Source organism: Pezoporus occidentalis, unplaced genomic scaffold (genome assembly GCF_034315485.1).
Source record: "Pezoporus occidentalis ecotype Australia unplaced genomic scaffold, CSIRO_AGI_Poc_V1 ctg98, whole genome shotgun sequence".
Taxonomy (NCBI): Eukaryota; Metazoa; Chordata; class Aves; order Psittaciformes; family Psittacidae; genus Pezoporus; species Pezoporus occidentalis.
In genome coordinates this window covers 3,440,510-3,512,598 of record NW_026916347.1, presented here as the reverse complement: position 1 = coordinate 3,512,598, position 72,089 = coordinate 3,440,510, and the positions used below count along the sequence as shown (strand labels likewise).

The 72,089-nt window shown below is 39.6% G+C and overlaps 3 protein-coding genes and 1 long non-coding RNA gene across 4 annotated transcripts in view; 2 read left to right on the top strand and 2 right to left on the bottom strand.

The window, feature by feature from the left end:
* The window catches only part of ANKRD1 (ankyrin repeat domain 1), an 8,555-nt gene extending 5,686 nt beyond the window's left edge, over positions 1 to 2,869 (top strand). The window contains exons 6-9 of the mRNA XM_062606647.1: positions 88 to 186; positions 331 to 429; positions 597 to 695; positions 1,937 to 2,869. Of these exons, the coding sequence (XP_062462631.1) occupies positions 88 to 186; positions 331 to 429; positions 597 to 695; positions 1,937 to 2,047 (408 nt within the window). The 3' untranslated portion in view covers positions 2,048 to 2,869. The remainder of the gene's footprint in view (positions 1 to 87; positions 187 to 330; positions 430 to 596; positions 696 to 1,936) is intronic.
* Positions 2,870 to 4,469: 1,600 nt separating this feature from the next.
* On the bottom strand, positions 4,470 to 22,146 carry RPP30 (ribonuclease P/MRP subunit p30). The gene is made up of 11 exons (XM_062606707.1): positions 21,989 to 22,146; positions 20,985 to 21,040; positions 20,622 to 20,678; positions 19,869 to 19,943; positions 19,231 to 19,302; positions 15,031 to 15,120; positions 12,812 to 12,928; positions 9,300 to 9,329; positions 8,773 to 8,810; positions 7,570 to 7,649; positions 4,470 to 5,601 (listed from the first exon to the last, which is right to left on the bottom strand). The coding sequence occupies exons 1-11, from the start codon at positions 22,068 to 22,070 to the stop codon at positions 5,495 to 5,497; spliced, it is 804 nt and encodes a 267-aa protein (XP_062462691.1). The 5' UTR covers positions 22,071 to 22,146; the 3' UTR covers positions 4,470 to 5,494.
* A 7,049-nt stretch (positions 22,147 to 29,195) lies between these two features.
* On the top strand, positions 29,196 to 55,062 carry HTR7 (5-hydroxytryptamine receptor 7). Its single transcript, XM_062606642.1, has 2 exons — positions 29,196 to 29,880; positions 53,760 to 55,062. Exons 1-2 carry the CDS (start codon positions 29,351 to 29,353, stop codon positions 54,508 to 54,510), a joined length of 1,281 nt encoding a protein of 426 aa, XP_062462626.1. The 5' UTR covers positions 29,196 to 29,350; the 3' UTR covers positions 54,511 to 55,062.
* LOC134157568 (uncharacterized) lies at positions 29,720 to 39,218 on the bottom strand. The gene is made up of 3 exons (XR_009962371.1): positions 38,977 to 39,218; positions 35,415 to 35,510; positions 29,720 to 29,855 (listed from the first exon to the last, which is right to left on the bottom strand). It is a non-coding gene; the product is annotated as an uncharacterized LOC134157568 (long non-coding RNA).
* Positions 55,063 to 72,089: the final 17,027 nt, after the last annotated feature.

Below are 72,089 nucleotides of genomic sequence, written 5' to 3'. Positions count from 1 at the left end.
GTGTTACTAGAAACAACTCGGTGATCACAGTGAAATGCTTTCTTTAAATATGAGTTAAATTACTTTCCATTTGTTTTCCTTCTGCAGCTTGAATCTACAGCCCTGCACTGGGCATGCCGTGGGGGAAACATGGATGTTCTCAAATTTTTACTGGACAAAGGGATAAACAGAAATGCAAGAGACAAGGTATGTGCTTCTGGGGCTCTGCAGCTTTTTACATTGGAGATGAAAAGCTGACCCCTACTCCAAGTAGATCATGTTTGGCAGCTGTTCTTGGAGCGGTCATTACCTGTTTCATGTTACTGACTGCTTCCTCCTCTCACCTCTCAGCTGCTCAGCACCCCTTTGCATGTGGCTGTGCGAACAGGTCGGTACGACTGTGGGGAGCACCTCATTGCTTGTGAGGCGGATCTCAATGCCAGAGACAGAGTAAGTACCAATAACTTCTTACCTGTCAGCTATCAGGTAGCATCAAGCTGCTGTCTGCCTTGATAGTTCCCATTTGCCTTTGTAAAAATCCCTGACTTCATGGCTGGGGCTGGTCCCCAGTGCCGGATCAGTGGGATTGATGCTTGGTCCATGTCTTTTGCCTCTAGGAAGGAGACACACCGATGCATGATGCTGTGAGGCTGAACCGCTACAAAATGATCAGGCTTCTGATTCTGTATGGAGCAGATCTAACCATAAAGAACTGCGTAAGTAATACCCAAAAAAACGCCAGTGATTCAAATGCTTTGGAAGAAACTTCCCTTCAGAGCAGTTTCATAGGTTTCAAGGCTGGGAGAGACTATTTTGAACAGTCTTAATTAGATCACTTCAAGCTAATTAAAGCAGAGATGACAAAGGGAAAGTATAACTTGGGAAGATTGGAGAGAAGAAGAAAAACCTCTTCTAAAGCCAGATCCCATCAGCTACAGTTTAAAAGAACATCACAGATTTCTAGGATTTTTTCTAATTACACACACAATACATTGAAAAGCTTTAACATACAGACACTTGCTCTCTGCACAATTCCTGGGTTTCAACCACCAATGAGACAATGAAGATCTTAGCTTCTCATAGAAATCTGCTCTGTTTTCCCACAGCTGATGGCAAGCCCAAGCACTACACCTGTATGACTGGCCATTAACCTGACTGTTGGGCAACAAATCCCCAAGCCTTAGCAGAGCTTCAATTTAAGAAGCCTCACACCTGACTGCTCATAGCTTCCACAGCAGCAGCAGCAGACACATTGCTGGAGCTGAGACCACTTGTTAAAAATACAGCACGTCACAAACCCTTTCTCCCAAAGCAAGCAGCAGTGGGATGGATGGTGTGTTTTACCAATGCCAGTTAATGTTTGATTGGCAATCAATCAAAATTTAAGAGAGCAAGATAAAAAAGTCACTGCAGCACTTTGCAGTCCCTGCTCTCTGCCCATGCTCTCTGAAGCAGTGCCACTCCCAGCATTATCCCTCATCAAGGTATGAAAACAATGACAGGTACAGCCCTGAAGGCCAAAGACTAGCTCTTAGGCTTCATCTGCACACAAAAAAAGTTGCTCCTGTTTAATGTAGATGTGGTCCATAACTTAATTAAACCAGAACAAACTCTTATCTGAATTCTCAATTAAACCTGAGAGTGTCTCACTGAGGTTTCATCTCCACGTATTTCTAATTAGTTTAATAGATCAAAAGAAACACCTGCATGCTCTGCTAGTCATGGTATTTGCTAATACAGCTTAGACCCTCTGAAACCCAGGGAAATTTCATCATGAGTCACAACAAGGACTGGGAGTAGGTCTGTGGAGCAAAAGGACTCTGGGCTTAGGATAGTAAGTCTGAACCTGTGAATGCAGACATCAGGCAGATGCACTGTAAAAATATTTAGTAAAGAAAGATGGATTCAGTAGTCACTGACTGAAACTAAATCTTGCTTCTGCTGCTCTTCTAACCAGCAAGGGAAAACCCCTATGGATCTTGTTCTTCAATGGCAGAACGGCACCAAAGAGATATTCAACAGCCTTAAAGACAAATCCTATAAGAGCGGCCACCCAGGCAAGTTCTGAAGATAGAAACCAGACTGCTCTTTTTGCTGCTTTTACATGCTTCATGTGAACCTGGAAGAAAATAGCCCTGAACATAGTATTTTTACTGAAAATATTTATGATACTGCATTATTTGAGGTACCGTCACTGAAAACTGCAACACAAACACGCGAATTCTGCTAACAGGCAGGTTGAGTGTTAAAATTCCACTGGTTCTAAAATGGCTTTATTTATTACTATTTATTTTTTATTTATTTAAAAGGTCATTTTTAATGATTCTCAATATTGTAGCTTTCTTTTTAATAGAGCTTTACATCATAATGCAATCTTTGCCAGAAACATAAATCTTTTTGTCTTAGATAGGCAGGATTTCCAACTATATTAGCAACTTCCCTCAAACCTTCCAATAGCTCTAAATAGCAGATACTTGCAACTGTTGCCTTGACTTTGTCAAATTCTCACTATTAAAATAGTATGCTAAATGAGTGGTGATATGTGGAAGAACAATGGAAGGTGTACTAAGGTGTCAAGTGGATTTAAAGAAGCAGTTGAGTAATGGAGTTTAGACAGGGTTTGGCAATTGTAGATGATAAAGGGCTCTAGGACAGAGCTCTACCCATCACGTAACCATTTGGGCTGTGGGATTCAGATGCAATGTTATGAAGGTGAGAGGAGACAGTATCAGGAATGTGAATATTTTTTAAGTTAGACTACTAAGAAGTCTGATGATTTAAGAATGCAAAAGCAGATTATGTATATTTGTAAATTTGTACTGCTTTTTCTGTACATTTTGTACTAATCTATTTCAGATTAAATAAAGAGTAGTTCTTTTTATTTGCTGGAGTGGTACGCATGCACAGGGTGATTCTGTCTCTCCGTAAAGAAATCTCATGTCTTGGCCAGAAAGCTCAGAAAAAGTCTCAGCTCCCTAGAGCAGCCCACCCTTGAGCTACCTCCCTGTTACTGCAAGACAAATGCCATCTCTTATTTTGTTAAATGGAAACACATACACAAAAGCAGAAAGACAGTACTTGAGTAGCTAGTAAAACAAAGCTACAGTTTTATTACCGAGTTTGATTTAAAATCTGTTTCTCAGCAAATCAGTACTTACTATGTGGAGCACGAGACAGCTTCAGTTATCCAAGTCAAGGGCAATGCGAGTTCTGCTAGGAAAGGCAGACACCTCTCCCTTTGCTTTTGCAGATGCAAAACAATCTTAACAGTGCTGCTGGCAGGGGCATCAACATCCCATTTCACTGGGACATTACATGATGCATTCACTGAAAATCCTGATGCCCCATGGCATGGCCTCCCCGAGAAATTCATGACAGGCTCCTGCACACCTTCAGCAAGCTCTGTCACTTGGCTTCCAGCCATGAGGCTTTACTGTCTCGCCAAAGCAATGTCCTGGGCAATGAGGTGGGGTCAGGAGCAGACGGTGATAAACAGTTGTTATAGGAGTGCCAATTTTGGAGACTAAGTGAATTTACAGAAACCCTGCACAAGAGCAAGCAGAGGAAATGCCAGTTCTGTCTGCAGCCAGCTACCCTAGACTGAGGCCAACAGTTTTAGACAGATGAGACTTTTCTTACACAAGCACCATAACTCACGAGTGTCACCTTGCCAGCCACAGGCCTTATTTGTGAACACACTCTTCTCCCTGAAAATTATGGCACACCTCTGCTCGCTGCCCTTCTCTGCAAGCCACTACTTCACTACTTGTTTGTGCACAATTACCCAGACACTGGGAGCATTCCTTGCAGGAAATAGAAATGACATCAGTGCTGGCTAACTCTGTTTATCATCCTAACTGAGGAGTTCAATTGTTCAGGCAGCAAAGTGGCCAGAACAACATGCTTCAGGAAACTGGTGGAGAAGAAACTTTTCAATCAGTTCCTGAAGCACTGTATCTTAAAGGATAAAGATACAAGACTGTAAATTTTTTGTACCAAGTCAAATGCGTAGCAAGGACTTTTAGCATTCAAAGCCTCCTCCCATATGCTAGTTTCCAAACAACTCCTGCCATGCTCAGGGTATGTCACTCAGAAAATTGCACTAGACAAAAACATTTTGCTTTTTCTCTGATTAGAGCATGATCATTTTGGAGGTAAGTCCATAAATAGCAAACTATGTGTGTCTATGTGTGTGTGATACATACATATAACATCCCAACAACTAGACTAAAACAGACTGAAATCATCAAATCAACAATAACTCAAAATTTGTTGAAGCAAAAGGTGTTGTGACTTATATACCAGCATTATATAGAACTGTTACTCTACTGAGATCTTCACCTATTCTCCTCAGTCCAGTTACCAAGAACTCTGAGATGATCCACTGCAAGATTTCTGGAATATTTTACATGCTGTAACTTCCACTTCTCAACTTGTCAGATGCAAATACAGAACTGGAATATTCACTGTAAAGCTGGCTCAAGAGTATCTTGAGTACAGTAGCTTACGTAACTTTTTATATTGGTTTCATCAAAAGAAAAACTTCAGTCAACATTTGGAAGAGCTCTGACAATGCTCTGCTGATTATAAATCTGTTATGATTGCTTTTTTGGCAGCCAGATTAAGTTTACTGAGGCATTAACAGGAAGGAAAACAGAAAGGCAGGAGGCAGCAAAATGAACACTCTCCTAGACAACACTGCCAGACCAGGACATAAAGAAGGAAATGATGCAGTAAAAATGATGTGACATGGAGACTGCTCAGGCCTAGGTGAGACAGCTGTTATGCTGCGACTGCAACACAGCATGCTGAACACAAATTCAGTGTAACCTTGGGCTCTTCCTTCCCATCTGCAGTAACCATCTCATGTGACTGTGGTTTTAAGAGCTGCAGGACAGGGATGGCCCTTGGGATGTGTCTCTCGCAGTCAGGTTAGTCAGTCCTACTGTAACACAAATCCAAAGTATCTCCTAGCAAGTGACAGAATCTAGGATCTTCTTTATAGCCACTGGTCACAAAACAGAACGGGAAGCAGCGTTTTGTTTTGTTTTTTCTTTACTGCACAATTATTCTCCACAGGCCCCTGAAGGTAAACTTCACCTGCTGTTTGCAGCTGTAAGGTTTAGTACAGAGATGTTTAAAACTTGAGGAACCATGAGCTATACTTTCAAAGCATACATTCTTAGAATGTTTTTTAATTAAAAAGGAATGCACTTGTACAACTGAAAATTTGTTAGAAACATCATGTTGAGTTTGCACTATCTTCAGAAGACCTAAGACAGGGTGGAGAGAGAGTCTCCTGACCTTGGCCAGAAGCCCAGCATGACCTTTTAGGTGTGGTGAACTACCATACAGCGGTCTCATTCCCACAGCTTTCCTCACTTGAGCAGCAGAAGAATTCTTCTCCAGGCTAAATAAAGTAGTAAGGGAGGAATGGGAGTAGCTGGAGGGAGAAAAATGTCTCAACACCGGGTAAAGATGGGATGGAGGTTCTTGTTGATAACTGGTTCAGTCCTCAAGCTTGAGTCTTAGCTTTTTTGCAGGCTGGCAGTGTTTCATCCTCCTCAACCTTGCGAGGCTTCTTCACTGTGTACACTATCCCACAGGCACTCTTCCGAGTTTCTGGAATAATATAAGCAGAAGCTGTAGTACCTCAAATAAAATGACACATGCATTTAATGTTATTTCAGGTGCCCATGCCCCAAAGCACAGTTCAACATGTTTAACAGCCAGCCGGTCAGCACTTACAGCAGGTAAGCAACCTGCATAGGCAGGAGCTGGGGATACGCTGCACTATGGAGGGGGGAAACCCGACACTGGGTGTAGAATTACAGCAAACATAAGTGAAAACTGAGGTCTGTGGTGGCTGAGGGGCTGCAGACACACAAGAACATAGGAAACCAGGCTTAATCAGTTCAATAGGCTCAGGACACATTCTTGAAGCACTGTCAAAAGCATTTCTGAGCAAAACATACTGTTCTTCAAAAAAAAAATAAATTCACATAGGCCAGGATTCTTAAACAGACTGTGCTGGCACAGCTCTGTTGGCAGAGGCTCCCCTATACATACCAAGTAAGTAGCTTTATGGTATTCAAGAATATTTTATTTACAGAACCCTCAGCATTACCATAAAATACTACCGTGTGATGTTACCAAACTCCTCACAAGTTTGCCAAACAACCTCGTGAGCCCAATCCAATTTCATAACTACTGGTGGGAGGCTTCTCCACAAAATTTGAGGTAGAATAGATTCTCTACAAATACTCTGTTAGCAAAGAGGCTCTCGAAGAACCCTGCCAAAATGTACTGACTTATTCTGGGCTAGTATTCTCTGGGGACAGGGAACCAGTACTTGCTATTTAATCAACAGATGATGGTCTTGAGAAATTCCACATAGACTTGACAAAAATTCTTCCCATACGCTGTCTCTGTGCTGGGGAATAGCAGCTAGAGAAGAACCCCATTCTCAGAAACACCAAGACGTCAAAGCTACCTGCTGTGAATTACAGCAGGCTCAAGCCCCACCTCTACTGAAACAAGTAATGTAAACCAAATCCTACTGTGCCTTTGAAACTTAGAGCAACTTGTTAGGAAGGTGACCAGAAATCACACATACCCAACAAACCTTGACAGAGGCAGGCATAAAGAGCTACATGTAACTACTCAGCCACAAAGTTGAACTGCCCTCAGAATAAACAGCAAAATCAAGAAAGACTGAGAACCAATAACTAAGCATGTGAAAGGGAGGGTATGGATGAAGAAGTTGGTGCTATGGTGGAAAGTAAAGGTCTAAACTGATTGCTGGAACATCAACTTTCACATCTCTGCTGCACTGATACCAGGGCACAAAATACAACTGGGAACCTTTTGATTTCCAGTGAAGGGGGCCACAAGCTAAATTTCCACTTTCTTAATATTAACAATGGGCAAACAGAAGACAGCTACTACGAGCTGCCTCTGCTGAAAGCGTAAAGAAGCAAGGTTTGTTTCAGCACAACACTTCAGGCCACTGTATACTATATAAAATTTTTTTTTCCTAAGCAGCAAGCACTCAGGGTATTTGATTTTGCATCGTTTGAAACGGTCCAGACTGAAAAGCAAGTGAAAAACAGACCACATATTGAAGCATCAGAAAGAGAGATGGCAAAGGTTGTTTCCACACTCATGCTGCAAGAGGGTTAAAACAAAATGCATCCTGATTTCCTCGAAGTCTGTGACACATTTTCTGCTGGTGCTACCAAGATCAGCATTCAACCCTTTCTGAAACAAGGGATGGGATAGTTTCACTAGGAAACACAACAGGCAGATCTGTGTTTTGGCTAAACAGTTTATGAATCGCTAATGTGGTTAAGCAAGTACTCCAGTACAGACAGCCCACTCAGTTCAGCCACTGGTTTGCTAACACAGCAACTAGGGAAAATAAAACACCCTTGCCACACAAGCTCCTCTTCATGCATTGGACAAGGGAGCTAAAACCCCAAACTGACTTACTCTATAAGGTCTCAGGCCTTTTGGAAAATATGCATTAACATGAACTTAGTTTAACAAATGCACGTTACTTAAACAAGCTCGCATGTGCTTTTCACTTACCTCCATGAAGCATGGTGGCTCTGCAGTTGGTAGATACGGCTGCCTTGGCTTCACCTTCTGACAGGCCAAACAGCAAACCTCTGTCACCTTTGCTCAGGATCAAAATGCACAGAAAGGAACAAACAAAACAGGGAAGTCCGTCTGCATGGTAGGTTTGTTTGCTTACTCCACAAATAACTGGGAATTAGCGAAGCTGTAACTCAAAGTGACATTTTGCATAAGGCTACCCAGAGGCAGGGAACTGAGGCACCCAATTCTCCCAGCTGCAGTTCCCCAGCAGCCCTCCTGGAATGCTCCTGGCAATGTTGCTTTTTTCCAGACAAGGAGCCATACTTTTGAAAATAAAGGTCTGCCATCACGGGAACATTTTTATGTGAATAATAAGCAAAAATGTTACCCCATTAAAAAGCTCCGGTCTGGGGGAAGGGCACTGTCTGATACAAAAGCATTATGCTGAAAAGTTCCCATCCACCTTCAGCAAGGATGACACCAGATTAAGTATGCTAATTTGGGTTGAGCCTGACTGCTCTTTTTAAGAGGGAAGGAAATGTTGGGCATAAAATCTTTCCAGGCCACACAACCTCCCACACAGTTCTCATGACTCAGAGCACGCTCCTTCCCTTTGAGGGGCAGTCTAGATACATGCTTGTCAGCCAAGGAGGGGGGAATAGTAAAAATAAATCTGAATTCCTAAAAGAGGGGAGAAAAGACACTCTCCTTGGTTTCTAGAACATAACCACTTAGTTACATATGTGCGGGTAAACAAGGACCGGAAAATTCAGAAGTAACCAGCATTCTGATAGGAACTTTATCTTTCTTAATATAAATTCAATTTTATAGCTTCTACTAAAGATGTGGCATCTTGGAGATCACAGTGATAATTTCTGGTTTGGTTCACAGTGTCCATAGATTTTGGTGTTTTTTATTCATTTCCCCACTTAAACCCACACAGTATCAATACATATCACAATCAAACATACCTGTAGCTGAACAGAGACATTACTATTTAGTGACTGCTCATGCCACCTCAAGACCAAGATGTTGCTGTTCCCACACCCACTCAGTCTCAATTCATTGAACTGGTCATCAGCAATCATTACTGTGTGAAGTTCAAGGAGTGCAAAGGATAGAAGTATTTCAACACTGCTTTGAACTTTCATCATGTTAATAGTAATTGCTGTCTTTTACTTGAAAAAAGGATACAGATTAGCCACGTCATAAGGACCTCGTAGTTCTAGAGGCTAAAACGAAACAAAGAAGGTTGGACATGGCAGGGGACTGGAATTAGATGATCTCAAGGTCCTTTCCAACCCTACCTATTCTATGATTCTAGATGTGCATCCACTCTCTCTCAGGCTGACACAGTGTGACCAGCAGGACAGGGACATAAGGAAGGCAAGATTAAATACTACATAATAGCAAACTGCTGAAGATGCACTAGGAAGCCAAGCAAGTACTACTATTTTGGAAAACACAGTCCTCATCTGGGAGAAAACTGTCATGGAAAATACCACAGCAGCAAAGAAAACCCCACCCAATCAAAAGAAAAAAACCCAAACCCACAATACAATTCTTTGGCAAAACATTGATTAAAAAAACATCCACAAGATGAAAATAATATTTAAAATTACAATTTATTTTCATGTTTAATATGCAATTAGAGCTCTATTTTCAGGCACTGATAAATCCTCAACTTGTTCTGACTTACAAAAAAATAATCTGGGACTTACCCTTTCAGCTGCACTAGATATGACAATATTCTAGAAAACAAAAGAGAACAAACATTCATCTGTCAGACAGCATCAAGAAATGAAAAAAAAAACAACAACAAAAAAATCAGCAAGCTGCAAAGACTTTATGAGCATTACCTAAGTTCAGGCTCAGAGCCCAATTAAACATCAGAGCATCTGATGCCTTCAGAGTTAGTGAATTCGAGCAAGGTGTGGATCTTAATCTGGGGACATGAATAAACCCCGGTCATCCCCTTGGCCCCTACAGAGAGAGAGAGGCACAGGGACAAGACCCCCTTTCAGTTACACTTTCACAGACAAATGTGAGATGAACAAGTACCGCACCTTTCAGAGGTAATAGATTAAGCAATATAAATGTCAGAGTGATGGCATTAAGCCAGTATCTCTCATAGTATACTTTAAAGGGTAAAGAAGAAACACAGAGCTGTACACACTGTGTTAAGTGCTCCCTTTATCTACACTAGCTGAAAAAGGCCTCACACAAATGACAACTCAGCCTGAGCTGTAACAGAAGAAGACTTAGAAGTGGAGTTCAGGATCTCCCAGCACCAGCTTACAGATAACTGCCTTTTGACAGCTTGGTGCTCCCAAATTTTCAGCCTACTCCGTGCTGCAGTACAACTCAATCCTAACCTCAGCATTCACGCTGGCTTTAACTGAACTCACACTGGTGTCTGAAGCTAGTGGCTGCCAGTTCATGCCATACACTCACTTCCATCAACACTGGCACCCCCAGGAAAATCAGCAGGTAGAGACACATCCTTCTCCCCCATAGGGTTTCTGCAGAAACTAACTGCTTGGGGGCTGGCAGATACCACAGCTTAGCTGCCAGTGCTCTCCTGTTATTAAACCTCCAAGGATGCTCACTCAGTGGGTGGCTGTTTTGCACAGGCGGAAACCTTGAAGCAGCAAAAAAAAAAAACCCTTGCACCTTTTATTATACTGAACGAAAGGCTTTGGGAATTCCTGCTTGAGTGGGTGGGAATGAGCAATTGTACTGAGGCAGCGAAAGACTTTCCCTCTCTGACGTCAGTACCACCAACACATCACACCGCCCCCAGTTACAAGGTGGGGATTTTGATCCCTTCCTTGAACTGCTTTGCTTGTCCTGCCACCTCCCCAGCACAGACAGCAGGGCACACACTGGAAGAAAACACTGTACGCAGCTGGAACTCAACACATAAAACAGCTATTTGCATGGAAATGACTGCATGCTCATACTGTGCCCAGGGTTTCATGTGCTAAGGAGGAAAGTATGGGACAGACCACTCTACCTTAGCATGAGGAAAGCCAGAAGCAGAAGCAACACCCACAGAGTGACTTAAAAGCACACATCATGATGGAGCCTAAGACATTTCTTTCTGCATAGTTCACCTTTAAAATGACTGCACTACGGATCCCCAGGGTGCTTTTGTGCTTCAGCGGTGCTGACTGCTAGATTTTGCTGTGAAAATTCAAGTCTCCTGCTCTGAGGTGTAGCAACCGATGCCTGCCTCCCAGGCTCAGAGAAGCTCCCAGAACAGCTGTGCAAGCCATCTTCAACCAACACAGGATTGTAGTTCACTGCTGCACATTGGAGATATACTCCGCCTGGTTCAAAGGCCTCCATTATGGGATGGGTAAGATGGGAGGAGGCAAGAGCAGACAAGAAAAGCACTGCTAGCAAGTGAAGGAGAGGCAAGCAAAGGCAAATCCAAGTGAACGGCTGAAGGGAAGAACTCAAAGGCAAAACATTATCTCCCCAGGTAAAGGAGACAGCAACTTTCAGTACACTGCTTCAGGCATAGTACCTACACTCAGTTACCAAAACATGTGAGGTGATGGACTGTGGCTATGCACACCTTCTGTCTGTCAATGAAGGCGAGTTCTTCCCTCATTGCCTGCACATTTCAGCATGTTTGAAGGATTCTGCTCAGTGCCAGCTCCAAGGATACAAGTAAATTTCTGGAAATTTCTCTGCCCTGCTACAACAGAGGAGGAACAAAAGGATCCAAAAACTGCTAAAAGTTCAGCAGCTACAGGTTACAGAAGGCAAGGGCTGCATGCCAGATGCCAGTGCAGACTATGGGTCAGCCATCTCTTGTCTCATTAAAAAAAGGCCTTTCTATAACTGATGAAGACAACCTGCCAGTGAGAGCTAATAACCACCTCTGCAGGCCCACCAGGTACTGAGCTTGAAGGCAAGAATAATGGTGAAAAGTAAAGACAAGCTAACAGTTCCAGTCCAGTTCCAGCAGTTCCAAGCCAGCACTACCAGTGCCTAACAGCAACTTGTCATGTCCAGTTAATTTACCTTGCAGGCAGAGATGACGCACTAGATTGTCAGATACAGAAAGAAAGAGCACTGTGCAGACTGAGCACCCAAATGTCTCTCTTGCTGTGTTCACGATGGCAACTCAACTGATGCTTTTCAATAATCACGAGACGCATATTTTCAGCTGTGCACAGGAGAAAGGAAACTGGCAAAAAATGAATCCCAGAGAAAAGGGGGCTTGTGTGTGGGTACTTCATCTCCAAGTCAGTATTTGTGCAATTAGCTCCGGAAAGGCCATGAAAATACCTTCTGTAGCACCAAGGGAGTTTGTCTGACCCACTCTGCTGTCTATAAAAGAGGCCGCTACGCCTGAAGGGAACCTGAAGGTAACAACAGATCTGCTTTTCATTTGCCTTCCTAGCTGTATACCCCACTTAAGACTAGATTTGCACAGGAATGCCAATTTTGGCTTTTCTGGACTACCTAGCTACAGCAAAGGCCATTACTTCCAATAAAGGTGGTGGGAGCTATAATCTCTTTTAACTTGGATATGTATTACGATATGCTTCCCTGTTAAAAAAATCCAAAACATGGCCTGAAAGGACCCAGCATGACAGGCAGATCAGGCCGGTAGCTGGGAGGAGGTAAGGCATGAAAGCAATTCATCATAGGCATCTCAGCTGCAAGCATTAGTTCTTCCTTGGATTTCAGTAGCAGGGAAGAATGCAGTTATTTTTACTATTAAAAATACTATTTAATAGTAAAATACCTTTACTATTAAATTTACTAACTATTTAACAAAACAAGATTTCTACTTTTTTATTATTATTTTCTACTCCCCCATATTGAAGGTACACTATTAAATAAGCAATTTTGGTCAATTAGAAATAAGAAATGTATTTTAAAGAGATGCATGGGTTTCAGTTCCAGGGCAAAACCTTAGGTCTCTTGACATTTTTTTCCCCTTTTGTTTTGAATAATGCATACATTGTACAACAACAGATAGACTGTTCTGAAAAAAGAATCTAACAGTTTGACAACTTAAGAAGAAATCATGCAGTGGTGCATGGCTGGAAGTATCTGGAGCTAGAATAATTGTGTCCTTGTATTAGCAGGCAAAGATTCAGTCACAGCTTCAGAAACCCCAGCATCAAACTCATTTAAAATGGCTCCGTCTATCCAACTCCAGAAGAATTTGAAGTGAATTAATTAGCTTGCTTTCACATTGAGAGCTTACCTTTCCTTTGCAGATCTGCATCAGGCTGATCGCATTTGAAATTGTGTATCTTCTCATTGTGGAGTCTTTGATGGCAGGCGTATAGAGAAGTTCAAAGTAAATGCCTCGATCTATTGCCTTCACATGAAAGCGAGTGATCAAAAATCAAAAGCAGAGAAGCATAACAATCTTAACAACTGCTGTCTATTATTGATATTGCTTATTCTCACTTCAACTGTACTCCATACGAAAAAAGTTAAGATGGAATTGTTCCAGCAAGAGCACAGCATAGCATAGCATGCAAGGAGCAGGCAGCAAGGTTTCACTGTACACCAGATATGTGTACTTGAATCTTGGGATGACAGATAAATGAGGTTTAACAAACAAAGAAATACTAGCCATTTATCAGTTGTAACTGGCTTTCCACTTTCATAGAGTTGAGGAGAAAGTTAGCTACTTCTGGTCAGAAACAAGTCTTGAAATTTTGACAACTCTCCTCTAGCCACACAGCCTGCTGTTAGGAAAACCACTGGTTCCAACAGTACCCATGACTTGCAGGTGAGGAACTTGTCCTTGCATAAAAGCAGCAATACTGATTATTTGTGACAATGTTAAGTAACAGTGAGTCACAGGAGAAGTTTGAAATAGTAATACTGATTATATTTTCAACTGCTTTAAAATGTTTTGCTATCTGTTAAAGTACCCCACCAAAAACCCAGTATTCCTGTTTTTGCAAACACACAGGGAAAGGTTTATCAACTTGTTACAGGACATAGTGAATTAGCAATAAAGACACAATTTAAAGCTAGTTCTTTGTTCCATGGCCTAAACTACATTTGCCTGAAATTTTACTCTATGCATTATACTCATGTTATCAAGAAATGCTGCAATGCTAGTATAAAAGAATCCAGTAACTGAATACAGACGGAATTAATCCAGCTCCTACCCAGGCATGACGTCTGCATGCAAGCACAACAGAAGCTATGTACACGTGAAATGTTTTAAACAGAACTAGTCCAACATCTGCAAACAAGAAGAGAAGCCTGAATTTATCAAAACCAAAACAGGTGATGGCAATACACCAATTTCCAGTCAAGCAGATTTTTAACCTCATCCCCACCGCTTCAGCTGCCTGCCAATCTGTCTGTCTGGCACCACAACAACCAAAACTGACTGCCCCAGGATGCACAAAACCAGCCTGACAGACAGACTGCCTTGAAGCTGGGAATGTGGAAGATGAGAACTAGCTTGTAAGAAAAATGTCTCCTAACACAGGGCTCCAAGAGCTACCCTTGGTCTTGCTGGAGCCAGGTCAGCTGCTGGAGTTTTAGCCAGCTAGGTTACTTTCAAACAACATTTCATATAAAATTGTTATTTCAAGTGGAATGTTAAAATTCCCAGCTTATAGTAAATTCCAAAGTATACTTTTGCTGTTTCAGAATAATTTCTAGTTAATTTTTGATTTTAATTCTTGAACAAACTTTCTGTAGAAAAGGAAGTAGGGTTTCTAGCCAACTCCAAATTTGTACTTTTTTTCAGCACAAAGGACTACACCAGCCAAGAATGCCCACATGGAATGAACCCTGACATATACTCAGAGGCAGAAACTAGTTCACTGAAGGGCATGTTTGGATTAAGCTTTCTGGCAAACCACCAACAGTAGGCAAAACTGTATTACCAAAACATTTGATCCATGCTGATAGTCTTCTAGTGTCCCACAGCAGATATTTACCAATTCCACATGTGGCTCATCTGCCAAGACATTTTTTTTGTCTAAATATGGATGCAATATAGTTTTCTTCCAAATAACTGCACAAGATCCCTGTCCCAAATTAATACTGTCATTCACATTCTCCTATCTTTTAAATCACAGGGCTATTTATCTATTCTGACACAACTGTACCACTCCTGGTATGGGAAGCAGCTCAGTCAGCAATCACACCACATCTCACTGCTTCGCATACTAGTGGCCTTAAGGCTCTGTTTCCACTCCTTGGGAAGACCACTTCTGCCTTCTCAAGTGGGGAACAGGGAGGAGAAAAAGAAATAACATATATCAGTGTGTATTAAATGCTGCAGCGGAGGCCTTGAAGTGAAGGACATCTGAAACAACACTATACATTATGGAAGAAAATAAAAGAACCATGTGGATGGGAATGGTGGGAGGAAAATGGTAGGGAATTAGACTGACATTAAATACAGAATTTAACAGCAAGAAAATAATTTAGATATAAATTTACCATATTCACAGGGGGCCTTCGGAAGTAGAATGGCAGTTTTTCTGTTACATTTATGCATACCAGATCCACGTCTAGAGTTGTGCAAGCGATCTACAGCAAAGAAATAGGAACATATTTTTAGATATGCCAAAAAACCACATAACCAACTTTAGATGCACTAGTATTCTCCTTCATCTCTTAATGCAATAAATGTCTCTCCAGGATGAGTTCAGTTTTAAAGTGAAGAGGTACTCTGTCTAGCACGTTTGCCAATAAAACAGCAAGGCTACAGGTGCAAAGCTTGAGCATTTTGGGCTTAAAACCCAAGCCTTCTTTCACAGAACTACTTTTCCAGTAATATAATGACCAACCCAAAGGCAAGACTTAAAGCTTTTTCTTTGACTAGGACATGCAATGTTGGTTTTTGGCAAAAGAACTCATAGCTAATGAAGGAAAACCCCTATTTGCAAAGGGAACAGCCCACGCACTGCCTCTTACCCCATCACTCTCTAAATCCAGTGCAGTAACTGTTTGTTTTCGGGACTGTTTTTACCACAAGCAGCCAAGAAAAGACTGAAAGAAAAGCAGAATTGGTGTGCTCCATGCCCAGTTCTGGGCCCCACTTTCCTGGCTGGGTGGGTAACATACAGCTCTTCCTGACGCTGGAGGAGTCTGAAGATGGCATCAAGTGTTATAGTTTCAAAGCTTAGCTTTGAACTCACCACTGTATTAAAAGATAGAAGGAGCAAAGAGAAACGTGGAGAAGAGAATCTCCACACTGACATACAGAGAAAATTAAATACACATAAAAGTGAGCGCGTGATTTACATATAACCTCATGCACAGAAGATATGTAGGATATGTAGACATATGCCTACACCATCAAGACAATTACACAAGGCCAGATTAATGTCTGCAAGCAGCATTGTAACAAAGAAGATAAAAAAGGCTGAAGAAGTTGAAAAGGAATTTTAATGCACAGGGGAGCTGTGCATCCAGAAACCTGCCAGCAACTGTTCCAAATACACCTGAGCCAGGTGCCAGCCATTCATCCCTCCTTGCACCAGCACAAAAGCAAGAGGGGTTGTGGGGAGTTCCAGGGATGGGCTGCTCTAACGCAAGGCAAGCTGTTGCTTTGCAGACTAGTCTTCTACCGGTTTGTTCACATGAACTTTGGATGGGGATGAGAGCAAATGCCCAGCTTTAGGAATGCTTCTTAGCTGATACCACTCCTCTTAGACAGAAGGGCCGCAGCATATGTGCAGGCAATTCAAAGATCCAGAAAACCACAAGGTTTTTTATGTTAAAGTGTCTCTACCCTTCAGACTAAAATTTATCTTCATGCCCTACCTTTACCAACTCTGTTAGACAGAACACAGTTGGAATCTATTCCATTGAATTAGACTTGCATGCGTAAGTTTAGCACTACTACAGCCAGTTTTACTCCTTTTCTTATGTGGAATACAAACTACTATCTAGACAGGGGTAATTCATGGGAAAATGCACAGAGGAAACAGCTCTGAATCACGTCTTACAAAACATGTCAGTAAGGCCATAGGAAATTTACAAAGAGAGAAAGCTGAAAATGAAGGAAAGCAAGAATACACATCAAAATATACAAGTTGCCCTATGTGATGAGAAAACAAGTGCTCCTAATCAGCTCCAGAAACACTGGAAAACTCATTTCCATTTTGCAAATTAAGCACAGTGGGAAAGGGAGGAACCCAAATGCCAGGATATCTACACGACTCCAGTGACAGGAACATTTCAGAAACCACCACCAAGAAAAAACAAAATTAAGAGTCATATTTCCCATAAGGAGGAATTCCTTCATTGCATGGAAAATTTGAGAGGAGATTTCTCCAAACACTCCAATGTTCAGCCTAGCTTTGGATCCTGGACAAGTCACACACACAGGCACGTTAAGGCTACCCTGCCTGCTGAAAGGATCTGAAGTGCAAAACCTCATAGAAAACTTCACAGAAAATGATTCGAAGCAGTCGCACAGCCCAGCGCCTGCCGGGCCACACCGTAAGCAAGAGCCCCATCTGCTGGGAGACTCCAGACAGCCAGGAATAAACAAATTCGCCACTGCTTGGATGGCCTGAAGAAAGTTTGGGCAAATGTTTTAGGAATAAACACTGAAATTTGGCTTTGCACTACATCCTCAGAGTTGTATGTGCAGGCTTTTTAGATACGGGTGACTTGCTAATTGCTTACAAACAGCAGGCAGAACTAATATTAAAACAGTCAGAAATCTTAAAAAGCAGAATTTTTGAAAAGCAACAGGCACAGACCTCATTACTAGCAAGGAGTGGGCATTCCTGTTGCAGCCCAAAACAATCCTCATGGGAGACTTAAAGGAACATGTTCTACAATTATCTTGGCAAACATAGCTTACTCATACCCCTGAGGATACAAATTATTTGGAGAATTCGAGCACATCTTTCAGTACAAATCAATCACACTGTTGCCAGAGATGGCAAGAAAGAGGTGAAGAGTGGCCTTCAAAAGTATTTTACAACTATTCACCTCCCTCACATCCCCAAGAGTCCTAAAATCTTACAAGGGAAATAAAAGCAGTCAGAAATTAGTTTCATTAAGCTGTTAACTATTATAATTAATGCTCAAATTCTCCTACTGAAAGATGATTTAAAGTTCACTTTATTCTACAGCCTCTTGCTTTGAACTTTATTTTTCAAAAAGTAGGGGAAACAGAAGAATGGAATTTTAATGTGTCAAAGCAGGTACTCAGCAGTACTAGAAAGTAACTTTAACCGACTTTGAAAACACTACCAACAGACTCAGTTTTATACTGACAAGATCTCCTTGAAGGTAAATTTTGCAAAGAGATTCATGTTTCTTTCGGTGTTCCTGTGTCTTCATCATGCTGCTTTAAACTGTATGCCTGCTTGCTGTGTGCCAAGGCTAGCAGAGACAGGATGTTTCCACTTACTCTTCCAGTTCAAAGTTAACGTTATTGTTGCTGAGCTTGCAATAGGTCAGATGTCAGAGTTTGGGGTCTTGTAAGAAAAGCATTCTGACAAAAAGATAACTTGCTTCCAGATGCTCGAGTTGATCAGACCACTCACATCAGCTGTTAGCAAGTATCTGAGAGAAATTTAGTTTAAAATATAAGACACATGGAGATAATGCACACCTATCATCCAACAAGCCAAACTGAGGTCATTCTGCCCTAGATAGTGGAATTTTATATTGGAATTTATATATTGGAGTTTTGTATACTGTTGATACAGCAACACCTTCAACAGCTCAGAAATTTTGTGGAAGCAGTTTTCAGTTGCAAGTCTGTGCTGAACAGCCAGGATAAATCTGAGTGAGAAAATGACCATCTGCCCTTCAAGTATTTCCCCTGAGGCCGCTCTACTTTCATACAGCCTCAATGGTTTTCCCAGTAGGCAAAGTAACAAACACATCATGAAGTGACAGTGGTGAAGCTTCAACCTGATAATCCAAAACACTCAAAATAAAACCAGAAATCTCAGTCTAGCAATGGAGTAAGGGCCATTATGTTCAACTGGGCATGTTTACATTTGGAAATTTTATCTGTTCTTAAGATGCTGTGACAGCTGGAACTAACTCCGTCTCATAAGCTCTTGCTCCTCTTTTGATTTAAAATAACAACAAAAAAAGGAAAATCTAAAGAAAAAAAGATCAGCTATTCATTTGGACAAACTTCCAAGCGAAGTCCTAAGGCTAAAAGGAAGAAGCCAACTCTCACAACCACACTAATTCCACTTTAAAATCCTTCCACTTTCCCTGGCATTTCAGAGACCAGAAGACAGCAAACGCATAGAGTTTGAAAAGTTAAAGTTCAAAACTGAAGTTTTCTACATGCTGATAGTATGTGTGTGTGCGGATATATATAAGAAAAAAGACATTTTTCCTCCTCACTAGAGAAAAGTACTCAATAGAGTACAAGGCACACAGACGAAACCACAGTGCAGGGGCATACAAGTCCATTCATTAGGTAAATATTTCAGACTGTAACCAGTCACCTCAAAGCTTTGCAGCCTCCTGCAATCCCTCCTAACTTTCTCAGTTTATCAACTGACCAGGCAGCCCGTGTTGCTTAATTAGCTCTATGACACGCAGACCTGTATAAAATGGCAAATAAAATCAAAACAAAGCATGTACTCAAACGAGCCCAGGCACTAAGAGTTACCCAGTGAGCATTGCCAATCAGATGACTTTACTTACATGGAACAGTTTCTCAGTCTTCGGAAATACTGCTATGATGTCATATAACCTTATATTTGGAGATGTTGATCTCTACAAAAGGTCAGAACAATTACTATCTTGAATTCTGGCAGATGCCAAAGCTATGCACAATGATTATTACCAAAATAATGAGAAAAAAAAAAATCCCCTTTTCACTTTCACTACTAAAACAAAGCAAATAATCATCCAGTTACATAGTAAATCTCTGATGTGAGACATGACATACTGTGAAGTCATTCATTCTCATTTTGAGGCTTATCCCACACACCTGGTAAGGCACTTACACTTTTTGCTTTGATCATGTAGCACTAAAACAAAAAAAGACACAGGGCTTCCTCACAGCCTTCTAGTTTACATACAGAAGTCCAGAAATGAAAGAAAAAAAGAGTAACAGAACTGTTGTCCCACACTGACAAATGATCAATAGAAGCCATATCCAGTCTTGTAAGCCTGCATCTCTTCATGATCATGTTATTTGCTGAAAATGTCATATAAGAAACCAATGCTGAGTGTCCTACAAAATCCACAAAGTTTTCCCCATACAATTTCAAAAGTTTCATTCATTCATTGATAAAAGGAAATAAAAATTGGAAAATTGATGTACTAAACATACTTACCAAGAGATTACAGTGGGAAGGATCAGAAATAACAAGCGTTAGCCGGGTTAAAACTTTAATTCTTTTAGATGTCCCCTATAAAATAGGAATAATACAAAAGACTTTAAAAAGTTTCAAAGCAAAAATATGTGATGACTTTGACCACTATAAAAGAAAATGGTGCCTTGTTCATATTCTTTTCTATGTTAATTTTCTGAAAGTCTGAAGTTACACTTTCCAATTTTAAATTGATCTGTTTGATACTATACATGCCCTTCATAAAGAAGGGCTTACTCTGTTTTTCTGAAGAAGGGTGGAAGGACAGAAGGCATAAAATCATGCAGAAAACCTGAGTATGTTTTAATACTGCTATGGTTCCACAGGCAGGCCACAGCTGTGTGCAAATTCCTGAATTAACATACATAAGCAATCTGAAATAGAGACTCGGTTTATTATATCCAAATGATGCTCCACCAAAGCCAGGAAGTGATTGTCAAAACTCAGTTTTCAAGAATTACAGTGTAATTATTCAGCTACAAGAAGGTTCAAAATTCACACAAAGCAATTGTTAAAATAATGTTAAATATAATGAATAGCACCTACTCTAACACTAGTGTATTGTTCTTCTAATGCTGGGAGTTTTAACAATCAACCAATGGACAAATTTATCTTTTCTGCTTAACATGCAATACAGAAAATCACATATACAAACACACCAAAGTAAAAAACGTAACCCAGAATGACAATACATAGATAGAATGTAACTAGACATACTTGCACAACAGGCAAAGATGGAAACAACTCTGAAGGAGATACTGGCTTGACAATTTCCTTAAAAGAGAACAAAAAGTTACTCAAAATGTCAGGAGTTAAGTTTACAGTATAAACAAAAGCTGTGTTCCAATCCTAAAAAGAAATTTGCAGTGCTAACAAAACTGTATCCCAGGGACAATACATGGACCATATTAAAAGTTAACTCCAGGGCAACTATACTAAAATAGGAGTTCTGTCATAAATTCAGACATTTGTACTTGCACCTAGATGTGCATTCTGCAGATAAGGCTACCTGGGAACATGCAGCGAGGCATGTAGGTTTACAAGAGAAAACACACTTAAAACAATCCCAACAAAAATTACCTGTTTCTTTTCTTTAAAATCAATGACATGATTGAGAGCAACCGCAGAATATCCCACTGAAAAAGTAAACACAGTAAACTAATGGAAACAAACCAACCTGTGTTAAACACTCATTACTTCAATGTCTCAGAATTAATAATCACATGCATATTTGCCTTTCACATTATTTCTCTCTGAAGATTAATTCTCCCCAAAAGTGCCTTAAAAAATTATTTGCCTTTTAATACGTTCCAGTCCTGACAACACTTACTGAATGGCAGAGCTTTATGAACATGAATACTTAGGAATAAGGTTCCCAAAGACTCTGCGCTAGTTTGGTCCTGTTGATATCTTTCTTTAGGGAAAATGGTTAAGGACATTCAAGGCAGTTGTTAAAGCTACAGACAGTGCAGAGCTGGGAGAAATACAGCTACAGCAGAAGGAAGGCAAGGTGAGCATTCGAAGTGATGCTGAACAAAACTGACTGAATAGATCTCATTCGGCAGGGATCAGGGGAGAAAGTCAAACTGCCCCACAGACGCTTGGCAGGCGGAATGTGGCTGTACAGCAGTTTGCAGAGAAAGAAGACTTGGGCCATAATAAACTGCAGGGGGAAGGATGTGTCCACGCGGGTAAGAAAACCAAGTTACACTGGGATAAAGGCAGAGACAGACCCTGCAAGGCTCTCCTCGCTACACGGAAACTACACGGCTTTTCTCGCTACTCGGCATTGGGAAGACCTCAGTCCTGGTCACTTCACTTGCAGAAAACCACAAGTTGAGGGGGAGAGCGGAGAGGAGCGAGGGGAAACGCCGCCCGCCGGGGAAGCAGGAGACCAGATGTAGCCCACGGGGAGGGAGAACTGCCCCCGGAGACTCACACTAGCGTGCCGGAGCTGGCGCTCTCGTCCCGCCGCCCTCCTGGCTGGGCCCAGCTCAGGCCCACCCGGCTCTGAACCGCAGCGCGAGCCAGAGTCCCGCCGCCGCCGCCCTCCCCGCTCCCGCCGTGCCCGGGCAGGGACTTACAGTGTGCTGCGGTCTCCAGCAGACCCTGCAGGGACTTCTTGTCCGACCCCTGCGGGAGGTTCAAGTCGGCGAAGCCAACCATGCTGAGCGCTGTGCTCAGATGGGCCGCGACTCTCGGCACCGCCCCCAGCGGCCCGCGGCAGTCTGGGGCTTGTAGGCCCGGCCCTGCCCTGAGCGGGCAGGAAGCTCCGAGCTACCGGCGGCAGAGCCGCAGTTTGTCCGGCGGTGTTCGCTGGCTGTGGTCGCAAAACCGGAGCAGCAAAGGGAGAGGATGTTTCACGTCTTCGCTGTACTCTTCGATCGGAGGTGCTCTACCAAAGGGCCGCCATAACGCAGGGGAAAGCCCGTGTGGGGAATGTGTCAGATCCCAGGCGGAGTGCTGAAAATCAAACCTGGCTCTGAGGAACACCACGCTTGGCTCCGAAGGGGATGGGATCTGGCTCTTGTCCCTCCACACAGCCAAGCAGAGCAGGCCGAGGCACACCGCTCTCCTCGTCCCCACCAGGTGGAGCAGTTACCTCGCTCGACTGACGTGTTACTAGTTAAACTCGTTGAGCTCCATCTCAACACTGCCAGTAATAAAATCCGAATCATCTCTAGCTATTGAATGGTCTTCTCTTTCCTGTGTTAGCTAAAAAAAAAATTTGAATTAAAGCCCCAAGCTCCCATGTCAAGAGATACCCCCTAAACGGCAAAAGGATTGAGGAATTGTGGTATGCTAGTAACCAAATTCACTGTGTAGCACTGTTAAAAAAGTACAAATATCTCTTTCTACCATTGATTAATAGCACAGAATATGTAAAATACAGGTGGTAATTACCACTAGGGGTTTTTTGTTCAGCAGCAGTTGCAGACAGCAGGTCTGCCAATTCCTATCCAACTCCAGGGCCTCAGCTGGGCTGGGGATCCTCAAATTTCTCTTTCTTCAAAATGGTCTAAATGTTCACGAAGGGAAATCTGTGCCCTCTGGAGCTCCAAACTCTTACTGAGGCAAAACTGCTTCTAACCAAGGCCAAGGCATCAATGCTGCCAACTCCCTGTTGTTGGTACGTCCCTGCTTACAGGATCTGTCCGTGCAGCTTCTGCCAGCTGTGCCTGGGGACTTATGGTTCATTTCTACCAGAGATCCTGTGGTTTGTAATGGATGACCAAGGAACAATAGTGCCTTCTGGGCGTGTTTCTAGCCTTGCTGTCTGATGAGTTACAAAGACCTGGGATGGTGGTAACAGAGAAGCTACTTCTGGGCTGCAGAGACTGGACTAGGAGCTCAGGGTCCTTTGTTCTTGCCACATCTATGGCAACATTTTGTTCTTGACAATATTGGGTCAAGATATTTCAGGAAAGGAGCTCTGGTTTGGCCTATCTGCATCTGGAAGGGGCAGATCAGTCAGCACTTGTAAGCGGCGAGGAGAAGCAGACATGCCAACCCAATATGGGTGATAAGCAACTTCTAGTTTATTTGTGACGCAGTTCACACATATATAGGAGTGGTATTCAGCCACTCCTTCTTGGCATAACAGTATTGGTTAGCCCCCACAGCTTCCTCCACATTCTCCTCCCAGGTCCGGTCTCCGGCCACCTGTGGGGGCCACCCCCTGCCTTGCTTGCACAGTCCTCCAGAACTCTATGGTTCTGCTCTTAGAGTCATTCTGCAACAAGCACTGCTTCTCTGCTTCAAACAATCAGCATATCCTGACTGGTATTGTCAAGCTTTTCTTTGATGTGGGTGAAAATGGAAGAGCTCAAGATACAATTCCAGGTTTTCTTTGGCTGAGCATATGATGGAACATAATTTGTCTTAATGAATGTAAGAAGCAGACCATAAACATGCATCAGTTATTTTTGAATGGCCATGGTGCAGCAGCGGTCAGAGTCATCGAACAGGATTAAGCAGCTTTTATGTCTGGCAATATACAAGCAAAACAAACCTTTCCTCAAGGCACTTAAAATGGAGAACATGTAAACAGATCTTCATGCAGAACATCTGCACAACCCTGTTTGCTGTAATGGTGTAAGAATCTGAGTATGAAGCACTTTCGCCATCAGGTATCATGAATCATGTATTCAGACCAGTGTACAATCTTATATCCTGCATGAATAATTCAAATCTTACTACTTTTGTTCAGGCCAGCCCCACTGACCTACTTAAAATATCTGTGGTCCTCACTGTTAAGCCACAAGCTTCTACTGTGATTTGTTTCATCAGTATGCTGAAGATCTCATGATGGAGCCAGATCTCCTCTGTCCAGGTGTTTTCTTTCTCAATATACATAGACCTCAAGTCAATTCTTTCAGAAATTTGCATGCAGGAATCCTACCAATAGGGCAGCCCCTGGTAGCAACTCTTAGATTTTGTTTTGCTTTAGTATTGCATTTAACACTTTTAGGGAGCTAATGTCTTATTTGATACTGTCTGTCTCAGTAACGTAAATGTCACGGTCACTTTTATCATAACCTCCCTTGTAAAGGTGCAGACTGAATTTTCAGGGCTCTGTTTTTCTGAGCAATACATATTTTTTAGCATAAATTTCACTTTGTTTGTTTTCTTTTCATATGACAGCTTGCTGTTGTTTGTATTTGCTAGTTCCAAAAAGAGAAGACATGATTTCACATTTAAGTTGCACAGATGCAAGTATTTATTTTGACGATGATAAGAAATGCCAAAGATGAGAACGGTTACCTCTCAGCTTTACTGCTACACACTGGTGATGATTTATTTTCACAAAGATTAGAAAAGACAGAAAAGAAAACTGCAGCTGCAACATCTTTGCTAGAAGTTGGACAAGAGTGTTATTTGCTGAACAGTACATGCTGGGAATAAAAATCGAGGTTTCACTAATATTTGTCCACGGAATTCTAACCAGCCTCTGATAAATATTCTAAACATTTTGACAACGTATTTCCCCAAGGCAAAAGAAGCATATACCTATACTTTATTTATTGTCCCCAACAGCAGGTCCTCACCAGTCTTATATTTGTTTCCAGGAAAAGAAAACAGAAGGAAAAAAAAAAATTACCTCAGGCAAATGAAAACAACAGTTTATGAAGACAGATTGGTGCACGCAAGAAAGGACAAAAATGGGTATGACAAAAAAGGAAAAAGAGCAAGAAAAAATATCTATTTATTTATTACCTTGTATACTCCTGTTGTGTCACTTTCCTGCCATGCATCCAAAGCAGAATTGTTTAAGAAGTGGAGTGTAGCAGTGCCTTTAAGCTCTTATGCTAAGGTGTTTTCTAGAGGTGGCTGTGTGGGGGAAAGAGTTACCATGCCGGACTGTCAATGCTTTCTCCTTCACTGGTGAAGTTCCTGTGCTGCACTCCTTGACCCATTTCAGTCAGTGTTCCAAGTTAGTGAAGACCTGCTGTGTCAACAGACTCTGCAAGCATTAAGTCCTCTGGAGAGGGAGGAAGGATTTAGGGTTGAGTGCAAGTTCTTTCAACACAGACACTTTAATAGATACACTCTGGCCTCAGTAAGTCAACATGTGCTGGGGCCTTATTTCTTAGCTAGCTCTGATGATGTCTATCTTACCTTACATCACTAACACAGGAACAAAGAATTGATACCAATACCCTCTGTTATAATCTACTCTAAGTATGAATCACAAATGCATAAGATACGTGACTAACATTATTTCTGGAGGAGGGGAAAAAATTTTTAAAAGTTAATTGTTTTTTGAGAGGAAAATTAGAAGAAAATGTTTCCCTTCCCTTGCTTTTTTTTTTTTTTTAATCTCGAACACTTTTTATAACAAAAATGAAATATCAAAGAAGAGATTTGCAAATAAAGTACATTATCAGGTGTGAAAAAAAATAGCTTAACTTCAACAAGTGCATGAAGAAGGATGAACAAGGGCTTTAGCACGGAGTCAGAGGTATACAGAAATATGAAGAGAGCCTAAATTACTCAAAGGACAGGATGTTACTAAACCCAGAGAGAAAACTGATTTGATATTTATTGAAGCCTAATGGAAGGTCAAAAAGTAATATCTTGGGGAATTAAGGCAGAACAAGTGTCAGCTTGTTATTCTTGCCACCCAGTCATTCTGTGTGTTTCATTTTTGTATGCTGTCTGGAACAGCATATTAGAATTTGTAAATAGGGTCACTGAGGACAAAAGCAGGATCTAAACTTGGAAGAATCAACTCCTACCTTCATGTAGCATTATTTTAAATCCATAGAATAGATGTAGCACCATGGAGTGATGGACGCTCTCTGCTTTCCCAGACACTGGGGATGTGGAAGCCTCTAAAACCCTCAAGGAAAGCCCCTCACCAGATGCAGCCCAGTCCTGGAAACTGGCATATTATTCTAGATGTGTCCTACTGAAAAGCTTTCAAGGAAAAAAAATTAAAGAGGTATCAGCTACTTCATCTTGCCAAGGCTCCATGTTTTCTCTGCAATAGTAAGCAAACCCCTTCCTATAACAGCAAGCAAATTGACTTAAATTGGCTTGTCTCTTCAAAGATAAAATTATGAGAGTAAATACAAAAAATAGGAACATATGACCTTTGAGAAGGAAAGAAATCAGCTACATTCAACGAACTGCATGGGAATTTAAAGCACAGAACAAAATATGAGGCTAAAATAGTCCTTTCAAGTTGGAATGGGTAAGAGTAACATGCAAATGATCCTGTACATCATCCACTGAGTACACTTAGAGAGTCACGTTCCAGGAGTATATTGAAAAGCTGTCAAGAAGAATGACTGACTTAATGAATTGTGTCAACACATTTGCAGGAAGCACCGGCTTATAATTTGCTCTGCCTTAGTGACATTTTAAGTAACTGAAAAATTGCTTTTACAGTGAGTATTAAACTGTACAATGTTATCAGCTTTTATGATACAAAGCTATTTTGAACAAAATTTACCCGCTCCCTATCTCCTTAGCTGTACTTCAGACACTATTTTTAAAAAACTTATTCACACAAGGAAATATTCTCCTTTCTCCACATTTTGCCTGAATCCTTTAACTTGTTTTGATGTACGCTTTCACTTCTAAAGATCATTTTCTTTCTAATATTTGCTTGTCTGAGGAGGAGGGACAAAGGACTTGCTTTATCACTTTGGAGGGGTAAGTCACTTGAAGCTCAAGGCTCATGAACATATTCTGGGTGGTTAAATAAAATCATAGAATAGTTAGGGTTGGAAAGGACCTTAAGATCATCTAGTTCCAACCTCCCTGCCATGGGCAGGGACACCTCACACTAGACCATCTCACCCACGGCTCTGTCCAACCTCACCTTGAATGCTGCCAGGGATGGAGCATTCACCACTTCTTTAGGCAACCTGTTCCAGTGCCTCACCACCCTCACAGTAAAGAACTTCTTCCTTATATCTAACCTGAACTTCCTCTGCTTAAGTTTGATCTCATTCCCCCTTGTCCTATTGCTATAGGGAATAGACATAGGGAGGCAGCTAACGAAGTGTAGGAAAATATGTGACTGAATAGGAAAACACTTTCAGCTTGATAATGGTCAAAGAACTGCCCAACTAGATTTCATCCTTACCATGTGAGACTTGCCTATTTTATTTTCTCAGCTGAATCAAAAAAGGAAAAGGGAAAGCAAGCAACTGAACTCCCAAACTCTGCTCACTGCCTGCTGTGTTTCTGACCACCAAAGACGCTGCCTGTGCTCAGATTTTATGTCACACCTGCCCCAACCCCTCAAGTCCCGTGTGTGCTGATGGGTGAGCTGAGCCAATGCAGAGTCACATACGATGGAAAGCCTGCTTTCAAGAACAAGTGATGCCAACAGAATGGAAGATTTCATTAAAACCAAGACATTCCATGAGCCAAGGTATGGAAGCCCCAGTTGCTATGGATTTATGTTTCAGTAGTGCCTATGAGTGTTAGATGATTTTTTTCCCAGATATCTGGGTACTTGTTAGGTCTTTTTTCAAAGCAGATTTTAAAGTCTGTGTGATGTGAGCTCATACTGCAGCCTCTCTTACTGCTGGGCCATGAACACAGTGCTTCCCTCTGTCTGGCGCACACTTGAACAAAACTTGCCATCATGATGTTGCCTGCAAGACCTCCTCTCATTCAGACATCAGTGACATTGGTCAATGGATACTGATCTATCTGGGCTCAACTGTCATTTCCTCTTTCTTTAGCTCATCTGGCTTCTGTCTCTTGCTGGAAATACAAGAGCACTCTCAGAGGCAGGTGTTTCCTGTTTTAAATCCTTACTGTCTAGCATGTTACTACACCAAGAGGTGTGATCTGATGGCACCCTGTGAGTAACTGCCAATTCAAACAGTTTTCACCCCACCTGGAAGCAAAAATATGACTGAAAGAACAGAGAAAGTCAATGAGTGCCAGAAAAGGGCTAGTATCCAGGAGTTCTAGGAACCCGCAGGAAAACCAGGTAATTCAAAGCAATGGGATTTTGTTGTTGTTTTTAACTTTACTGAAAGGATTAGACATGCAACAGTGAATAAATTTAAGATAATGCTATAAAAATATTAATAAAAGAGAAAATATAGGTAATGGGATTCACATTAATTTAGGAGGAAGGAGAATCTGTAAGCTTGAAGATACAAAGTACTTCAGAGAGGACATGTTATTGGGTTTAGATCTTACAAGAGCAGCCACTGTTAACTCTCCAGGCAGCAGCCAGGCTTCTGCCGGACCCGACTGTCTCCCAGCGCACACATTCCAGTGTCGGGGAGAGAGGCGCTGCTGAAGCTGCACGGGGCAAACACGGCAAGGGGCTCCTACCCGGTTCCACCGGACCCGCTCATCCTGCGGTAGCTTCTCCCCGCCCGCAGCTTCTCGGGTGCCACATATATGTACCTGTGTGTGTGTATACTTATATTTATACACACATACATACATATATATATATACACACACATATTGAGGGGTTCTCGAAGCGTCCCCCGCTTGCGCGGCTGCCGCGGAGGAGAAGCCGGAGGAGAAACCGCCGCCCGCGGCCGCAGCTCGGCGGTGCTGTGGTGAAGAAGCGCACCCCCTTTCCCCCGCTCAGAGCGAGAGGAGGGAGTGGAAGGCGGAGCGGCTCCCACCCTGGTCCCTGCCGCCGTCGGAGGGAAGCACCAGCGGGTGGGAGCGGGTGGGCGGGGAGCGGCCTCAACCTCCCCACCCCGGTCCGCCTCTGCCCCCGCGGGCTGGGGGCGATGGCTTCGTGCCCACCCCCCGGCCGCCAGGGGAACGTCGCGGGCAAGCTCGGCCTCTCCGGGAGAAGTTGAAGGCTGCCCGCACCCCCCCCCGCGGGCCGGGCAGCCGGCTGCGAGGGGGCGGGCGGCGCCTGGTGCCCGAGGAGGAGCCCAAGCATTCCGGGCGGCGGGGAGAACCGGCGAGCGGGCGGCAGGGCTTCATGGGCAGCTCCCGCCAGCATGGTACTCGCCCTCAACGGCAGCCACCTCTACGGTAACCTCCGGCCCTTGGTCCTGGGGGACCCAAGGGCGCTGGGCGGCGGCAGGATGATCGCCGCCGAATCCTGGCCCCCGCGCAGCCTGGCGAAGCTCGGCCCGTCGCCCCCCCCTTCGGCGCTGCCCACTGCGAGCCCCCTCCCCGCCAATGACTCTCAGTGCGGGGAGCAGATCCTCAGCTATGGCAACGTTGAGAAAGTTGTCATCGGGGCCATCCTCTCTCTCATCACCTTGCTGACCATCGCCGGCAACTGCCTGGTGGTCATCTCCGTCTGCTTCGTGAAGAAGCTGAGGCAGCCCTCCAACTATCTCATCGTCTCGCTGGCCTTAGCCGACCTCTCGGTGGCCCTGGCTGTCATGCCCTTCGTAAGCGTGACCGACCTCATCGGCGGCGAGTGGATCTTCGGGCGCCTCTTCTGCAACGTTTTCATCGCCATGGATGTCATGTGCTGCACGGCCTCTATCATGACTCTCTGCGTGATAAGTATCGACAGGTGAGACACCCGGCGGATCGCAGCCCGCCCTGCCCCGCACCCGGAGGGATCGGCACCCGCCGGCCCCCGGGCAGCGAGGATGGGACCTGCCAGGAGCGGTTCCGATAGGGCTCTCGTTTGCCTCCCCCAGGTCCCTTGGAAATTAGTTGCAAACACGTTAAAAGCACGGAGGGAGGCGAGAGCAAGCCTTGCGGACTCTCCTGCTCGAAGGAGCCCGCCGGAGCGATGCGTACTCCCGCGAGCCCAGGTTAACTGGTTATCCCGCTGGGCAACTTCCCTGCCAGGATTAGGGTCAACGCGTCAGAACAAACCTGGAGCTAAACTTTATAGGTTTACTGTGTCTCTGTGCAAATAACGGGGCATTTGTAGTTGCTTTAAAATCTGCAACATGTCTTTAAGCTGCTTTATATCCCAGCTAGATTTGAGCTGGTTCTCCCGAAGCTGGTAACATCATTGAGCTCAGTGGAGTTTTATTATCAGATCAGAGAAGATGCAGAAATTATACCTGTTAGGATTATATCATTATTCTAGGACAATCCCACAATAGCTCCATTTCAACTAACAAAACCATTTTTGACAAATAACGTTTTGTTTGAAGGAAAAATTGCTTTCAAATGTTTGCTTTAAAAAAAAAAAAAAAAAAAATCTGCCCTCTTAAAACCCAAGTGATACTCATTGAAATCTATCTTCTCCTGAAAGATAAAAGCAGTGAAGCAATAAGGAGATGTATACAGACTGCAGAAGAGGATCTTAGACATGTACTTCCGATGTTAAGGTCATACTTAAAATCTCACAATTGTCCATGGCTAACAGATTGCTTTATTCCTGCACGTCCCATTCTAAAGTGAGTTGCAACCTCTAACTTCCCTATTCCACAGCCTAAATCCCATACCAAGAATTTTAGTGTCTAGAGAGAGACTGTTTTCTTTACAACACAACACACTTAGCAGAATGGAAGAACTTCCCAGCTCTTCCTAAACTGTAGAAGTAGTTCAAGTCTGATATCCAACACTACCCTTGTCTACTTCAGAAAGTTTTTTGAAAGAACTCTGTATTAGATTTCTGCAAAGAAAGTCTTTCAAAAGAACTTCCCACAGTAACTGGAGATTGTTTCATGCCAAGGAGGATCATGGTCTATATTAAATTCCAAACTTAAACTTTTATATAAGCATCTCCTGCTGCAGTGCTATTTCATCACTTGTTTAATGGCTAGAAGTTGTCTGAATGCTGCAAAGCATCTCGTAGCAGTGAAATCCACATGCAGACTTAGAATATCAAAGGGTGGTGGGTTTTTATTGTTATTGCTGCCTTGAAATTTGCTGTTTTTAAACTTACCTAGCTTATCTACCTTCCCAATGTTATTCTCTCATTTTCTATCCTACTTATTTTTATGATAGGTGATTTCATTTTTCCACTCTCTCAACATAAAGTGTTCCCCTTCTTTGATCTTGCTGTCCATCTCTGAGCTCTCTACCTCCATCTCTAATAGCCTTTTGAAGACAGGTTAACATAGTTAAGCTTCCTTACCCAAGAAAGAATGTGTCTGATTCACACTGTAGCACTGGGGTAATTTAGTTTTACTCTTTTTTTATTTCTTAGCTTAGCATTTAAGGTCACCACTGTGTGTTGAACAGGGGCTTTGACTGAACTGGTCACAATAATAATTGCATTTCTTGCTGTAATCTTTCCATTCTCTCTTCACTTTCCTCTCCCCCCAAAATACTAACAAAATATATAGTTACGTATTTAGATAAAAATATAACCTATTTTGAATGACTGATTTTTGTCAACAAGTGCTAGTTTAAAACTGAATTATTTTCCTCTTGTCTTTACATTCCTACTTCTATCATGAATGTTTATTGAACATGATCTCTTCATAACTCATTATACTGCTGTCTACTCCCTACTTGAAATCAAAATTCTGTGAATCACGATGCTTTAACCTCTGTTACCCAAATCCATTATATAGTTAAGATAGGTGATGTCATAAATAAAGGAGACAAGCCAGCAATTCATTAGCAAAATGTCTCTACCACATGGCAATAAAAAAAATTTACAGATCTCCATGATTTGTAATCCCATTTAAAAAGAAATAATCTTACACTGCTGTAACACTGCTTAGTCAGGCCAAAGATTAGCTTGGGATGTAACTAATCTTTGAATAGTCAATGCATATCAGATATGTAAACCAGGGAGCAGTGATGAAAATTAAATGTGAATGGTGAAATGTTGCCAGTGTAGCACTGATTTTAATGGTGCTAACTTACTGGCAGTGGTTCTTACACTGATGCAATATGAAAGTCTTCAATGATCAGTGAGGATGATTTATCTCTGGGGGAAGTGGTGTGTGTAGTATAGGAGCTTGCAAATCACAATGTGTGTAGTGCTTTAGAGGAGCATTTCTCCATAGTTTTGATGGTAACACTTGCATGCATACATACGTATTATCTGGGAGGAGATCTCTGATGATACAGCCCTTATTATCTCAGTCCAAGGAGTACCAAACCAAAGTGAATCAGGAACCAGGAAAGCAGGGAAGGAGTGAATGAAATTCACCATACTTCAACCTGGCAGCTATTCTCAGTGCCTTTTGGATACAGTTAGCACAAGACATTTGTTTAGGGAGAAGGGTTAATATAGGGCAAAAAGGAACATTTTTGAAGAATTAGGGATTGCACTGACACCTGACTCTTTAGGACAGTTTAGGAAGCCTTTGTTATGATCCAGTAAAGTTTCTCCTGAAGCGAAAGAGGCTGAGGCTGTTGCAGGCAATGCAGAGACAGCAATTAAGTTGGATATTTAAGAATTTTCATTGTTAACATCTAAGTTCTTCATGAAACAAATATAAGAATCAGTTGAAGGTAAACAGCTGAAAGAATATTGCTATTGAATTAATCTAATTTATTTTTTTAACAAGTTCGTTAACTCTTAGGCAAAGTTTTTACAGAAAGTTAATATATTTTATGAATATACAATATAATATTAGTATTTTTATTAATATGAATACTGCTATTTTTTATTAAACAAGCAAATATAGTTGGTAAAAAAAAAGGCTTTGAGGCCTTTTCAAAAAGGGTAAAATGGGTAAATTGAAGAGGCTTTTTAATTTGTTTCTTTTGCACAAACATGTGCTACTCAGCTCATGCCACAGACAGCCCTGAAATGCCAGCAGCTGACTGGCCTATTGCATGTAGAGGTATTTTGCTATACAGCCCTTGGTTGTAGATGTGTTTTCCAGCTGAATTTATCAGTTAGAAAGCTCTGAAAGATGCAGACTAGCATGGAATCTACAACAGGCTGGTTTCATTCTGTTGAAAAAAATATAAAATAAAGACCTTTTTTTCCTAGCCAGACTCATCAAGCACTTCTCATACTTTTAAAGTCATTTCTACTCTCAGCCTGCATAAAGGCTGCAAAGTAGATGTTAGTATGCTATTGTGGGGATCTCTAACTTTGTAGAGGGTACAGAAGAAAGAAGCCTATTTGAAAAGATCTTTTTATTATCCACAAAGAACTAAATTTATGAAGATCAGGAGATAATGTCCGTAACAATACCAGGATTTGGTCTATTATGCTCTTCTTCAGATCATATCTTTCCTTTTATTTCACAACATAAAATAAATCAGGGTGACCTGAGATGGGCATGTTATTTCTGAGGTATCTTTATCTTATGTAAGCCTCTTCTTTGGAAAAAGGCTATCATCTGCCTACCAGCAGGTCTGTCAGAGCTAAAACAGATGTGATGGAGAAACAAAGTATTTCACCCTTTTCAAATTTTGTAAGGATGTAACAGGCAAGACAGTTTGCTAGTCAGACAATCAATATCACCCTTGCTATGCTCACCACCTATGGTATGAGGTGTGTAGCTCTGGAAAAAAGTAGGAGTTAACAGAGAATTTGGCAGGATAATTGTGCACCAGTGAATAGTAGCCTTCTTTAAGCATTTCTTATTAGTGTATTTGGTTTTTTTTTCTCTCAAGGCTCCACTTTCCTGGTTCTAAATTACATAAATTATACCACATTTAGATTTCTTTACATTTAAGAGTGAGCGAATAACTGGGAATTAATTATGAGGGATGAAGGCAAACCACATCTTAGTGGGTGAGTGAACATATAAAGGGAATTAATTGAATTTAAACTGGCGGTGTTTGCATGCTGATTCATCATGTTCTTCTGACCTAAGATAGCTACAGAAATCCTTTTTGGAGAGTATCCATTGGATAACTGCATAAGTAACAATTTTTAATTCAATTTAAAAATAGCTCTTTGGCTTAGAAAGTGATAAAGTAACATAACTACTCAGATACAGTTGACGAATTATAACACTTCTCCACACCCACACAAGTAATGAAACACTTTTTGGGGAACCTTTCCAGTCTCTACCTTAGCCAACAATTCACAAGTATTCCAGACTTTCATTAAATTGATGAGGGTTTAGAATTTGTATGCAAATGATACCAAAGTATCCTTGTTGATCCTGAGATTTTTATACACGAGGATCAGCTCTCTTTCCCTCCCAGTTTGGTATCTTTTGCTGTACTCTAAGTAAATATGAGTACTTACTTATGCTTCACCTTAGAATATGTTAGTCCCTAAAAGTTCACTCACTCATTTCCAGTGTCCTAGGTGCATGCCTGGGAACTAAGGAGGCCTCAGAGTGCTTAACAGGAAGAACTTGGGGCTAAATTTAAATAAAGACTTAAGCACTTTCAGTAGAACACAGGTGTCTAAATTCTGCCTACCTCTAAAACTGATAATGTGACCTCAAAACCCTGCTAATGATTTCCTAAGCCTAATGACACCTAAGAGCCCTGCATGGCTTCCCATTAGCTGTGAAACTCTTCTGCCTTCAGGCCATGGGTGGAAAAGCCTGCAGTCTGTTCATCCAGCCCTGCTCAAGTTACCTCAGGAGATACAGGTAGGATGCATATGTTGAGACACACATGAAAAAATCATGTATGTGATGCATTTTGGATCTATAAATAAAATGGACACCCACCAGCAATGCCCCCCATGAGATTTTATTCCGTATATAGTTACACAGAAATAACTGAGGAATTGGGAAAAATCTAAAACGAACCATAGGGAAAATGTGTGATGGAGTTACTGCAATTCAGGGCTATATTGCAGAAGAAAGTTTTGGGGTCAATGTGGCAGCTAGTTCCTGATCACCACCAACATCACAAGAGCCATTCTTTCCATTGTTCCTCCCAATAAGCAAATGTACTTTTTCGGAGTCTATAAATAACTTGTCTAACTATGAAAGATACAGACAGCACCGATACACTACAGTGGAAAAAAAGATTTGGCTTTATTCCTTTCCATGTAATTTTTCTAATTTAGTCCATCTAAAGAATATTCCTCAAGTTGTTGTAGTTTCTTTTTGCAGAGAATTTCCTGCCAAACACTTTTGCAATCTCCATTTTATTATTTACATTTAAGAGATACTACATAGATTTTTGCTCCCAAATCCTGAGAGGAAGAAGTTGAATTGGAAGTTGAACACCCAGAAACGCTGGGGTGTTTTGCTGTACTAAAATGATCACACTTCTTTAGGTACCTTTCTGTGGCATCCGCAGGCATCTTCTCCATGTCACACAGGCAGCCTGCAGGATGTGCAGTTACTTACACTGTAACTTGGTACAGACATAGCAAAACAATGCTTCGTGACTAGACTGCCAAATGCGCAGTAAATAAGATGGGAGGTAGCAAATAAAAGATTTTTTATCAAACAGATGGACTATTTTGTGAGGCCTTAACAACTCATGAGTTAAGGGGGCTCCTTTACCATCAAAACAAGCAGTTTTGTCCTTCTGGAGCAGGAACAGACATAAGATCTGAAGTTTGGTGTGTCTCGTGGCTGCTGTAGTGGAGGCTGAGAAAATTTGGGAAGCTAGAAGATGTTCTAGAAAAAATCTGTAGATTGATTATTCTATTGCTGTTACATACTGGATGCTTTCTAGTAGTGTTACTGAAAGGGAGTCACAGGAGATGCAAGATAATCTAGAGGTGGCAGTGAAAAGGTGATTGTGATTGGTAATGTTCCAAGATATGCATGAACGGGGAATTACAGTTCAGTCAGTACCAGGAGATTTGCAGTTAACACCACATTTACATGAATGCCTTTTCTTGAAATTGTATGTTGCACTTTCCCCCCACATTTGAAACTATCTTCTATTTGCTCCTACCAGGGTTTAACACTGGATGAGTTTTCAGAAGTGATTTTGGGGTCTCTAATTCTTGGGGGTTCATCCAGACATTTCAAAGGAGCCTGATAAGTCAGAGGTAAGGGAACATTAATTCACATTTTTGCCAAGCAGGGCATTCTGCAGACATGTTAAAAGTGATTTTTTTTTTTTTCCTGTCAAGATCACAAAAAAAAATTCTGTAAGTGAGGTGGGATCTGTTTTAAGATTCATGGGAAAAACACAATTCTAGAAGCACTCCTCTTAGTTTTAGAATGGAGCTTTCAGACATATATCCTAAGATAAATCACAAACAAATACATATCATACTGGCACGATGGTTTAGGGTAACCTGTGTACACTGGCATCAAACTGTATTTTCCTAGAGTGTTCTTCTTGAGCTGAATGAGCATCATAGAACAAAACAAGAAAGAATCTGTAGTCATTATACCGTGTTTGAAACAACATTACTGTATCACTGGTAGCATGCTCTTACAACCTTCTAGAGGAACAGAAATGAAACAAGGAATGCTCTTTGACTTTTCTGGAATAATTTTCTCTGAAACTTATTTATAAAAATTCTTGTAAATTGTATAACGAAAATATCTTATTTCTTTGAAATAAATCCAGTATTCTTTTTAACATTGTGGTAGAGTTTTAAACATTTTATCAGACGTGTTTGTGGCAACTTTTGAAACAAAACATCCCATTTCATCTGCAGTTGATATTGTACATTTAGCTCTGCCTTTCAGCTACAAACACCTCTTTTTTTCTCAGTATATCACACAAAGATCTGGTCCTTCCCCTGTGGACTAGGAAATCTAAAGAAAGAGCTGGCCACTGAAGGTCTTGGATGAGCGTGAGAAATTATTGGGTCTGCCAAGGTGCAGACTCAGACAAGAAAGACTGGGGATCAAAATCACAGATTCTGATATCTGGCTGTATTAAGCATGAGCATCATAAAGCAATGCTCAGTGTGGTTTTGTCCTCAGTCACTGCTGTTTGTAAGGTAAGGGTAGTTTCTTTCAGCTGGAAAGCTAAAAAGTTTTAGTTTTTCATGTTGTACTAAATAGCCAACTATTTCTAAAGGATTGATTCATATTATAGCTATTCCAATGTATACTGAAGATAGAAAAACAGATGAAAGTTTTTAAGTGAACTCTTATTACAAAAATTAAGTTTTCCTTTCCAAAAGTCTCCAGTAATTAAGTACGTCATAGGGAAAATTTGTCTCTGTTCTGTTTGAACTAACATAACAAAACTAAAGTGTGGCAGCTTTGAATTTCTTCTTGCACCTTGCTGTTTACTTAGGAGGCTTTATATAGAACATGCAGATTATCTGATACATATGTGTGGTTCTGTGCGTATCAGCATGTATGCTGATCAGGTAGTGATTCACCTCTAACAGTAATTAAGTTTTCTGGGTAATGTACAGACATTTTCCAATAGTGCCAGTTGTTCTAATAACACGCAGAACTGAGATGTGCAGGGAAATCAAGTCAGACTATATTCTTTCTGTTTGCTCTTTACTATCAAATTGTGAGCTAGCACAAATGACCACTGAAGGGGTTAACATCATTGTGGGCAGCTATTTCACCACAAAAGGGTCACGAATGCTTTAAAAAACAACCCAAACCATAAAAACAAGGAGGAAAATTACAAAAATAACCTTTTTAAAGTAAGGAGAAACTAGGGTGAAGTCTATTCTTAGCGGTACATTGTGTCTTGATGAAAAAGCTGGCAGCAGAGTTTTTTCCTGAGATATATTGAGGAAATGGGTGGTTTTTTGGTACGGTCAACAACTTGAAATCAAGTTTTTTTTAGCTTGTGGAAGTGGAAGTTATATAACCACAAGGAAATTTGGTTATTAATTTTTGTTTTTACATTTTTTTATGTTCCATTGAGGAGATTGTGGAAAGTGGAGGTAGACCCATATGTAAGGTAACACTTTTTTTCACATTGGGAGCTATTTGTTCTATAGGGTGCAACATAAATGTCGTCAAGAATAAAACCCATTAGAACATGTTATGATTGTCATGAAATATTTCAGATACACAGTACCGTTTGCCAGAATAATTTTTTGTAACATTTCTCCATGTGGGTTGTTAAATTTTGTTTATTTGCTGTAAGTTGACATTTAACAAATAGTCAAAATTCTAAATCAATTAACAAAGAGTGTTGTCTGGCCACAAGTTACTTGGAAATATTTACATCCATGACCCAAAACAGCTGCTGACAAGATGCAAAGCTTTTCTTTAATAGTCTAGTAAGATGTTTTGATGCTAAAAATAGTACAGCTTTGGCTTTAAAGACTTAATTGTTGCATTTTTATGTACTGCAGTTTTCCTTTAAAAGTCTGCATTTGGAGACCCACTTCTCAGCACAAGCAGTTTTAGCAACAATACCAATTGTAATCTCTCAAGAGTGTATTGTGTCATATTAAAAAGCTATTTTTACTACATGAGTTTGGCAGAACATGATCTTAATTTTTTCAAAAGTAACTGGAATTAAAATAGCATAGTGGATGTTTGCTTGTGAATTGGATTTTAACATTTCCAAAGGCTGTTACTTAACAGAAAGCTTCTGCACTTCTGCCTTAGTGTTGAAATGAAGGGGGCATCTTATCAAATATCTGAAACACCTGCAGTTTGCAGTAAGCTCCCTGAGCTGTCCATGAGCTAGCTCTGGTGATTCATCCCACACTGATGCCAAAGTTCTGCTCCTAAATTCAAGTGCACGTTTGAAGCTGTCAGCCTGGCAATAAGAACTGATATTATTGGAAGCTGTAGGCACAGCAACAAACCTTAAGTATTTCAGTCTTTATCTGCACAAAGTTGATGCCACCACATCTTAGAACATCTTTGGAGTTGCTAATTTGCTGATGAGAAAAGCAAAGGAAAGACATACTCACTGAGAGACAAGAAGAAGAGCTTCCTTCCACAAATGCCACTTATTTCACTGCTTTCATTTGTGGTGTAAATGTGTACATGAACAGAGAAAAGAGGTTTTGGATTCTTGATAATCCCCATATCCTGCTATCTTTAAAGACTTTGAAGGAGGAGACAGTCTATCATCAGCTGTATCTATTTCTGTTTTAGCACAAAGATATAACTCTAAATTCTGGGGAGCATGAAAAGTCATTGTAAAAGAATCCCCCCCTACACACACTGAGCTGCACAAATGGCCATTTGTGGATAACCAGTAGTTGAACCTGGGCTCAAATTTTGTCATTCTGTACAGAAAGCCCAGTGAAAGAGGGCCAGAGACTCCTTTCCTGGCAGGAGAAAAGCAAGATTGTTTCTGTAGATTGGATGTGCTGGTTTTGTGCCTGTGAACTTGGAGGTAGCAGTTTGTGTTGTGTTGAAATTTGTTCTATATTTAAAAAATATTTATTGTTGCAGATTTCGCAAGATTTTATAAAGGAGGAAAATTATGAAAGATATTGCTGAAGGGAAACTATTTACTGTAGTGGAAACTTATTGTGGACAGGCCCTCGTTGAACAAGACAAAGAGGACACATTATCCTGGCTAATCTTTTTTTCAGGTTTCCTGGGCTAGGGATCTCTAAGCTTACTTAGAGCTGGCTTTGCAAAAGTAGACCTGCTGATACCTGAAATGGGGTGTATGGACTTCTGGATGTGGATTAAATCTTACTGAAGCAGTGAGCTGGAAAAATCCAGCTACATGGAATTTCAGCCTGACAGGTCTGAGCAAACCCCAGGAGGTTCAAAGTTCATTCGACTACAGGACTGGTTAGCTAGAAAGAAGTAGTGACCATTTGCCCATTACTTCTTCATTCCCAAACCTGCTGGTGAAAATCAATAAATATTATGACAAATGAACTATTAAATACTGATTGTGAATGGCTGAACATACAGGTTTTACCCACTGCAGTTTGGGGTTTTCTGCAGTTATTTTTCATCCTGAAGTGGGCATTTCTCCCCTTCAACCTTCTCCTTCAGTTAAAGGGCACCTTGGGCTGTGTATTTATGTGTTCTGAGGGACTGCAAGGGGAAGAAATATTTGTACAGTAATATTAAATTCCTACCAATTTTCTATTTCCAGTTTATAGAGGAGAGCTTGATCTGACCAATTTATTTATTGAAATTAAGTTCCAAAATATCACTGAATAAGACATTTTCTTTAGAAAATGACAACAGACAGAAGGATTACATGGGAAAGGATAACTTGGAACCTGGAGTATATGTATGCTCTAAATACACATGTTAGTTAAAGTGAGTACTAAGGAAATATATATTGAGAGATGTGGTGGCTACAGTAGACCTGACAGTCACTGACATGAAAGACGATGAGACATGATAAACAATATATTGCTAAAATATCAAGATAAAGCAAACAAATAGCCGTTTTTATAAGTTACAGGGAAGGAATCACCTTAACAGCTTTTGATGCATCCCTGTTGTTGAAGTCTTTGTTGGAGAGGGCTGTGAATAACATTTTTCTAAAAGGTTTGTGGATTGCAGATACGTGGTCTGATCTAACCTCTGGGCTTCCTTCCTTGATCACTTTCCCTCATGCTGTGCTCTCTCCAAACTGCTGCCTCTCCTTCCAAACCAGGTTGTGATTTCTTCCTATGATAGGACCTATTCCTATTAGAAAGCAAGATAAGCTTTTACTTCCATAGACAACAGGCCACTCCAGAGTCTGCAACTTTAAAAAAACTACTGGTGTTCCAGGGGATCAGAATGGGATGTCCTGTTACTAAAATATTTTATGAAATTGAGATGATTTTGCTAGGTTTTATTTTTTTTAAAGTAACACAGTTATTTTCTGGTGATGTCATCTTCTGATACTTCAGAACAAGCTGGTTCAGTTCATTTGCTTGTATGTGAAAAGCAGGGTTCAGTGTACCTTTGTTTCTAACCAGTCAATTCATGATAAAAAACAACCTTCAGAGTTTTTCTTCATAAATTTCAGAATGAAGGCCAATTTGAAAACTTTCCTGAAACACAGCACTGCCACATACCTGTCAGTATGTGACTTTGAGCAGAGGTAGGTTATTCTTGTCATGCTTTGACTAGGGTTATACTTAGTTACTCGTACCCTGCAAATTTATCACGAACTCCCTGCGTCATGTTTTAGACAGTTCGGTTGTTTGTTATTTGGTTGTTTGGGGTTTTTTTCCAATTGACTTAGCCTTACAAAAATTCTTTTCTTTGTTTGCTGCTATTCTCAAGTAAAACATCACTGGTCTAAGTTAGTCAGAATGTATTGGTGTTTGAGGAGATACAGGGTCCTTTTTCACCCCAGACTTCTTTATGAAACAGAATTACTCACATGCTTTGGCTGCTTTAGTACCTCAGTTACAACCCTAAGTTGTCATTTCTCACTTTTATTCTGTTTGTGGGTTTTCTTCTTGCTTTCATACCTATTTGCATCGAGAGTTCCTTTGTGAAAGGATCATGCTAGTGAAAGCGGTATTTTATTCTGAACTACACCGACAATGTTTTAAAAACATTTTTCAGGAAAGAAGTCAAAGTAAACCCCACAGTGCTCATTTTGCAGGAACAGTAGGTACGTCTGGCTGATGTATCCGCAGGTAATATAGAGAAAACCCAGACTCTATACCGATTCCCAATGCAGCAGAACATAGCAAAATGTTTGTGTGATTTTTGACAAATTCAGATCTGCCTTCAGGCCAGTACAGTTATGGACAAAGCCAAAAATGTCCGGGTAGATTAGCTCTGTATTGAGATTCACCCATAATGATGATACAGGTGTTCCTTAGGGCTCTTGCAAAATTGCTGTCATGGAACAGCAGAGAAGAGTTTGGACCAGGTCCTTCCAGTATCTTTCCTGCCTCTTCAGAGAAGTGAAAGAAGGGGGAGGAGGGAAGAAGTATTCTAGAGGGGCTTGTTCCTTAGGTGTTTTTTCTGTCTAAATTGTTTGTATTCAAGGAAGGAAGGAAGGGGACATAAATATCACCACATTTAAATAGCTACTCCCTGAAGATACTTTGTTTTAATACAGTGGTATTATCAGTTCAATGAGCTGTGCGTTTTCATTTCATTCATTGCTTATACTGTGGAAGTTTCTGAAATGCTTCATTTAATTGTACTAAAGACATCAGTCATAATTTTCTAGTTAAAGTTGTAGGAGGCTTTCATTTTGAAACACCATTATAACTTTCAAAATAATTCCTTTTAGGCTGATGTTTAGTGTCAATCCAAGTGTGACTCACGTAGTAAAGTTGGAGAAAATCACCTTAGCCATTTCTACGTTATTGGAGTCTGACGAGAGTTTTCATTTTAAAAAAGGCAATTTTTCATAGCTCTGAAATCAAGCCCCCACACATTTTAGCTGAAGGTATCTGTTAGCATAGCTTAAGCAGCACAAAAAAAGAAGCCTCATGATGCAACTAAAGCACCAACCTTGGCTTGTGATGGCCCAGTGGTCAGGGTCTATAGGATTATTTTGTGCTTCTGGGCAGGCCATTTAAGCTGTATCTAAAGTGACAGCCTGGTATGCTCATGGCAAACACAGATATTCAGGTTCCCTGATCGCATAGGGAGCTGCAGAGCTCTCTGCAGCTCCTAGTGTGTTTAGGGTTTCTTCTGCAAAAAGCAAGGGTCACAGGAGGCCTGGGTCTTATGCCAGGATGGAGCCAGGGAACAGGCAGAGTGCTCAGCTGGGTGCAGAGACTTGGGAGTTCTGCATTTTTGTGTTGTTGAACTGGACATCCTTACAGTGCTTTGTCAACATCCTCCTCCTGAGAACCATCTAAAAGCCTGGTGTCTCATCCCCAACTCGAGTCTCCACCAGTCATTCTGAGAAACTCTCCAGGCTGCCCCAGCTGCATCCATGCAGACATCCTCCCATGGGTGTCTGCCAGGTGTCTGCCAGCATTGCAGGGCCCTCTCTGAAGGTCCTCCTAGCATCTGCTCATGCTTCAGCTTCTTTGTAGGATATACGTCCTGGATCCACCTTGCTGCCAGTTACAAAGGGTCATGTTGTGTGTGTGTATGTGCCTCCACACGCGTGGGAGAAGGTTGTAGGCTGATACACTGGCCAAAATATGGGCACAGATCCTGTGGGTTACCAGCCTGCCTCTTTGTTCACGTAAGGGGTGCTTGTGCTGGTGTCTGGCAGAGTACAGAACTGAGAGAAAACACACTGCAATTTTTATTACAGCCTGTTTGAATACTTGCACAGCACAGGATGGTCCCAAGACTGAGGTATGTCTGGTGGTTGTCTCCTGGCATGTCTGCTTTGGCCTGGCTGAAGTCAGCAGGCTGGCCTGGAATCACAAACACTTGTCTTTGCCACAGGAGAGCACCAGTCAGGACATGGGAGGGCAAGAGATCTGAGATCTGCAGTTGAGTTGTGAGTTTGAGAACTAAACCCCCTTATGAAGGCAGTAAAGAGCTGGGGGAGGGATATGGTAGAAGTGCTGCAGACTGACAAAACCCTGAAATCTGCACTGGCCTTGACAATACCCCTGGAATGAAGGACAAGAGCCGTAAGATGGGAGAAACCAAAAGAGGAAAACATGAATTTTCCAGTTCTTAACCTGCAAAATTTATTATTCTCCATTCCTCTATTTTCTTTTGCTCAGGAACTGCCTAACAGAGTAGAAATTTCATCTCAGCTGGTGCTTCAAGAAAACATATCTTTGCTTTAAGTTACTCTCCCCCACAGGAATGGCAAAGCTCTTTCTTTCAGCAAATATCAACTCTGGAGTGCTTCTGCTGCTGGGCAATTTGGGTTATCCTTATGACATCCAACTCCCATATTTTTCTGTACTGGTTAGCCCATAGGATCAAATAAAGTTCAGGGACTTATCTTCAGCTGTATAGGTGGCTCAGGCCAGTGAGCAAATGAATCATCTAAAGCTTTATAACCTTTAAAAATGTAAGCATTCAGCAGAAGACCATAGTCAATACCTGTCTTCTGACAGACTGTAATTGCCAGAAGGACTGTGAGGTTTATTGTGCAGGAGGTAGAAATGCTTGTGAGTAAGGACCAGAACATGAGATTAATGCTTCAGGAACTAAGGTCACCATAAAAATGACTTCCTGTACTGAGGCACTCCTCCCCAGTTTTGTTATTAAAAAGAAGAAAGGATAGAGGTATGGCATTTTCCACCAGGGCCTTACCAACATGAACTTTTTTACTGTACACCCAATCTCAAATGAAAATTGAATCACAACTAGACAGAAATAAATGAGACTGTTTTCTCTTTAATTCTGTCCTAAAATAAAGCTTTTCCTATCTTAGTCTTCTCCTATCTTAGTCTTCTCAAATAGTATCAGAAGGTTAAACTGTCTTCTTTGTGCCCTCAAAAAGGGACAAAGCATCTTGTAGTAACAATAAAATGAGATACTGCATCATACACATAAAGATGAAAAAGTCACATAAGACAGACACCTGAATATCTAATTACATATGACATGTAACTAGATATTCAGATGGGTACAACAGTTGACGTGATGCAAATTTGTTTCTCTGAGTCTAAAGTATTTTAGAATAATAAAAAGATGCTCAATGTGGAATAAACTGAAACGTGAGTTTTAAACAAAATAGTGTTTTCTGATAAAAATCACTATATTGAATATAGAAACAAAAAACTATTTTTTGCTTCTCCTTTTTCTCCTTGATTGATGAAATGAATTGACAGATATATGGTATATGAGTGTAAGTTACACCAAAGGGTATGAAGCTGTAATAGTTTACGAGGGTCTGGCCTGCACTTGTAAAGAAGTTTGTGTGTATACTATGATGAATTCCATGAAGAATTTTTCAGTGAAAAATTGACATCTTGCTTAAAAAAAACACGAGAAGCCCTTCTCTAGGGAATATTCCTGAAATGCAGTAATATGTATTGTGAATTGTACTTTATCTTATGGTTTGATTAATATAGTTTTTGCTTTTGAAAAGAAAGAAGAATTTATGAAGAGCCTTTTGGCTCTCTTCTTACTCCTCCCTCCCCTGCCCCCCAGTTATATCAATGTTAGATAAAGGGAGCTTGCAAATAATCTAGGGAAGGGGGTGTGAAAGGTCAGAAGTGGGTAGTGTGTCCCCTGGCACAGTAATAAATTTTATTTTAGAAAGCATGAAATTGTTTTTCATTTTCCCTTGACCTTGCACATTGTTGAACAATGTAAAGAAAATGGATTCTTCCTATGTGTGACTTACTGAGATTTAGAGGGCTTTTGAAGTGATACAGATTATCTATCAAGAAGTGGGGTGAGAACCACTTTGAGCTTGCTATATAATTAATCCTATTGCACTCAGTAAACAAACCACACTTATATACAGGAAACCAGAGATGAAGAAATCCACAAAGATGGAGTTCAGACATTTTGGAAGATTTTTAAAATAGAAAGTTTTCCATTACAGTGTGCAATTTAATTCTAAGTACTTCACTGACAAACCTTTTCAATTTTCAGATACATCTATATTCTAGGAAGCTGGTGAAGGATGCAATGGGCTGAAATCTATTTCCCTTCTAATATTGCCTACCTTTACATCATTTATGGTGAAGATAGAAGATGGGAAATATAAAGGCTCTGTTTTTTCTTCAAAGACAGTTAATCAGAGCTTTTAGTTTATAACACAAAGTATTTATTTGGGTAATTGCAGAATATTGGCTAACAATGAGGCAGTGTTGCAAGATACACATCAGCAATTACATGTTAGGATCTTTTCTTCCAAACAGCGTATTATTTGTACTGGAAAACCAAAGGCTACTGAACAGTTTTGTCAGAAAGCTAAGAACAAGGTAGTGACTGGTGACAAATATTTCAGCAGTCATGCAATGGAAAAATAAAAGGCAAAGCATGAGGACAGGTAAAATAAATTTGCTAAGGTCTGAAAGGAAAGAGGAATACGGTTTCAGAAATGACAACTAAGATAATGGAAGTCGAGTGGAAAGGCATTGCACATCTCTGTCTGGTAATACATTTGTTACGTGTTTCTTAGAATGAAAGTAGAATACATCCCCCCATCTATGGGATGGATGTTTTAGATAAGTAAGCAAAAATTAAGAGGGAAAATAATGAGCTAAGAGAGAAATAGAAATAAGACAGGACAAGAAAGTGAAATAAAAATAGAATGAGTGAACTAAAAGAATGAAAAGTGAGCTAAAATAAAATAGAAAAATATGAAGTTGTGAAGTTATGCAATCTGAGAAGAAAAGGTATGGAGAAACCAAAAGAAACGTAAGAGAGGAGAACATAAAATTCTACTATGCAAATTACATTCTTTTAGATGAACAGATATTTAATTTTGATTGACTCAATCCTCCCCCACTGCCAGGAAAGCCTACACTTCTTGAGCTCTATCAAAAATAACCCCCTACAATGATTTTTGAGAAAAAGAAAAATCAAGTCAGAACTTTTACTATGTGCAATAAAAGTATAGTACTGTATTCAATATGTACCCACTAGAACAGTGGGAATGAATGTCTTCCACTTGTAAAAAGAAGTTAAGGAAATATGTTTAATTGAGAGCAAGAATGGGGATAATGGAAAGTGTTAACCTTACTGAAAGCAAAACAAATATTTCATTCTAATTCTTCCAAGTATTAAAATTAAATTATGGCTGCTTCAATAATAAGAATAATGTGGAAATTGAATGAAATGTGAAGCATAAGCATGTTAAATAATAGATACCAAACGACACATTTAAGATCTTCCATGATAACTGCATTCACCATCAACTGAGAAAGATGAACTAGAGCTTTAACCATTTCTAGCAAATGCAGTTAAGATGTGGAAGCCAGCCACTGTGCTAGGACTTTTTATAAACTTTGTACTGATTCACCACATAGAAAAGATTCAACATTTAACTAGATGGAGCACAAACCTAGTTGAACAAAGTATTTTTTTCTCCACTGAATAGGGGTTTGATTTTGTCTGTTTTGCTTTCTCATTCAAACATTGCACAATATTTAATGGTTAGGTTTTGAAGTGACCTAACTTGTATTCTGAAAGATGTCATATATGCAATGAAATCAGTAACTTTGTTCATTTCTGGAAAGTAGAAAAAGTATTTTACTGTCTCTCAAATATCCTCCTCTTCCCAGATGATAAACTGGCAGTTATCACAATGTAATTATGAGGCCAGTCTGTATTGTAGAAAGGCAAGTGTCAGTACTGTCACACAATGATTAACAAGATTACTTTTCACATCACAGCACCGCAGTCGTACGCTGTAATGCTCATGTCTCAGCACTTAAATCTTTGGGGTTTTTTTTAATGTTTCTATCCCTTTACTTCCATGTCAATTACTTATATATGTAATGGGAATAGTATTTCTCTGATCAGCTTGTATACCTTATTCTATTTAAAAGCATGTCTGTGGGACACAGCATCTTTTGCTTAGTGTAAACACAGTATCTTTGTAAAGAAGAGAACAATTCTGTTCTCTAAATTTGTTAGGTGGTTTCATGTAGTTGTAATAGAAATAACAGATGTAATCACTGTTTCAACTTGTTACAGTTACATTAAATCTATTGTTTAATATATCAGAGTATAAGAAATAAAATCAGCCCGGGTCAATCACTGTACTAGGGAGCATATTTCTGAATGCTGGATAGCTTTTAGGAATGTCATTGTGCTCCTGTTCTTGTGGAGTGTCTCTTAATGTTGCACTGAGTTAAACAGAAAAATTCTGAAAGATCATGAGAGAATCATAGCCACAGAAGGAATATCTTTTTCTTCAGACTAAGTTATTATTGCAGGTGAATCATTAGACAGGATTCTATATATGTGGGTTGGCAAAGAAACTAATACAAGGAGATATATATTGAATCCAGAAAGCTGCTCTATTAGAAAAAAGAGCACAAAAGCAAAGAAGTAAACATTTTTGTATCTTTGAAATAAAACAGCTTTATGACTATTTTAAAATACAAAAAATAGAAAGAACTGAAAGAACCTGAGATTAAGAGCAACTTCTAAACAGACGGTAAGTGGTAACAACAGCATGTTGAAGTTCCGGGTAGAATTAGCTATAATACACATCTGTATCATTTCCAGTACAATGTTTCTGGTTCTGTTCCATAATCTGTTTCATAAAAGCAGACAGTGAAAGATTCTAATATGATTCTGAAATAATTGTTAAATCAGGTCAGTGAATTCTGAGAAACTAATGTGGACTAATTAGAACCGAATTCTCTCTGCCTATTAAGTACATGGAGACCAGAGACAAAGGAATTACATGTGTGTGCTTCAAAAGTGGCACGAGTAATGCTGATGTCATGGTGCCTTCAATTTGTTACTGGGTGGGGCAAGAGGCCTCAAAACAGTTTTAATGCTTTTAGCTGTTAGGTTTTCTATTTGTGACTTTGATCACAGTGAGCTGCAAGGCCTTTCACTTCTCTATCTTTCAGCCATATAACAGAGATTATAAAGAAAGATTTTGGACAGAGGATCCCAAATTTGACCATCCTAATGCTATTTGCTTTCTATTGTTGAAGTTTCTCCTGTTAAGTCTCAGTTAACTTTCTGGATATTTCAAAAGGTGCAAGGACTAGACCTATGTCAAAGTTTCCAATGTAGCTATGAGCAATTCACCATTTTTACAGCTTAAATATTGCAGCTATGTTTAGCTTCTTCAGGAAAAAAAAAACCAAAAAACAAACCACAAAGAAAAAGAAACAAACTGTTCTACTGCTGAAAAAAAGTCAGGTTCATGGCACGCACACAGGGAAAAGTCATGCCTAGCTAGCCTGAAACGCAACCATGCCTGGCACTGCTGATATTTTTTTTCCTTTTTGGTATCTTCTTCTACATCTGTAGAATCACTAATCAATTCAGCAACATGGAAAATCTTCCTGAAAAGTTCTTCTAGTAGGTGTTAAATAACTGGCTATCTGAACACTCTTCACTCTAGCGCAGACAAAATAAACTGTTCACAATTTCCTAGCTTAGAGAATCAAGTGAATATATTTAGAAGAAAAGAAACAGTATTGAACCTTTTATATTCTTTAAATACAGTAACATCTAGGGGGACACAGTGGTGGTCCAGTTTCTACTCTGATAATTACTGTGCAAGCAGTAACAGCTATCACAACAAGCAGATAGTTAAGACAAACATAAATGGGGACAGGGAATACAAAGAGTCACAAAGAGATAAAACGCTGTGCCAGAAAGAGATACCAGGGTCAGTGGATGCTGGTTCATTCTGCCATACAGCATTCTGCTTTCCATATATATTACATCTTAACACTTGCTGTAACATTTAATGTATTAAGCACACTGTATTAAGAAATGCCTCTGTGATCTACAGTTCAAATGACAACAGAGACTTTTTTTAGCCCTTTTGAATAAAAACTATTCTATGTGGTCGCTCTAAAGCCAAAGCATCGGTACAAAAAAAGTCAGAATGAAAAAAACCTACAAACTGAATGATCTCAGGAGCAGTCCTATACAGTTGTAATGGGTTTATATTAAATTGCATATACAATTGCTTGTCATTAAATGGTGAGAATTTAGAGGTACTGGGAAAGAATACTGGATCACAGGAGAGCCAGATTTTTATCAAGCAAAAAGAAAGAAAGGACTTGTTCTTTTATCTTTCCCATTGTTGGTGTTTGCTGGGTGAATGTGGCAAATGGCAATTGTGTACAATAGCTGATTATAGCACCCTGCCAAGGAGGGAGCTCTTTACCTACCACCTACATGTGAAGAGAGCTCCAGAAAGAGGATGGCAAGAGATAATTTTTCCTTCCTCGAGCTGAATGTCCTTTATGCACCTCACACCTGAACGGGACTGAGGCAAAGGGGGCAGTTTCTGATCCCCCAGCAGAGAAGACAGTGAAAAAATCATAAGAAACCAGTGCAGAATGGGGGTATACTTGTGTGTATAAACACGTGTTTAAAAAGAAATTTAGTCTGTCCCTTGCCATTTGCTGGCTTTTTTGATTTGTGTTGTCTGCTCTCGTTTTGAGCTCTTTGAGCAAGGGGCTGTTTTCCAGATTTCAGTGACGTAGTACAAAAAATTTCCCATCACCTTTTTGTTGTTGTAGTACCACTAGATACCTGTGCCAGGTTCTCCCTTCTCATTTTGCTCCAGTCACCCCACAGCCTTTTGTCTTGGAATGGCATCAGGACCATGACTGGAGTATGCGTTTTGCTTCCCATAGTGTTGCCTGACATGCTGTAGGATCCTGCACTTTGGTGTTTGGCCTACACCGTTAGGCAACGCTGAATGAGGAATGCCATTACCAGTTTATAAGAAAATTAGGCCTATGCATATACAATATTGTGCTTTCGGGGAGTAACCTAGATGTGGTCCTTGCTGTGGTGGGTGTAATATGGATAGATGGCTTGTCTAGCAGAGCCATATACTCAAGAAACTCGGAGGAGGAGGAATAGGAAATAGCATTGCCCTTCTTTTGCAAGTGAGAACTGAGGCACACTTTCTTTCCCACCAAGATGAAAATGAACATCTGTGGCATATAAAAGAAACAAATCTCAGAATAACAAGTCTGAGACACTTCTTTCTTGCGGGGGATAGCTGAGATACATCAGGAAGTCTTTTTAGGGAATTTGACCTCATTTGTTCGCAGCAGTAAGGTCTTAAGGTGTTACATAGTTTTGAATGATATCTGAAGCTGAGACAGATTTACCTTTAGTAATTTTTTCAGAAGGCAGTAATTACAGATTAAGCATTACAAAGCATACTTTTTGCAATGAATTTGACATAATACTTTTGAAGCTCATTAATCTATTAAATCTTGGACACTACTGTATTAGACAACATTAGTGATTTACATTATTTTGAAGTTGCAAGTAAGTTTTCAAGGGTAATGGGTTTTGTATGTAGAGATAAAAATATAACGCTCCTTCTTTTATGTCTGCTGACTTCTTTGCTCTACCATCCTACATTTAGCAAACTGGATAAAGCAGAAAGGATGCTGGTGTATTTTTATGTTAATTAATGTATTTTAATTTCAAATAGCATTTTTGAAGCTCAGATAGCTTCCCAAAAAGTGGTGCCAGGGCAAAACTAATGAATTTCAATTCTTTTCAGTATACTTCTGATTTCATGGATTTTTTGTTATATTCTGATGCATTAGAATGTATCAGCAGATATTCAGAGTGTGCACAGATTTGATTTCCACAGAAATCCAGTTTAACTTTTTTTAGCTACACAATAAAGCTTAACTCATGTTATTTTTAATGACTAATTGGGTAATTGCTAGAAAAATACATACTTCAGGAAGGCAGGCAACTTTTTAAAGATTTTTTTGAAAATAACACATTGTAAGTTACAAGTAATCTTCCTGCACAAAGGATGTTCAATTGTTTTATACCTAAATTGTGGTGTTCTCAGACAAATGTGTGCAACTCTTGTCCCAGAAGGACTGCAGCTAATAACTTACCCTTGCTATAGTTACATTACTTCACAGTATCACAGTATCACAGTATGCTAGAGATTGGAAGGGACCTCGAAAGATCATCTAGTCCAATCCCCCTGCCGGAGCAGGAACACCTAGATAATGTTACACAGGAATGTGTCCAGGCGGGTTTTGAATGTCTCCAGGGAAGGAGACTCCACAACCTCCCTGGGCAGCCTGTTCCTGCTACTTAAAGCAGTACGATGTAGCCCTTAGGTAGTCAGACTCTGAAACTGCTCTTCTACATATTGGAGTGCCTTGGAAAACTCAGCTCCTTAGGAGCACAAATGATTTCAGCTGCGATGCTGTAAACCAGAAATTTCCGTGGACCCTACAGGGTGCCCACAGTCTGCAGAGCTGTTCCAGTGACTATATTCTAATGCTGATGGTGAGGGGCACAAGAAGCAGCCTTTTATAATAGAGTGGTCCATGTGTTGCACTGCTCTAAAGTGAAATGATTTTAATACTTGTTTTTGGTTTATGGCCCCACTAGGCACAGCTTCACTGGTAAAATTCTGGCCTGCTGTAATGTGCTTGTGCATGCTGTCAAGAATAAGGCACCCTGTCTATAAGGAAGATGTTCTTTACTGTAAGGGTGGTGAGGCACTGGAATGGGTTGCCCAGGGAAGTTGTGAATGCTCCATCCCTCACTGTGTTCAAGGCCAGGTTGGACAGAGCCTTGGGTGAGATGGTTTAGTGTGAGGTGTCCCTGCCCATGGCAGGGGGGTTGGAACTCGATGATCTTAAGGTTCTTTCCAACCCTGACTATTCTATGATTCTATAATAAACCAGTTCTGTCCTTTGTGTAACACTTGCTATAGCACTAATATAAAATCAATGATGTTTTTGAGACAGATTGCTGTTACCCATCAGAAGAGATCATGAAATGATGCTTCTTCCTACTTCCAGAACTGTAGCATACCTGGAGGCTTGTATAAAGCAGCAGCACTGGCCATAATTTACTGCATTGCAGTAAAATCAACAATGCAGCATTCTGCAGAGCCAGGCAAATACTCTGATTTGATTTGCTGGGTGAATAGGGAAAAAATAGTCAAAAAAAAAATTTTAAACATGTTACTATATATCCTAAACCTTCACCGTGTAACTAAACACTGGTAGCTCTTGAAAGCAAAATTTTGTACTGAAACATAATTTGAAACCATTTCTTTTACAAGTAACAGAGGGAATTGCCCTGATTTTTCTCAAAATTCTTTCTTTTGGGGAGAGGAAAGAAAGAACAATTTGAGAAGTTAACACTAGTTGGTACGTAAGTTCCAGCTGAGCAGACACCAAATTTCAAAGTAAAAATGTTAGGTGTAAGAAAAAAAAGCATCTCTAAGATTTCTAAGAGAAACCTCCCATAGCTAGAGAAGCATTAAATACATTATCTATAGTCGAGAGTAAGCACAAACTTAGGATATTGCTGTCCAGCTGTATAGGGCCATAGCACTTTTTAGTTTTTAATTGGAAACCCCACATAGTTTAAGCTATCACAGCTTGGGAAAAGTAGAAGTTCTGAACTGATTTATTTTTTCCCCTATTAAAACTTGACACCTTTTAAACATATTTCTTGCCTTTTTACAATTTACCACCCAAAAGTTAGCTCCTGGGAAAATTACGTATTTTCCCCATGTCCAAGGACTTCTTGAACTGACAGTGTAGTAGATTACTATTTTTTCAGTAAAAGTTTGAACACTGAATAAATATAATTCCTTTCTAATAATATGATGATAAAAAGAATTATTGTAGTATTGAAATAATCTACTCTTTTCACAAGTTTGCAGTTTGATGTTCCCATCTGAAACACAAAGGTAAGAAAGACAACTCATCATCTCAGTTTAGTGGCAGGGATCTTCATAACTGTAGAATAGGTAAGAAAAATGAAGATGAATGCATACTTGTTTTAACTTAACCATGTATTCAATACAAAAAGCAGTAGGCTTTGTGGAGGAAGCATTTGTCCATACTACCAAGATTTCATAGGTTAGCCAAATAAAATTTAGGTTTCAGAATTTCTTTAAAAGCCAAAAAAATGAGTTATGTGCATGAAGATTTTACAAATTCATTAAAATCACAGTATGTTATGGCTAATGGGAGATTTCCTCCTAGAATAAAAGACCTTATATGCAGGATATCACTATACAAAATAGCATTATAAATCTTAATATGAAAGCCACATGATTTTACTAGTTTGAAATACACGCAAACAGAGGATTGAAAAATGTAAAATAGAAACCTTAGCCAAAGATGTTTTATTTTAGGGTAGTCTACATGAAATAACTTATCAGTTAACCACTGCACTATGTAGTAACTCTACATTATCATTCTAGGTACCTGGGAATAACAAGACCTCTTACGTATCCTGTAAGGCAGAATGGGAAGTGTATGGCAAAAATGATCCTGTGTGTATGGCTCTTATCGGCCTCTATCACTATACCACCACTCTTCGGTTGGGCCCAAAATGTGAATGATGAAAAGGTTTGTTTGATCAGTCAAGACTTTGGCTACACCATTTACTCCACAGCAGTTGCATTTTATATTCCAATGTCAGTGATGCTTTTCATGTACTATCAGATTTACAAAGCTGCCAAGAGGAGTGCTGCTAAACACAAGTTTGCTGGTTTTCCCCGTCTGGAAAAAATAGAAGGGATTTCTATGAATGGAGTTGTAAAACTGCACAAGGAATCTGAAGAATGTGCTAATTTTTCACGACTCCTAAAGCCTGACAAGAAAAACATTTCCATCTTTAAAAGAGAACAGAAAGCTGCCACTACGCTTGGAATTATTGTTGGGGCTTTCACTGTCTGCTGGCTGCCCTTCTTCCTCCTCTCAACCGCCAGGCCCTTCATCTGTGGTACAACATGCAGCTGTATCCCACTGTGGGTTGAGAGAACATTTCTATGGTTGGGTTATGCAAACTCTCTCATTAACCCTTTTATATATGCCTTCTTCAATCGGGACCTGAGGACAACTTATCGCAACCTCCTGCAATGCAGATACAGGAATATCAACCGGAAGCTATCAGCTGCAGGGATGCATGAGGCTTTGAAGCTTGCAGAAAAGCCAGAATTTGTTCTGTAAGGTCATTCATCCTTTACTATGATAATTTATTGTTTTATCACATTAGCTTTTCCCCACAGATTTGAAAGAAGTGTTTTGGGAAGAACCAGGCTTATTGAGCACTTTAAGGCAGTCATCAAGAAACTGGAAGGCAGCAAGGTTAGTTCTTGTACAGCCTGCCAGTCCTAGCAAGCCTGGAGAAACAAGAATTTGGGTGTAAGAGGAATACCAGAAAGGGGAGGGTGCAGGATGTTTGAGTTGGTAGTGAGGAAAGAACAAAGTTTGTTTAAATCATTTGTTTGGCCCTTAGCCCCAGACAAATTTAGAAGGTCTGAATATTGGATGCATTTTGTATCCTAGAGATTTGTTGTTGTAATAAAGACCTGGGAATGGTTAAAAGTTCAGTATAATTCATTGCTTTCCACTTTGTTATTATAAAAATAAACCATTTCATAAGAAGCTGGATCAAAGAACATCTATTGCTTAGAAATACTCTTCATTATCAAAGAACATATGTCCATTAAATGTTAATTTACTGGATTGTCTGAAAATAAAGTACTTTGTGAAATTTAATGTTGCCTTTGCTCAGCAACTATGGCACTGAAAGAATGTTACACTTCCAATGTGAATATAAGTGTATGAGTAAGTTCACATGGACCAACATCTACTGCTGCATGCAGTCATGCAGCACAATTAGGTGCAGTGTTGCTATGCCAATTATACCACATAAAGATCTGTCCTATATTTCTAACATAACATAACAAATGTGCCTGATTAAGATTTATTTCAGGAGCTGATTGATCTTTGCTCATCTTTTCTTTCTTTTATTCTCTTGGCTTTATCAGTTGAGCTCTTCTCTAATCTAGATGGAGACTCTATCCATGCTGAGGTCATTTCTGTTGATATACAGCTAGTCCTTGTTCCACTTCAGTAGTTAATTTATTGTCTATTTGAAAGCTCTTCTAGCTTCTTGGGATTTCTTTCCTTTCTGAAGTCAGTAAGGAAAAAATAAACTTAAGACTTTATGACAGTCGGAGAAATCTGAGCTTATAAACTGATTTTGGTCATCACTTTAGTTTAAGATTGTTTAAAACCTTGACTTATGTAAGAATCAAAATAATTTACTCTTTCTAATTCAAGTTGTTTCCCCCACCACTGCAGCTCATTGAAGTATTTGATTCTACTTCTGACTTTGGTAACAAAGCTCTTCCCTCAGTGGAGCAGGGTCAAATATTTTAACAATATTTATACTTTAAATTTAATAACAGTAAGTGCATTAATTATATTAATATATTACTAGTAATGCATTAATATAAAATGCACTGATTATGTAATAGATTACTGTAGCAACCTCAAATAATAATAAAACAGCTCATAAGAACAAGATGCTTTTCCTGGACCAAGTTTGCACTGCACACCATGTTCCAGATAAAGCACAGGTGAATGAAGTGAATGAAGTATGTTTCAGAACTCAATCTACTTTTTCAGATATAAGGACACTGATGAAGAGTCATGTTCATTATCAGATTGCCTCAGCAGCAAATCACACTTCAGGATAACCTCTGCCCCCACCTTCTCAAGTATAAAGCCAAAATTACTTAAATGAGTTTAGTAATGTTTCTTTCAACTAAGGAGTGAGAAGTTCAGCCAGACTCTGTGTTCAAATCATACAGACATCATTGCAAACACTTGATGTGCTGAGCTATGTGTACTGGAAAAGACTTAAGCCATTTTAAATGTATTTGTACACTAGGATACATACAGTAGGAAGTACATTTGGCCTCATTTTTAGAGAAGGATCACAGTTTTGTAATAGTAAGAGATAGACCATATCCCAGCTTTCAAAAAGTTGTCTGAGGAAGTTTCACATTGTTTTGGAACTGTCCAGTTTCTTTCAAATATTCCAAAAGTACTATGCACAGTAGGATGAGAAGAGATTGTGGTCCAGAATACCTGCAAGTTCTGCAGTAGAGAGCAGAACTCATCTTAACTCAAGCATACTTTCTATATTTGATATGTTTCTAATGCTATCAGAGTGGCATTTTTTGAGTTCCTGACATAAAAGGAATTTTCACAGGCCTTCTGTAATTTATTTTTTTCCCCTATGTCAGGATATATATGAGAATATACAAATAAATGTTTCTGTGAAGATTCCAAGTGGACCTGTGAAACTCTGAAGCTGAATTTAGAATTCTGGACAGAAGTTTCAGCCTTTTTTATTCTGCAGGAAAGTGAGAAGTTGTGTTTCCTCCAAATATTTTTTTTTTTCTTTTAAATGAAATAAATGTCTTATGAGTCAGAAATCAGCATTTACCCAGCTGTCACTAAAGGCAATTGCTTTCCCTAGGGAAAGCATCCTTCAGCACTCCAGCTCTCCTCTACCATCTGTTTCAGGTAATGAGAACCCAGGAAAGAGCAAGAGTTGTTATAGGCTGTGTGTCAATCCTTGAAGTATTTGGAGATAAAGAGTCACCTTTCATCTCTGGATGTGTTGGGAAAGAAAAGAAAAAGAAACAAACAACCCAGTTTCTTCATGCAGCTAAACCAAAACCAGAGCTGTGTGGCAAAGGGAAGCTTTTGTTAAATGGAGCTGTATTTGAAAGAAAAAGTGAAGAAGTTGATATTAGAAGAATGCCCCGTTATTCAAGCACAGGGGTAGCACAGGGTTGAGAAGAGGAGAAAGCTTTCAGACAGAATTCTAACTGAAAGAGGCTTAGATAAGAAGCACAAGGAAATAACTGCTGAGGTTCAAGAACAGGACTTTTGTTTTTAAAGATAAATAAATAAAACTGCATAAAAGTACCTAACTGCAGCAGTAGGTTGTTTGTTCGTTTTTTTTTTTCTCCTTAAGTTAGATTATTCACTACTTATCTGCCAACAGATAATGTGAATGTGTGAATGAGAAGTGAACATCATCATATATGCAGCCTGGTACGTGCTAATACCAAACCGTAGAAAAAATTGCTCTCTTGGTCTGTGCGTCTTTTCAGAGGTTTCTAGGAGAAATGAAAGGGGGTGAATCACATAGATGGGGTTGTGAAAAAAAAAGAGTTAAAAAAACCCCTCCCAGAATAACCCAGATCATAGGGAGGCCAGCATAGCACTAACTGAACAAGGACAGAGAAAAAGAAATGCGGTATCAGAAGCAAGATGCAGAAGCAGTTCTAAATTTCAGACTTGTGATTGGATAGTTACTTTTGGGAAAACATGCAAAAAATGTAGAGGCAACAAGGGTACATATCCAAGATTTTGAAGCTAAAGATGCAAAACTTTCTAAAATATGCTTGTGCAGTTCCACTGAAAAGACTGTCACTACCTTATTGCTTAAAGGGAAGCTGGGCTCTGCAGGTCAGCACTGCTCTGGATTTAATAAAAGACTGGTGTTACAAAAAATGATAGCAGCATGAAGGGAATCTTGACCTTAGGTAAGATCTGTTGAGATGTAAAAACAATTAAATACAAGCAATCTTTTTTTTTTTTTTTTTAAGAAACAGTTATCTAAATCCATAGAGCATAGTCTGAGGGTGATGTGGATGGCGGTGACAGCTAACTCTATACCCCACCCCTGAGAGTTTTGGAAGGTTTCAGCTATCTCATCACAGTGTGAGATGTGAGAAGTCCCATGGTAACTACAGAGTGTGAAAGACTTGAAATACTGGATAATCTTAGGCTTTCTATGAAGGTAGCTGTCATTTTGTGTCATGTTCAAGTGTTTGACAGCAAAGGCTGGAATAGGTCCTTAGGTGCACAGTGCAGCTCAGTCTAGCTAACCAGTAAGGCTGGAAAAAAGCTATCCTAGAGAACAGTATTATTGCCCATTAACTGTAGTGCAGAACTGGCCTTGTCCCAGCTGGATTTTTTGTCTGAGGAAACTCAATGCAGCATTTTTTATTAGCTACAGTACTCATATGCAGTATTTCCAGTTAGAAAGCTCAGTCATACTGTTGTATGGCCATAATACTAGCAGCCAGTAGTTCTGAAATTGGGATCAACTGCCTTACTAGATTGACAAGTTTCTGAAACATCCGTGCTTAGTTCATGCACACATTGGACTCGTATTTGCTTTCCAGGATCTCATGAAGCTGTTTAGCCTTTTTGCTTTCTCTATAGCTCTCAAGTGAGAATTTACCTCTCCTTATTCAGGGAGGGAAGGAGACACCACAAAGCACCTTTAGATTTAGGCTTTTTTTCGCTTTCTGGTTGGTGTTTCTGCAGAAGCGTAGCTGGCTATACTGGCTCAGGGCATGATCACTCAGCTACCCCTTGCCTAAGCACTGGGAAAAACAAGGTGATCCTGTGAAATGCTCAGGCAGTAATTTCAGAGTGATTGCCACAGTCTGTGCTAGGGGCTGAGGAAATCAGGAAGCAGCTATGCAACTGCTGACAGCATCTAGATCACCTCTTCAGACAGCACAAGCAGCCACTCAGTCACAGTCTTCACCTGCAGCCTGAGATCTTCAGTTGCTGCCAGACCAGGGAGATACTGGTCAGACTTTCTTTACTTTACATGATTCTTTGTTCACCGCTAAAGTGTATGCAAAGGTCCTTGAGAGCAGCCATGGTGTGAGGCAGCTCACTAAAAGGAGTTTTAGTCACAGCTATGCCAGAGATCCTTCCCTGAGCCCACGTTGTCAGTGTCACTAGCACATTTTACCTAAGATAAACATCAGCTGTGGCCAAAATAAAAGCCAAAGAGCAAAGCTCTAAAAGCTGCTTCCCCTCCCCTTACACAGCTCATTATATGGTATTAACAATACCCTATCTATAATTTACCCATAAAGGTAACACTGGATGTACATGGATCCCAGGTGAGGGGTACTGTATGGACCTCCTTTACTTGAAATGGTCTTTCCATAGCATACCTCATGCAAGTAATAGCAGCCAATGTACAGGTTGTATTTCACCAGGAAGCTCCTTGCATCCTTCTAGTCTTCCCCTGCCCAGATGCATAATTTGTGTCATCTTAAAGAGGACACAAAGCAGCTTACAGTAAGGGCTTTAGATGAACAGACTTAGGCTGAGCAACTCTCCTCAGTATACGCAATACCCTTGGAGTAGAATTTGAGATAATGCTTTCGTGAAGGGTTTATTTGGCTGGTTTTGCAGCTTTCCCTGCCCACTGTGCACACTCCCATCTCAGTTTCTTCCCATTGAGTTAATTGACTGGAGTCTAATCAGTAACTGTTGCTCAGAGGTTCTCAGGTATCACATATGACCATATTTCTTCATTGTCATTCCTGCTGACAACTGCTTTTGTAAATGTTCTCACCTATTTCCACTCTCCCATTTCACAATGGCAGTTATTCTGCAGTAGAACCAGGCAGTAACAAAATATAATAATCCCCATTGTATTCTTCCTCCTCATGCAAATAAAACTCAGGGTTTGTTGCAGTCTCATTACATTGTGAAAACTGCACTCTGCTTGCTCACTTAGTACTACCTTTTTGAAGGAAACTGTGGTAGAAGCCTCATTCCTAACGTTTTATCCCAGCTCCGCCACCTACCAGCCTGTAGGTTTAACACAGTATTGGCACCTACCAAACTCCTCTGTTTGGCAAGAGTCTTACTGGGTAATAATAGAAACAGCAAGGTAGAAAAAGTAAATTTATGATAACATCTCATTATTCTATGTCAATTGCTTCACCCTTCAGTTTTATGAAAACCAATATGTTTCATGCTCTCTTCTGAGGATTTACTAGCTAACACCACCTGCGGAAAGATATGTCAAACAGTGGGAAATAAATCTACTACAATGAGACACAGAGAAGGGAATTATTTATCAAATTAATACTATAAATAATGCAGACAGGATCCATTCACACCCCTCCTCCCTGCTGCTTTATGGCAGGAAAGTGGATTTCCAGGCAGCCCCTGCTCCAGGTACTGAGGTCAGTGCAGCAGCATTAGAAGAACATTACTGAGGTAAGTTTGGGGATTGCTGACCAAGATGCTGTAGGTACAAAACTGGAAGGTGTTTTGTTTTTTCTGTTACTTTCCCTTAGCTTTCCATGCTACTTTTCTTATCTTTCAGGAAAAACTGTTCAAAGCATAATATTCTCAGAAAATGTGCAAGATCAATGTATCATCAAATCCTGTTCTCTGATTGCTTAGGAACCAGTTCTTGTCTTTTAAAACAATGTTTCTCAGGAATATGCACTGAGAGAGAAAAGAGAAAATTCAGAGACGTGAAAAATAATCTTAAGGTGCAGAATTATTAATATCCTGGAAACAGAGGACACTCACCCCTTATTTCAAAAGATTATGAGGTAGGGCTCAAGTAAATAAATGAAAAAGTAGCCTCAGAAAAGCTGTATTAGAAGAGCAATTTTTGTGATGTGTAAGAAATACAAATTTATATCCCTCCTTACAGATTTTAATCTCTTAAGTAGCTACTGTCACTAAAGGGTGGGTTCAACATGAGTTTGAAGTGAATTAATGCTGTTTTGTATACCCACTTTCTAAACATTTTGCCAAGTAGGCCTGTCATTCCCCATACTTGTTATTTTGGCAGCCATTTCAGCTGCCTTGCTGTATTGCCAAACTCCTCCTTGTGCAGTGATATTTCCAATAGGGCAGAATGGCTTTTACTTACTGAAAACTGAAAGGCTTTAGATTCACAGATTCATTTGTCTCTGCTGCAAGAAAAAAATCCCTAAGATATAAATATGCAGCTACTGTAAGGGATAATATTTTGCTTATTTATAACTTCGTGGCTTTCCTGATTGAAATTATTATTTCCGTCATTTGTGATCTTTCACATAAAAACAGTCCAGTTACTTCAGAAAATAAATGCATACAGATGTATGAAAATTTCCCGAAGAGACCAATGCATTTTCATAAACAAACATACCAGACTGAATAAATATTTTGCTTTTAGTTTTCTATCTACTCAGTCAAAACCTACAATATTTCATTAATTCAGTCCTTGTGTGGTCTCGATAGTTCCAGAAAACTGTATTTACAGTATACTTATTTTTACTTTCTGTGAGAAGAGTGAAAGAAAGCCACTGTAGTACATTTACTTCAGCAGAGGCTTTTCAGTCAAATCTACCATCCTGAAGACGGCTGCAAGGAAAAGATAAAACTAGGCAAATGAAATGAACTTTTACTTCCCAACTCTAGTTGCAAAAGCAAAACAACCCCACCCAGCAGGTAAAAACGATGATACTTCTGTAATCTCAACACCTGAACAGCACAATAACAAATTATTACACTTGCTTCACAAAAACACATAAATTAATACCTTAATGCTACGTGTTTCCAAACTGAGTAAGAGCTACTTACCAACAATGTTGGATACTGTTTCCCTTGTATATTTAATTAATGGAGATGTTCACTGAGGAATGCTGGAGCAAGCTGCTGCGGTTTTGCGGTCTAGTAAAATAATTGTACCTTACAGCAAGTGCAGCTAAGGAGGATGTGCACCTTCTGTATACTAATGTACTATTGTGGACCTATTCAAGGCACCCATTGTCTCTCCAAGCTAAGGGCATTAAAGAAGCCCAAATATTTATCCTGATAGAGAATAAATAACAAAAATGACAAAATAATGTGGGAACCAAACAAGCACAAGGAACTTGAAGCCAGTTGGATATTTCATTTTGAACATGCAGATAGCCCATCTGTTCCTTACAGTATACTTGTAATTTTTCTTAATTTGTATACAGTAAGTATTTTTGGCAGTTTCATAAATTATATTACTCTTCAAACAAAGCAGTAAATTCAGCAAATGAAAATCGTACCAAGGACCTTTAACTTGTAAATACAAAATTGTTCAATTAGATCAAATTAATGCTGTAAAATAAACTCCCCCCACCACCTTTTTTTTTTTTTTTTTTAAAGATCAGTCTTCTCTTTCCAAAATAATCCTCTGTCAGCCAGAAAACAACCAAGATCCTCAGCACCAAAACGGTTTGGAATTACAAACTTTTAGCCATAATAATGAAATAACTCAACAGCTCCTGTCCATTTATTTTCTTTGGAGTTTTTCCTCCAATTAATGCAATCTAGGAACAGAAAAAAAACCCACCGCATTTCCTAAGGCAAATTAAATATAATTCAGAATTTTATTCTGGCTTAAAAAAAAAACACCTATAATTAGCTAAAACTTAACATTTAAAAAAAATCTTGTTTTCATTTATATGTAGTATTGCAAGTGGATATAATTAGCTGGTCAGTTCTCAAAAGTTCCTACCCGCGTACCTGCCTTTAATTTGGATCCATTTTTGAAAGATGCCTTTTCTTGTAATACAATATTTGAAATAAGTGAGAATGCACGTTTGCCTATAAAAATGTGTGCTCTGGATACATTTACTGGTGTGAAGAATTTAATGATTTCATCAGGGAGCCTGTAAAGAGACAAAGAATTACCTTCTGCATCCAGGCAGAACTGGAGTTGGGATGCCCTGAAAACCCATCCTTTAACTTCACAGGTATTTCTGCTACAACATTTCAGCATGGTTACTGTAGAGGATTGGTTCTTCCCTTCTTCAAACTTGAGAAGAGAGGGAGAAATTTGCCCTAATAGAGTGATGACGTTACAGATAGGATAAAATATAGTATCATTGCAGCTACAATACCATTGCAGCTAAGATGTATAAGTGAAAAGCTTCTCCAGTAATTATTTGTCTATAAAGGATTTCATGAAACTGAGGGGGAAGTTGTCATTATTGCTCTGGCTCCTTTCTCCTGCTCTTGAACGTGGGAGGTCTCCATGAGCAGTAAGATGTGTAGGCTTGTGTTGCCACCAGAGCCTGGAAGCTAGACCAGATGTGGGGCTCTCAGTAAAACCAGCTACATTATCTGAAGTAATTTTGGGCTTCTGCCACTAAATTGTGTAAAATGGACTAGTAACTTCCTCAGTTCTCACAGCAAGACAAAATATGATAAGTACAAAGGACTTGAAAATCATCAGAATCCTCTGCTTTCTCCTAGCTTCCTCCTTTATGCAGGCCCTCTGAGAATTATCTCATTAACCATGTTCTTGTAGCCTTTTAAGAAATGTTTCCAGTTATTTCAGTGGTATCTGGACCAGCACTTTTAGTTGCTCCAGGACATTTCTCATCTAATTCATCCACTTCTTTAAAAACAGGAGAAGTTCTGATTTCTCCAGGGAAAAAGAGTCATGAGCAAATGTGCATCAAAGCAGCTTGAAAAAGCCAAGCCAGAACTGGGAGAACAAAAATGAAGAGTTGGCCTCTAAAGAGCTGGGTAGATTTATGAAATGTACACTTCATCTTCCTTTGATGGGAGTGTGCTAAAAATACTCGATGAGCTCAATACAGTATATTTAATACATTTCTATTGGAACTAGTCACATCTTGTTTTTTACTGAGAAAAGTACTGCTATATACAAACGAAAATATTTTTCTGCTTGAGAAAGCCAAATAGTTTCAGCAATAAGAGTTTGGCACACAGGGTGGGGAAAAAAATGCAACTAAAGCTCAAAGACAAAACACTGTACAGATCTTCACCACACTAAATAATGCAGAAGAGCATTCATTTATGTTTACCATGCTTGTGGATTGTAACATTGGTATTAATATTTGGGATCATCAGTGATACTGAATGTATTTTCTTGTACTACAAAAAGAGGTTTTCGAGCAAATGATGGATCTGTGGGTGCTGTCAGGTCTCATGTTTAAGAGATACCATGCACCTGGAATGGGATTGAGAAAGGCAACAATAAAAGACTGATTTTTATAAAAGCATTCTAGCATACTAAGTAAATGTCTGTTTACTTGTTAACATACACATGGTTTCTTCTCCTAACCTTTTAAAAAGCTGCCTTCAGTTATGCTCTGACAAAAGTTAAGGGACAGACTAAGAATGCACAGGTATTACACCAGAATTAATTTACAAATATGATTGCTTTGCTTTAATATAATTTTTTTTTCATCTGCCAATTTATACATAAAAAAAATCAATAACTACGAGAGGCTGGAGAATTTCTGCAGCATTTTGCTTTTGTCTCACTGGTTAACCAGACTGGACTGAGAATTACATTTGTTATTTTTTAAAAATGTGTTTAAGAAGTGTTATTTCTGCCAATGTTTGGTTATAACTAAAATAAACCACTGTGAGTTGACAAAAATTAAATAGGCACGTGTTAATGACCATTTCTTCCAGGGAAAACTGATTCAAGCGATCATTCCTTAAATATGCCTTTGAGCTTGTCACATTGATTTCTCCCCAGAGTTTCTAAACTATGTGTGGTTAGACTATCCACAATGCAGCAAAATATACCATTCATAAAAGCTATCTACCTGATCCAGCTGAAGATGCCCCTGCTCATTGCAGGGAGGCTGAGCTAGATGGCTTTTGAAGGTCTCTTCCAACCCAAACTATTCTATGGTTCTATGATTGTATGATCTTTTTTAAAGATAAACACTTAGTTCTGATTTGTGGTAACAGTCTCCTACTTACAGTTTAACCAAAATGCTGCTGGTAAATTATCCACTGTCTACACGTTATTACAGCTTTGATTTCCTTTGCTTAAATTAATACACAACTTTGCAGGAGTTATATAAATAAGGATCCAGGCATGCCAACACAGGCCAGTTCATTACTTAGCAGCAAGAGATAAATGTGGAATGCAAATCAATCCATGTTAAGCCTGTGTAAACCTAGGTTAGAGAGCCTAACCCATCTTCTGGTCCTCATGCTATACCACAGCTAACTCCTCTAGTTACACGTATTTTCACTGTTCTAGGGCAGCAAGACTTTTTTCAGTAGCTTGTTTTTAAAACTAATCACTGTGAACTCTGCATTTGAAATAAAACAAGTCTTATAATTTGCTTTATTCCCAGATGGAATCACACAGCAATGATTTTTACTTGGTTAGCTGTAAGTATTTAACAGGAAATGGGACAGTTATTGTCAATGTCAAATGAACCGGTTCTGATTGAATTACATGAGAATATATTCAGAGGAACTCAGCTGAAGTCAAAATTATTCTGACAAATAATATTGTAACTCGACCTGATGAGAAATGGAGATGATAGATTCATAAATATAACAGTAGAATTTTTAAAAAGGCCTGTTTCTTCTCTTAATAAAACAAACCTTAAAGTTAAGGGCAGTGGTCATGCTCTGAAACTGATTTTTAAGCTGTACGATCTCGCTCGAATGTTCATTTCACAAAAGCATTGAAACAGTTTTACTCAGATGAATTAGACTCTTTCTTTGTTCATGATATTGTGTCATAACCTGAACTTCAATTGAAATGAAAAAATTATACATCCTATGAATAACTTAAATGATTAGAAACCCCCCAAGAAATAAACACTACCAATGACACCTTTCTGTGTTTTTTTTTTTAATGCTGTTATTTTACACTTAAGTAAAAATTCATGTTTTAGGATAAATATAATGGATGGCAAAAGAATCCGAAAGCTTTTAGTTGTTGAGGATTTACAATTCTAGATAGATATATATATATATATGTAATACGCACATCCATCCCTCATAGTTTAGAATGATAATGCCTTGGGGAAAGAAAGCAACAAGTATAATAACATAATAAACATTTGTTTATTTTAACATCAATTAAATTCCCAGAATCTTGCAGAAATTATGCAAATGTTTTAGAATAATTTGTGGCATCCTGGATCTGTGAAGTTGCAGTTCTGCCTGATTTTTTTCATCCAGGAGTTTTTAGACATGTAAACAACACAAAGAACATTGGGAATTACAGCGTAATGGTATTTGTCATACAAGATGAAACTAATTTTTTTCCTCATCTAACTGTCAGGTCTGTCACCTCTCTCAAACCAACACACAAACCCACACAGTAACTAGAAGAGTCACTAAAGGGTAAGTGCATATCCAAGACTAACAAATAATACGTACAATATTGTAGAGGATTAGAGAAAAAGTAGTGTGATGAAGTCAAGAGATTAGATGGCCTACTGGGACAATGAGTTGAGCTTTAAATAGTGTCTGTAGCCAGTAGTACAAAAGCAGCACACAGACCTGCCTGACACTGAATTAATCCAGGTCCCTGAACTGCAGCTATAAGACTAGCAGAGTGAATAATGCCAGAAACAAGGCTCAAACTCACGGTTCTGGATCTATAGAAGATGCTTTCCTAGCTTTGTCACCAAACCTGTTCTAGGATGCGACAGTGAGGAGTTTGCATTTCCACAGGCTTGCCTTATGGTAGTTATAACTGCATTTGTTGATTTTAATAAATAAAATTAATTTCCTTACAGTTTTGCAAACACTCTGATCTTTTACTATGCATCCTAGCCTGTCTTGCTCTCCATATGTGTTCTTGGAGTCAACAGACAGCTGAGACATTTGGTGGACCAGCTTATTATACCTGTATTATGTCTCTCCTGTCCTACTCTCATTATCTGTTTTTTGTCCAGGTTGATCTGTTCTCTACAAACTTAAAGCCTTTTCCTAGCCACCCTCCTGATTTTAATATAAAGTTATTGATAAATGAGCTGGTTTTATTCATAGGAAAAAAGATTAATTTGCTTTAGACATAAGCAAAAAATAAATATGATAATAAAAGAAGAAAATTATTTTTATTATCACAAGATGCACTGTTGAAAAAGCTACATGAAAGCATGAAACATATCTATGCATAATCTGAAAACACCCAAATGCTCTTCATGATTTTAATAGATAAAAGTGAATTTTCTATATTATTTCAGTCAGCTGTGACTTTCAATATGCAAAAGTCACTAGAGAGTTGGAACTCTACATATTTTAAGTCATACGTTTTTACCTTGATAAGATACAGTAAAACATGAAAATGGTTAACTTAAGACACACTTTCTTACAAATACCTTACCAAGAAATAGGAATACAAGGAAATTAAGCTCTTCAAGTTGCAAGTAGCTTGTGCTGAAAATGTTGAGTGTAATACAAGTCTTATTTGTTAAAAAAACCCAGTTGCTGCCACTTGCATGGAAGATTATTAAGATTCATACAGCAGACTAATTTAGTAGAAAAGGAAACAGGGTTCTTCTGCATTAGGTACTGACTTACATTATGCTTTTAAAATGTATAAGCCCAGAGGGAGATTAAAATATTAATTTGGATAGTATTTAAAAGGTAATTACTTCTATATAATAAAATGGGAAGTCTAGTGAATACTAAACCCTGTGTCATGTGCTTTCTCTGAACTAATGCTACAGAAAATAGAGAATGCTTTTGTTTAAATGATTTTAATTTAGATTCATGGAAGACATTCTCAGTGACAAGAAAGTGATTGTTTTCAGCTTGACTCATTTAAAATCCTTACTGTATCAAAATAAATGTTAAAGAAAGGTACCTACACTTGTTGGACAGCACTGAACTGAAAGAACCAGAGGTGAAATTTCAACAACTCTCCTCATGAAGGGGTTGTTTGGCTTGTTCAGCAGAAGCACTGCTACAAAGAACACAAAAATTCCATTAAAATATCCTCTAACTTGGGTATTTACTCAAATAAGTAGAGATGATTTCCAGTTGAATCAAAATGAACCAATCAATGAAACTGCCACATTAGATCATTTGATTACTTTTTTCAGCATGTCATAAAAGGGATTTTTAGAAGCCATGGTTTTCTGAAACTGCTCTCAGAAATAATTTTTATGTGCAACCATTTGAGTAGTTCTGAGCAAACCACATCCTTTCATAGTTTCAATTACTCCAGACTCAGAAAAGGTGAAAGACAAAAACACAAACCATGATAGGAAATCACATCAGAGAATAGCTGTTGAAAGATGTATTTGTGACAGTAAGCATGTAGACATAGTTGTCCAGAGCAAACAGAAACCAAAGAAGCAGGTTATGTACCTGAGTTCTCAGTCTAGAGTTGTTCCCAGTGCCTGAGTCCGGATGTACATTTAGGGTGTGTACCACAAGAATTGAGTGCATTTTTCCTCCCCAGCACTGGTCCCCCTGCTGTGTCCATGGGGAGGGGAGCAGAGTGCATGGGCACTGAGCAAGACGAAGCACATGTCAACATGCCTTCTGCTCAGGTCAGCTCTGGAGCACACCACAGAGCATGTCTGCACCCTGAATCAAAAACTGCCAAGGAGCTCAGATAGACCTACGTACCCAAAGTCAGGTCACCAAACTATTTCCCAGGGCACACTTGGTCACAATTAGCCCTCTCTTCTTTGAGAAGCATCCCCTGTGGAAGGTCTCATCCAGATCCCTCTGAGGAGGTAGTTGGTGGGAATGGGGCAGAGCCCAAAAGGCTCAACTTTCCGGTTCCCATCCTTCTGATTGTCATTTCACTGAATGGAATCTTTGTGCTAGCCCAGTTCTTAATTCATTCTTGCTGAGCTACACATCTGTTAATGGCTAATGAGACCCTTCTTAAATGATTTCTGATGAAGGTACAGTCAGGGCTGATGAACTGTGTAAGCTTCTTTCACATGGTGAAATTTAGGTTGATCTATGTTTAAAAGGAGAAATGCCAAGAAACAATCTGCTCTCCTAGGCCATTTACATATGCCCACTCTATATTCATTAGTTTGACATTTACTGCTCTTATTCTGTCAGTAGAATGTTGATTTGATTTTCACTCTTGCTATTACGATGTCACAGGTATAATAGCACTATGAACGGTGCAGTAGATTTACAGATTGATTAAATTATGATTTCTGAGGAGTAACTACTGGTAGGAAACTAGATTTTAACTTACAACTGGATAGCAATTAGCTAAATAAAATTATTTTATTCATTATCATGGTTTATAGATGAATCATTGGATAAAAATGCCCAACCACAAGCTTCTCTCCCATTTAAAACATTATGAAGAACAAGATATGGAGCATGATCAGTTTCCTGAAAAAGGCAGCAAGTGCAAGAAGAAGGAGAAGAACTGTAGAAAAGCTGCTGCCTGTTTCAAATCACTAAGACCTCCCACACTGGAAAAGCTTGCTTTAAAAATTGAGTGTGATAACAAAGTGAAACCAAGCTTTAGTTTTGCCATACGTATGACCAACAAATAGTAATTTTTGAACCGCAATATGGTATATATAATACAATCTTATCTCAGTCCCTCTGTGGGACTGAATAAAGTATTTCTAGGACTATAATCCAATAAACACACACCTGTCTGCCACTGCATCATGGACATCTCTAAACAGCTACTCCTCTGTTTGACTGCAAGCACACAGGTTTGCTCCTGAGCCAGAGGACTGCAGAGCCCTCCCATATGGACAGGAAATCCTCTGCTCAAGTTGCCAGTCCAACGAGCACAGAGTGAGAACATGGACTGTGCACCAACCAGAAGCAGAGCTGTGCATGTCAAAGATCCAGTCACCTCCTTTTAGAGGTCATGGTGACAGCTGGTATATCGAGGTTTCTTACAAAAAAGAAACATGGAAAATCTGGCATCAATGGTCACATCTGATCCACAGACTCCTTATCCCTTGAGTGCTCTAGCCAACAAGCTATGCAGAGTGACAGAAGCATTGTTATCTCTTCTGGTAAAGACCCTTGCAGAAAGCAATTCAATGTTAATTGGGCCAAAATGGAACTGACTCCATAGCATACTACTTAAGATGTTAATTTACTATTTATCCAGTGGATATATTGTAAAAGTACAGTCAAAGTTGTGGAAAAAGAAATCTGGGAGCAGAAACCAGGACTCGAAGTTTACTGTTTCCCAGATGAGCTTCATCCCTCCATCCCACAGAATCAAGACTCTAGAGATTCTGTTAGGCCAGAAATAAATGTTTTTCCCCATGAAAGAGCATTCTTCAATAGCAGAAAGGGAAACCATTCCATCACCAATCCAGAAGACCTTGGTAATTTGGTGCTTTATTGAGTAACAGCTGAGGATCAGCTTTCTTAGGGTCAGAATCATAGTACATAGCAAGTGTTTCTTTGAAAGAAAAGTGCATAGATGCCCTTCTCTAGGAATGAACTCCCCAAATAGTAGGTATATTCTAGATCCAGAAATTAGTTTCAAATATAATACAGTAGTTAATGCTCTCAGGTTCCACCTTTGGGCTCCCAGCCCTCTTCAGACAGTGCAGAAGTAGCCTATATACCTAACATAGGAATTGGCATTTCATTTTGGGCATCAGGAGCTTAAGAAGTCCTGCAATGGATTTAATATAATTATTTTCAAAGTATGTTGGCATAAACATGAGGATGAAGTCATGGATATTATATTACCAGCTTCAATTAACTAAACGAAAACATAAACTGTTTTCTCTGAGGATCAACTAAGATATAACGAAAATGACTAAGTCTGTAGAGGCACTCTGCGGCTAGCACAGGAATAAAATCATGAATGATTATATTCATGAATATAATTACCAGAGATCAACTTAAACCTTCATTTGCAACTTTTCATTGTGTGCATTTGAAGACATATTTCTATTAGCAACAGTAGTAATTTGTTTGTTATGATGCGTTTTGAAGTTATGGTAAATAAGAATAATTACCAGTGTTACTCATAATTTGTATATAAATAGTGAACTTTTGTAGGATGAAAATCAACTGATATGTATATGCAAGTAATTTCTCTAAAAATTTGAATTCTGTGTTATTGCTGCTTGAATTACTGATTCATATTTACTTTTCAGAGTCTTTAGTGCTGCACATCTCTAGCTCTTCACATAAAGTACTCACTGGATACAAAAAAAACTATTCATTATGGATATTTTGATCCATTATTGATTATTCACTTAAAATCTGAGAAAATAGATTTATTCAAAGTCATGATGAGATCGCCACCAGCCCTTTCTTGCTACACACATCACTTTGCTTCTCAGAGAATGCCAACAGGCTATAACAAATGCCTTCCCTTGCACAATTTCATCTTACATGTATGCATATACTCCACTCAGAAAACTGACTGACTTAAGAGGTCATTTCCTCACAGTGTTTCTCAATGCAAGTTTATTTTCAATCCCTGTAAAATACTGATGTTTCTTATCAAAGCCTCCTGCCAATTAGGACTCTCCTGAAAATCCTTTGTCAAAGTTTACGGCTACACTTTACTCCAAAGTTCTCCTTGTACCCCCAAGGTTCTCTTTGCCAGACCAACCCAAATACCTATTATGACCTTGCCGCTATAATGCCAGAGCCTATAAGCTGGGATATCTTCCTTTACACCACAGTTCAATCGCTGTGTCTTTAGCCTTGACCAGCAGTTGGTATTTGCCATGCAAAAGTAACCATGCATTTATATTAAAGGTGATGTTGTTTAAGATAATTTAGTACTTAAATTTTACCTCAGCAATACCAAGATCTCTTCATTATATGCTTTAGGAAAATGCAGGACAGCTGATTTTACTAAAAAACAAACCAAACAGCCTAGAAACCCTAAGAAAAAACCTGAAGGGGAAGTGAATTTTCTGTAGCAAGGTCTGCAGGGAACAATGAAGGCATATAAACCCAAAGAGGGCGCCCAGAGAGGAAGACCAGTTTAGAGAGGGCTGAGACATCATCATTGTCCTCTGACTGTTTAGAACAGCATAAGTCTGTGATGTGATTTAAAAATATCCTCTCAAAATGCAAAAGTGGGTTTTCCTCACATCTCGGAGATGGATGAAACTTCACAAGACTAATAAGAAAACACTGATATTTTTCCCATTAATGAAAAACTGAGCAGGTGTTATTAATATTCATTAAACACA

Excerpts from the sequence above, each read along its gene's own strand:
- HTR7 (XM_062606642.1), top strand. The coding sequence starts at position 29,351 with ATGGTACTCGCCCTCAACGGCAGCCACCTCTACGGTAACCTCCGGCCC. Across the intron at positions 29,881-53,759 it reads TGCGTGATAAGTATCGACAG|GTACCTGGGAATAACAAGAC; the intron begins GTGAGACACCCG and ends TTATCATTCTAG.
- RPP30 (XM_062606707.1), bottom strand. The coding sequence starts at position 22,070 with ATGGTTGGCTTCGCCGACTTGAACCTCCCGCAGGGGTCGGACAAGAAG. Across the intron at positions 19,303-19,868 it reads CTTCCCACTGTAATCTCTTG|AGATCAACATCTCCAAATAT; the intron begins GTAAGTATGTTT and ends GACCTTTTGTAG. Across the intron at positions 8,811-9,299 it reads TATCTAGTGCAGCTGAAAGG|CCTCTAGAACTACGAGGTCC; the intron begins GTAAGTCCCAGA and ends GTTTCGTTTTAG.